Genomic DNA, 72,089 nt, shown 5'->3' on the forward strand with positions numbered 1-72,089 from the left:
CATGCCAGAATGAAGTAAAGCTAGTGACTTTGCACAGCCGTCCCTCACTTAAATCCAATTCACTTGCATGTCATGGCATCACCACCATGACGTAAAGGTCCTCCTCAAGAAGGAAGGACAAATAACAATCCTATCTACGGCGCCACCTAGCTGCCACACTCTACATTGGTAGATGTTTATTGAATTATAAATTCATCAAGCTTGGATAATTTTATCCATTTCTACCAAGTAGGTGTTTAATAATTTCCAACCTATTACTGATTTTTTCTTAGGAAAGCTCTCTGACCTAAATCTTTTTTCAGCTTCCTCTGAAAAAAGTTTAACAGATACATTTGCTTTTCCCTGAATATTTTTCACTGATGTAAAATTGGGTGCCTGACTTTGTCAGGGTAGACTCTTGTAAACTCTGTTAATAAAAATATTAATTTATTGGAACTGAGAGATAAGATGATGATCACAACAAATCCTCATCATCTTCTCTGTTGAACCAGTTCCTCCTTCAGCTCTTCATTCTCTAGTCTCCCAATTGAATAACTCCCCCCTCCCCCCCATCACCATGGCTCAACCTCGAAGATAAGGTTTACTCCCCTTCTTCCTTCACCTGAATCAATCATTAAGTCTTGTTAATTATTCCTTCAACATATATTTTGTATTCATCTCTTTCTGTTTTATAGCCATCAACTTAATCAAGGCTTGCATAAGTAAGAGTATAACTGTATGAGTAACAGTAAGTCACTTCCCTGACTAGAATTTTTCTCACACCAACCTAAAAACCCAGAATAGTCTTCCTAAAGCATTCTTTTCATCACAATCTTCATTTCCATTCTGGCTATGCCTCTGATTCTCCAGACTTCACCATAATGCCTCAACTACCTTCCCACCCTGGAACTTCTGACACTAGAACATTCTTCTGCTCCAGCCTCCTTATCCCATTGGTGAGTTCATTCTATGGCTTTCATCCTTCATTCCTCTCAACACTGCATTTCTGTCCCAGCAGATTTTGCTATCATGACCCTGTGTGGATATCTTCTCCCACCCACCCCAACTTTTTGTCCCTTTAATGTATTGTCTTCTTCCATTAGAACACAGGCAACTTGAGGGCAAGGAATTGACTTTTTGCAGTGCCTAAGACAAATTTTACCTATTTATGATATTCTTGAACATACAAGGTGCCCTACTCCCTACCATTAGTCCAAATTCTTGTGCCTTTCTTACAAAGTCCTCCCTAATTTAGTGCTATCTACCCACACTTGCTGTCACAAAAACATTCCATTATCACCAACTCTCCCCCAAAATCACCACTCATGTTGTGATCTTCTCTAATGCTCCCCAATAGAATAATGGACCTCAAGTCAGGAATACTTGAGTTCAAATCCAGTCTCAGACCTTGCTATTTGTCTGACCTTGAGCAAGTCACTTGATCTGTCTGCTTCAGATGCCTTATTTGTAAAATGGGGATAATAATAGCACCTAGTTCACAGGGTTGTTGTGAAGATAAAATGAAATATTTGTAAAAGTGCTTTGAAAACCTTAAAATACTATATAAATGCTAGCTGTTATGATTATGAGCTTAAGCCCTATCCTACTCCCCCATGAATCAATCCTTGACTCTTCTATTTCTATCTCAATCTCATCTCTCCTATCTCTCATCTCAATACCTTTGCATTAGTTGTCCCCCAACTGTCCTGGAATGCTCTCCCTCCTCACTTTGAGCCTGATTTCCTTCAGCTTTCAGTTCACCCTTCTGAAGGAAGCTTTTCCTGGTACTCCTACTTGCTAGTGACTTCCCCTCTGAGATTATTTTCCACCTACTCTGTATCTATTTTGCAGGTAGTTAGTTATTTTTACTTGCCTCTCTCATTAGAACATGAGCTTCTTTAAGGGCCAGGGCTGTTTTTGCCTTTCTTTGTGTATTTGGCAATTACCACAATGCCTGGAACATGGTAAATGCTGAATAAATGCTTGTTGAATGGCTCACTAGATGAGAACACATGATTTAGAGCTTAATTATAACCATAGATAGCCAAAAATTATGAAGTAGTTCTCATATAAAGAAGTGAATGACATTAACAACCATAAGAAAAAAATGTTAAGACAGATAGAAGTTAAAATCCTCTCGTGTGCCAAAATGATAATACAAGAAAATAGCAATTGTTGGAGAAAATGTGGAAGGACAGATACATTACTGTACTGTTGGTGTAACTGTGAACTGGTTCCATAGATTCTTGAAAACAACTTGGAACTATACCCAAAACAGTCACTAAACTCTACTTACTCTTTGACCCTTTGATATTTGTATTAGGCATGTTCTCCATGGAGGTCAAGAATAGAGGGAAAAGACTAATTTGTATAATAATTTTATGGCAGGACTATTTACCATAGCAAAGAACTGTAAACAAAATGGGTATTCCTCCTTTAGGGAAGAGATGAACAAACTATGATCTATGTGTGTAATGAAATGTTACTGCACTATTAGAAATGAGGAAAGGAATATGATAGATTGGGAAAACGTTGTATTGAACTGATGCAGTGAAACAATAATAACCAGGAGAATTTACTCAATGATCATAACACTGTTGTGGTGGGGGGCTCTGCCCACCCAAAACCTGTCGGGGTTTCATGATGTGTTTCGTGGAACCCTCCCAAAAAATTCGGTCAGACCATTTCTAATCCAGGTATAGGCATTTATTGAGATTGACACCTCTCACGGAGAGGGTTAAATTCCAAGAGGAAACAGAAACTTCAGAAAAAAGCAAGATGGATTTTTATAGGGTAAAGATGCAATTACCTAACAGAAATTTACATAGACTATAAGAATGTGATTAATATTAAAAAGGCAGGAGGAGTTTGTTAAGGGATTAGGTAATGGAGGAGGGGTCCCCTCTGTAGTTTGGTGGTTAAACATTTTGGTCTCGCTGCCCTCCAATTGGCTAGCTATTGTTGTCCTGTCTGGTCAAGATAGATAGGTATTGTGGCCTGTCTTGGGCTAAATGAATGTGATTGTGGTTGACTATAAGAATACACATGTTTCTGTGGGAATGGATCTGAGGACTGGGATCTCATCATATGGACACGCCTGCTGTTTCTGTGGGAACTAAGAATTCATGGACACACCTGCTGTTCCAGTGAGCAGTGAGGCATACTGGTGGGGGGCTAAGTAGCTACAGTGGGGCCTATAATGAAGTTAGAATATTGGGGCTAGGGGTAGCTTTATTAGGATTCCATCAACACTATGAGAGAAAACAATCCTGATAGATCTCAGAATGTTGACCAAAGAAACAACCAATCATGACTTCAAAAGACTGAGGATGAAAAATAACTTGCACCCCATGGCAGACAGGTGATGATTTAGAGGTACAAAAACAGATATGCTTTCTTAGACATAACCAATCTGATTTGTTTTGTCTGACAATATGTGTGTACACATATATAATATACACACATACACATTTACTAGCTATTTACTTCCGGAGGAAGGAGGAGCAGGGAAAGGTAGGTAATAACACAGAGGGGAAAAAAGAAAATTTGTATTTTATTAATGGAAATTGATTGTAAATGATTTTAAACAGGTTTATGTGATTGTATTTATATTAAATAATGTTTTCAAGATAACATTTAAGAAATATAATTACTGACATTTATTTAGTACCTCATGATTTTATAAATCACTTTTCTGGAATCAACTTCTATAAGGTTACAAGTATTTTCCCCATTTTACAGTTGTAGAATGTAAGGCTCATAGAAGTTGTGTATTTCCCACATGTGGCTGCATGCGTGACTTTAAAGAGGTGGCAGCAATTATTTGGTTTTCAGTTGTTTCAGTTGTGTCCAACTCTTCATGACCCCATTTGAGGTTTTCTTGGCAAAGATACTAGAGTGGTTTGCCACTTCCTTCTCCAGCTCATTTTATAGATGAGGAAACTGAGGTAAACAGGGTTAAGTGACTTATCCAGGGTCACACAACTAGTAAGTATCTGAAGTCAGAATTGAATTCAAAAAGATGAGTCTTCCTGACTCTAGGCCCAACACTGTGTCACCTAGCTGGCCCTAGCAGATATAAGTTGAGGCAAAGAGGACTTACTCACAGCTTCCTATAGTTGTGGATTACTACCCATACCTCCACCCTCATTACGTTCTCACATATGAGAACATCAGAACATCCCTTCCCTTCATCCCACCCCCATGCTGGTAATGGGTTTGTGTAGTTGGAAATCAGCCACTGGGTATTAGTGTGGAATGTGAAGTAGACAGAGAACAGAGTTGATAAAGTTGTTGATACTAGTGTTGGGCTTTGAGTGATTCATGATGTGAGTTAGGGAAAGAAAATGGCTAGCTGAAAGTAATATTTGTTTAGCTAAGGGAGCTAGATGGTGCCGTGGATAAAATGCTAGACCAAGAGCAAGGAAGTCTTGAGTTCAAATTCCATCTCAGACACTTAGCAGCGGTGTGATCCATAGCAAATCACTTAACCACTCTTTGCCTCAGCTCTCTCAATTCTAAAATGGGGATAACAATAGCACCTACCTCCTGGGGTTGTTGTGAGGATCAAATGAGATGATATTTATAACCTGCTTAATAAATGCTTATTTCCTTCCTTTCCTTAATGTAAGCATATGGATGTAACTGGAAACTGAGTGTGCAAGGAAGAGTAGATTTGTGAGTAAAGTTAGGGTGCAACCAGTCTGAAAGCCAGAAGCTTGGCCTGAATTTTTAGGAGTATTGAAAGGATAGGTCTTGGGGCAGAAAGTGTGCAGTCGCACCTTCCTATGCATCTTTCCATGGAACAGCATCACTATTTGGGGAACTATGACAGCAAGCCATAGCAGATGTAAAAAAGGGAGTTGAGTAAGATGAAGCAAAGGCGACAAGAAAACTTAGGACCTGGAAGTAACTGAACTTGAGAATTTGTGTGAATGGATCTGTATCATGATGACTCAAATCCAGGTTTTCTGACTCAGTCTGATATTTTTTCCACTGCAACATGTTGCCTTTTATATATTTTGTATTGTTTTCCAACAATTTGACTATTCTTTTCTTTCTGGCTAAATTCCAAGATCCATAAGAACAGGGACCTTATTTTATACTTTTGCATCCTAATACTAAACAAATAGTAAGTCAAAAAATACTTGATGGAATCATCAACTGGTCAGCAGAAATCTCAGTTGGAAGGAACCTCACTCATCATTAAGGTCAGTCCATACTCAACAAGTAAATACCTCAAGTGAAGGAGAACTAATTTTCTTCTACAGCAGGCCATTTCATTTTTGGATAACTTTTATAATAATTGTAATAATAATAGTAATAGCTAGCACATATATAATTATTTAAGGTTTACAAAATGCTTTATAAGTATTATCTCATTTTATCCTCACAATAATCCTAGAACTTAGATGCTATTATTATCCTCATTTTATAGAAGAGGAAACTGAGGCAGTCAGTGGTTAAATAACTTTCCCAGGGTTACTCATCTACTAAGAGTCTGAGGCTGAATTTGAACTCAGGTCTTTCTGACTCCATATCCAGTGCTCTATCTGCTGTGCCACCTAGCTACCTCAAAAACAAAACAACAAACAAAACAAAACAAACAAAAACAACTTGTTAGGATTTTTTTTCTTACATCAAGCCTGCTTGTCTCTTTCCATCTTCTACCTATTACTCTCAAGACCAAGACGCTTAAGTCTAAGCTTTCTTCTATGTGATCAGCCATTCAAACACTTGAAAACATTTATCAAGTCTTCTCTCCAAAGTGAACACACTCAGCTCTTCCAATTGATTCTTGCATGGCATGACCCCAAAGTCTTTCACCATTCTTGGCTTCCCTCTTCTGTATACTCCCTGTTCCCTTTCTGAAATTAGGCAGCCAAAAGCTAATACTGTTATCTGGCCAACTGACATTAACCATTAAAAATTAAAAACCATGGTTTAAGAGTATTTTTCTTTGACTTTACTTTCATAGAATAAATTACATTATGAAATGCACAAATACATTTAAACATAAAGAAGGCAAATCTAAAGTGGTGTAAAAGACTTTATTACATATTAACTGTAGATTCTGGTCATCAAATTAGGTAAACAACCATTAATTGTTGTTTTCACATCATGGCAATAATCATCGGATTCACTTTAAGAATGGATTTCTAAAACAAAACACCTCTTCCCACCAAAAAAACTCCAAGAGACCACAAGCAAATTTCATTTCCTATTGTTTTCAAAATGTATTCCTGAGAAAAATAATAGTTATTGGGGTTTTTTTTTATATTGTAATGCAATACACTAACATGTTCTAAGGAGTACAAAAAGGACTGTCTTCCAAAATACAAGTCTTTTGATTACAAAGTTATAGAAAAATACATTAAACACTTTGATGTTTTTTTCCTTCAATTCAGAATCCTAACCATAGTTTACCAGAAACAAAAACAACAATACCCAAATGATACAGAAATTACATCAATTTTGAAGCAATATAATCTCAACATCATCATGGACACCTTGTAAGAGCAGTTCTCCTTCGTAAGTTACAATCTTCCGACGCTTTGCTGCTTTGAGGGTCCCCACCAGGGCTTCAAAGAGGTTGGCACATCTGTCATCCTGGAATAGCACCCCAAACTTCACACTTAGCTTTCCATCAGCACCTAATCAGTATAAGACAAAGTTAGCAGGGAGTTTCTTGCCTCCATCTATGATGTGTTGATATAATCTTTAACAAACATTTTCTAATAAGCTAGTCCAGGTAATAATGTAAAAGTTAATGCAATCTCTTAAGTTTAATAAATTTCCAAATGAGCTTCAAGGAGAATGAATATATATACTCTCCCCTCATCCTTCCCCTACCCCCACCAAAACAAACTTCATACTTGCCATATACCAACCAGCACAATCCCTTCAGAATGTCTTCCAAGGAGGTATTTAAAAAACACAATGTGGGTGGCTAGGTGGCGAAGTGAATAAAGTACCAGCCCTAGAGTCAGGAGGACCTGAGTTCAAATACAGCCTTAGACACTTAACACAAAACTAACCGTGTAACCTTGGGCAAGTCACTTAACCACAATTGCCCTACCTTCCCCCCCTCCAAAAATAAATAAATAAATCTCCTTCTAAACCACCTTTAAAAAAAAAACACAATGCTTCATACACAGCAGGCACTTAATAAATGATTGTTACTTTATTATGTTATTTTTATTTTTTCATAAAACTTCTCCTGTGATGCTTCCACCTGTGTAGCAATGACTCAGGGTCCTCAAAGTCTATGCCAATGGAGCACCAGCAGGTCCTCCTAAGCGGAAAGACCTAAAGTCAAGTGCCCCCTCTATCATCCAAGGATCAGCGTTTGTTTGTTTGTTTTTTAACTCAGAGTAATTCATATGTCCAGAGGGGCTCGACACCAGGTAGTGATTATTTTTTTTGGCTATTACAGTTGATTAAACCAACCAAGAAAAAACTGAGGGGGTTTCAATTTGGCAGAAGTAATACTTACAGTGAAGTAATAAATTAAAAAGTTATTATCTATAATTATATTGCTCATTTTCATGCCACTTGACTCAAGAATGGAACAACACATTTAGACACAATTTGACACATTATTAAAAAGTCAAACCTACAAAGTCAACAAGTATTTATTGAGTGCCTGCTATGTGTCAGACACTATGCTATACAGAGAAAGGCAAAAATAGTTACTGTTCTCAGGAGCTCCCAATCTAATGGGGAAGGCAACATGCAAAAAAAAAAAATACATGCAAACTAGGCATAGACAAAAACACATTGTAGATAATCTCAGAGGTAAGATAACAACATTAAAGCAATCTGGGAAAGTTTTTTGCAAAAGGTGTAATTTTAGCTGAAACTTGAAGGAAGATAGGAGATAGAGGTGAGGAAGGAGACAATTCCAGGCATGGGTGACAGCCAGTGTAAATGCCCAAAATGAGGAGATGGGAGTATCTTGCATGACAAATAGCAATGAGGCCAAAGTCACTGGATTGTAGGGTACATGGAAGATAGCAAGGTTTAAGAAGGCTGGAAAGATAAGAAAGGGCCAGATTATGAAGAAGGGCTTTAAAAGTCAGAGGATTGGGGTAGCTAGGTGGTACAGCAAATAGAGCACTGGCCCTGGAATCAGGAGGACCTGAGTTCAAATCCAGCCTCAGACACTTAACACTTACTAGCTGTGTGAATTTGGGCAAGTCACTTGACCCTAATTACCCTGCTTTCCCCCTTCCAAAAAAACCCCATAAAAGTCAGAGGATTTTACATTTTATCCTGGAGTCAATGTGAAGTCACTAGAGTTTATTAAATAAGGTAGTGACATGGTGGGACCTGCATTTTAGGATGATCACTTTGATAGCCAAGTGGAGGAAGGATGAGAGTGGGGAGGTACTTGAGGCAGAGGCCAACCAGAATGCTGTCGCAATAGTCCAAGTCCAACTACCTATTAGTTCTGGGGTCCAGAATATCATTTCTTCAAAAAAACAAAAGCCAATTCTCAATTACTATTCTGTGTGTCACAGAAATGCCAATGATCTTCTAATGAGTATTAGTGTAAAGTCTGTGATGAAGACAATACTTGACAAATATCAAATGCCAGGCTGATGCTGAATGTGCCAAAAACCAGTGAGACACATTTCTCTCTCCTTTCCTTAAAACATAAGGTCAGCTATGAAATGATGATGTCCATAGTGAAATAAAATACCTGTGGTAAAGTTCTGCCAGTAAAACAGACTTTTGTCTTCAAGATTTGAGTTAATATCCTTTGACATAGTTCAGATAACATCTTTACTGAGATGTTCATCTATTCAAATTACCTTGTGTTCTAACCCCAATGGATTAGTGCCTTCTCTTGTGCAATGCTCCCTGCAATGCTCTGTTGGCTTATTTGAACAGATGGTCTGAGGTCAAATCCTGCTTTAGACACTAACTAGCTATGTAACTCTGGACAAATCACTTACTTTCTCAGTCTGTTGCTTCATCTGTACTTCACAGGGTTATTGTGAGAATCAAATGAGAAAACATATGTACGATGCTTTCTAAACAATAGAGCACTACCGTGTTTCCCCGATAATAAGACCTATCCCGAAAATAAGCCCTCCCCTTACCGTGTAAGATTCCTCTAAAATAAGCCCTCCCCCGAAAATAAGCCCTATTGAGATTGCTCCTGTAGTGAAGGTGATCCCCTGCGCTACACGCTACATTACGGTATCCTCTGTATGCACCGTGCCCCCCCCTACCCCCTGTGAAACGCACACCGCGCTCCGAGCTGCATCCAATCAGAGCTGCAGCAGTGAGCGCGTCATCCTGTTCTTCCCCAGTGATTTGCTTGCTGGCGCCATTGAGAGCAGTGCCGCGGAGGAGAGCTGACGCAGGACAACATAAGCCCTCCCCTGAAAATAAGCCCTCTGGTGTTTTTCTTTCCAAAAAATTAATAAGACAGTGTCTTATTATCGGGGAAACATGGTATATAAATTCTAGCTACGTTGTTAGCTATAACAGGCAATTCTGTTAAACTTGGTCCATCATTTGCTGAAGGACTGCTCACCTTTTCCCTTACATTTGCTCCCTCTCTTCAAGGCCCAGAATGTCTCTAGCAATGTCAACTCTCCTGCCATCACCTTCAGATGACCTAGCTTTGTAAAGCACAGTATGGATTTTAAGAAATGCTCCAATTTAAATAGTAACTAATAACAGGTCAGTAGCCTTTCAGCAGTAGAAAGAAATTTCATGCTTCAAACATTTTGATGGCTATTTTAAACTATTCTTACAACTAGGCTGGGTGATAACAAAAATAAATAAGGGTGCATGCCCAGTTTTTCCATGAAGCATAAAAGCAGTATATTATGACACAGACATAAAGAAGCCAGATTCCTAACATAATTGAATGGAGTCAAGAAACATTACCAAGGGTGCCTGTACACCTTTATGGTGAGAAGTAGCTATAACTATCATGGATCATGGTATTTACAGCTGGAAGGAACCTTAGGGATAGTGTAATCCAACCCTCTTGTTTTACATTTAAGAAAGCCTCATGAGGCATAAATTGCCCAAATCACCCAAATAGTTATCACTAAAGGCAATACTAAAACCCAAATCTCCTATGATCTTTTCATTTCTATACTATGCTGTCGCCAACCTCAGAGTCCAAAAAAGGCCCCAAAAAAATACTCCCTAAAAAAAGGTTATATATTTGGATCTCTTTTTCTGGGAGGGTAATGTGTCCTGACAGAACCTGGAAAAAAATGAGGATGTGGGAGAAGGCCATAAGTGAGAGACTGGAAATGAGCCTCTAAAATACCAAATAGGTTGGTCGATTTTTTTTTCAATAAAACTCTTAGTTTGGTGACAAAAAAAGCTCCTCACCATCTTTTAATTGTCTCCCTCTTTCCTTGCCTTTCTCCATACTTAACTCATTATTAAATATTGACTCATGCTATTCAGCTCACATAACAGGGCTTCCTGTCTCCAAACCTTACCCATAATTCAAGACCCAGCTGAAGATCCATCTGCTTCATAAAGCTTTCCCTGACTTCTCTAGTTTCCATTAATATTCTCCCTTCTCAGAATTCCTGTTGCACATAGTTTTTCATTTGATTTTTCTCTTGATTGTTAGACTTGTTAGACTCCATGTTGTTAGACTTGTCTCCCCAATTAGACTATGAGTGTGCTCTGTATAGCACCTAGCATACTTCTGAGTAAAATGCAGGTAGTCAATGTTTACTTGTTGAGTTGTTGAATGACAGGTCATTTTCACCTGGTTGGTCACACTTCTACAAACTAGTCAAAAAATGAGTTTATTTTTTAAAAGGGTTATCTCAATGAGGCTGAGAAGAGGGTTGATCTGTGAATTAAGGGCAAGGTAAAGGAGCATAGTGATCAGAGAAAACATAATAAAGGATAATGAATTTCTGATCCAAACAAATACATTCCATTCCAATCCAATCCAACATTTGTTAAATGTCTAATATGGATAAGGGACAAAGACGAGCAAAAAAAAAAAATCAACAAAAAGCTCTTGACGTCAAGGAATCTACATTGCTTACAATCATGGAGGGGCAAGGGGAAACAGGTACAGAGGAGTGGTGGGAAGGTGTAGCAGTGGAGGTAGTGATAACAACATGAAAAATACATGAGTACATACATGATCATTTAAAATGGAAGAAGCAAGCACTAACAACTAAGGGAATCGGGAAAGGTTTACAGTACAAGATGGCACATGAATTAAGCCTTGAAGGAAGCTAGGAATTTAAGAGGCAGAAAAAAAAGGAAGAATTACAATGCAGGCATGGAAGCCAGCCTATGCCAAAGCGTAGAGGCAGAAGATGGAGGGCCAAGTTCTCAAGGAAAAGCACGTAGGCCTGGATGACTAGAATATAGAGGGTGCAAAGGAAAGTAATGTGCAATAAGCCTGGAAAGATAGGCTGTAGCCAGATTGCAAAGGCCTTTAAATGCCAAACAAAGTTTGTATTTTATTTTAGGAAGCCACTGAAGTTTCCTGAGCAGGAGTTTCATGGGGAGATATGCTTTAGAAAGATTATTTTGGCAGTTGGGTGGAATATTGATTGGAGAGAGGAGAGAATGTAAACTGGAGGTTATTTGCAAAAGTTTGGGTAAGAGGTGATGAGGGCCTGAAGTAATGGGTTAATGTGAACACTAATGTGAGTAATGGTTATGTGAGTTGAGAGAAGTAGATAGGTGTAAGAAATTGTGGAGGCAGAATTGGCAAAAACTAGCTGCTGATAAGTTTTAGCATTCTGGCATTTCAAAAGATTCTTATTCTTAAGCAAAGAAAATGGCAATAAGAAGAGATAAAGGTACAAAAACAAAAACAATTTTCCCAAGATGCTAATGTATGCCATTTGTAGGTTTATCTCATTTTTTTAAACTTTGGGTTGCATTATCCTAGTCGCTAAGTATTTATATTGCTGTTAAATGTTTTCAAAATGCTTTCCAGTTTCTTGTATAGTTAATCTGAACCAATTGAATACCTGAATTTTCACATATAATGGTAGCTTTCATTGTCACTAAAGAAAAAAGTCCTAATGCTACCAATTTTACATGTCATTATCTTCTGATGAGTGTGTAGCTGAAGGAAATGCAGATTAAAAAAAAATAAACTACACAAGAATATGAGGGAAAATAGCTTATTTTGATTCTATGTACATGAATATGCAGTTATGTAAAACTGAAGAATTCTGAGAAAATGAAGACAATTTAGTATAATTTCAATTTAGGTCTCTCATCATTTAAAATATGTAAAACAACAGCTCAGTTTAGGAAAAGAAAGAAATTCAAACACTAGAGCTGACTAAGATTTGGGCCTGACTAGAACTTCCTTGATTTTAGTCAAGTTAGGATGAGGAAGGTCCATGGTGTTACTCTCCTGAGAGTATTCAATATCTTTTGACCACTGAGATCAGAAAGAGGGCACAGGAATAACATGGCCTCCAGAGAGCATTCTGAGGGACAAACACAGGATGAAGGAGACTCTGACTATAGAACCACGAGCTTAGTCTCCTCCAGTTCCTGAATGCCTGCTAGTGACCTTTCCTCAACTGGAGATCTATAGCCTGCCATGAAGGATAAGAAAGAAATGTAACTTTATACCTGTTGTACCCAGGCGTTGCATTTCTTCAACCAAGAGGTTAATTTCATGTTCCACATTCATCGTGGCCTTAAAAGAGAAGGGAAAAAGAAAAGCTGTTACCATTATTACATTTCTGCCTTATATAAAGTGTACCTTACCAAAACAAAAAGTAGTTTCCCTCTACAGCACTTGGTAATTTTGACTTCCCCTTCCTTTCTCAAAACTTTTGCTTACCTTGGGTTACATGAGGGGTCCTGAGGAAGGAATGTGTGAAATGACAAGAACAACTGAGAAATATGTAATATTCCCAGGGGGGGGAAGTATCCTTCAGACTCCTGAGGCTTCTCAAATCTGACAACACCAACCTACAACTGGAGGGACACAGGTGGCATTTTCATCAGGGCTGCCAAGTGAAGGGAGGGATTTCAGAAAACAAAGGTGGATAATGGAGATGACTAGCTTAGTTATAAAAACAGCCTTCAGTAATAGGATCTGGATTTCTGGACCAAGGATTAAGACATAGAAATGATATAGACTCTTGACCACAGATAAAGTGTATCTAAAGAATAATGTTTAAAAAAATGCTTTTTGAAGAAAAGGTTTATTACTCTGAAGTCTTATAGATCTGATCTAAAGGGATGTAAACTGATATAATGGCTTATATAAATATAAATATTTATTTTTATTTATAAATAAATAAAATAACGGCTAGCATTAACATAGAACTTTAAGGTTTGCAAAATGCTTTATAAATATTATTTTAACTTCACAACAATTCTAAGAGGCAGGTACTATTATTATTCTCTTTTTGCAGGAGAGGAAATTGACACTGATAGAGATCAAGTGATCTTTCCAGCTAGTAAGGGTCTGAAGCTGTTATTTGTATCTTGGGGTCTAGTGTTCAATCTAGTGTACCACCTTGCTGCTTAGGTAAAGGAGAGAATGACCGGCATGTATCTCCGAGGTCAGTAGCCAAAGACAATAACAAGTATGACAAAAGAATATTATCACTGGAGAGGCCTGGTAATTTACTGAAGGAAATGTCCGAGAAGAATCACAATGATAATGACTCTTAGGCTCAAATGTTTATACACAGTTGCAGAGTATGGACTATATACAAAGTGAATCCGAGATCTTAATGCAAGGATATAAATTTGACCTGGCAGGTATTACTAAGACCTGCTCGGATGTGACATATCTGGAATATGAGGATGAAAGATTGTGTCTTATTCAAAGGAAACAAAATAGATAAAAGGGCTGAGAGAGTAGTGTTGTATATCAAGAAAATATACTCAGATGAGAAAATGAACAGCAGGGGAAAACGTGGTAGAAAGCATATCCCGAATTCTACACTTCAAATCACTTTCAAATCATCCCCTTGCCTCCTTTGATCCAGTCTCAGAGGAAGAGCTGGCCCTTCTCTTTGCTAATGCCAACTCTTGTACTACTAACTTTGATCCAGTCTCTTTCCTTCACTCCCAGGAACTTGTCCCTTCAATCATCCCATTCCTTGTTCTAATTTGCAGTCTCTCCTTAACCAGTGATTACTTCCCTTCTGCTGACAAATATGCCCAGATCTTCCCCAACATTTAAAACCCTTTGCTTGATCCATCCACTTAAGCTATCAGCCCATATCTCTCCTCCCCTTCACAGCAAACTATATACTCATTTCCTCTACTAATTTTCTACTAATTTCTCTCAACCCCTTGTCAACCTGCTCCAGAACTCAATGAAATTGTTCTCTCCAAGGTTACCACGGATCCCTCTGTAGCATTTTGATACTGCTGACGATCTTAGATATTTCTTCCTGAGTTTTCATGACACTCCTCTTTCCCAGCCCTCCTCCTACCTTTCTCGTTCCTCCTCCTCATACTCCTTGGCATAGATAGATTTGTAGGACTTTGTCCTGGGTCCTTTGTAGGACTTTGTCCTGGGTCCTCTTATTTTTCTCTCTATACACTTTCTATTGGGTGATCTCACCAACTCCCGGAGGTTCAAATATACTCTCTATGCAGAAGTCTCTCAACATCTATATTTATCTATATATTCATCCCTACTCACTTTCCTGATTTCCAGGTCTGAATCATCAACATCTCCAACTGGCAGCTGAAACTCATCATATCCCAAACAGTATTCTTTATTTTTCCCCCAAAATGCTCTCAAGTTCCTAAATTTGCCATTCCTTTTGGGGGGTGCCCTGATTCTTAAAGTCACTGAAGCTCATAACATCGGAATCATCCTTGTCACTTTTACTCAACCAGGATATAAAGCAGGTTGCTAAACCTAGTTGATTCCACTTCCAAAACATCTTTTTTGTCTATCTTGTCTTTCCCCTTAATCAGTTATCACCCTAGTTCAGACTCCCATCACTTCTTTACTGGATTGTACAGTCTTCTAATTGGTCTCTCTCCTGTCAGTTTCTTCTCTCTCTGATCGATCTTCCATGCACTTGCCAAATTGATATTCCTCAAACACACTTCTGAAAATGCCACCTCCCTTCTCAATAAGTTCTGATGACTTCCTCTTGCCTCTGGGCTAAAATACAAACTTTCTGTTGTTCAGTCATTTCCGACTCTCCGTGACCCCATTTGGGATTTTCTTGGTAAAGATATTGGAATGGTGCGCCATTTGCTTCTCCAGTTCATTTTACAGATGAGGAAAATGAGGCAAACAGGGTTAAGTGATTTGCTCAGGGTCACACAGTCCAAGGCCGAATATGAATTAAAAAAGATGAGTTTTCCTGACTTCAGGCCTGGTACTCTATCCACTGTACCACTTAACTGCCCTAAATATTGCCATTTCCTTCTCCAGTGGATTAAGGCAAACAGAGGTTAAGTAACTTGCCTAAGGTCACAGAGCTAATAAGTATCTGAGGCTTAATTTGAACTCAGGTCTTCCTGACTCCAGGTCTTGAATTCTATCCACTGAGCCATCCAGTTACTACTTTAGCTTTTAAAGTCCTTCATAGTCAGACTCCAGTCTACCTTTCCAATTTTCCTGTACATCAGTCCCCTTTGCCACTATATTCTAGCTAAATTGGCCTACTTGCTACTTGATGGAATAAGTGGCATTCCATCTCATCTCTGTGCATTTACACAGGCTGTTATACATGCCTGGAATGAACCCCCTTCTCACCTGTCTCAAAGAATCCCTAGCTTCCTTTAAAGCTACCTTCTACAAGAAGCTTATCCTTACCAGTCCTGGTTCTTGATGACTTCGTTTAAAAATTACGATGTGTTGGGGCAGCTAACACCAGCCCTGGAGTCAGGAGGACCTGAGTTCAAATCCAACCTCAGACACAACACAAAAACTAGCCGTGTGACCTTGGGCAAGTCACTTAACCCCAACTGCCCTGTCCTCCCCCCTCCAAAAAGAAAAAAAATTACATTAATAAATGTTTGTTGACTATCTAATTTCTATTTGTACTTGTTTAGGTAGGTAGCATGTCACAGGAGTTAAGAGAACTTGGGACTAGGACTTAGGGTCAGAAAGATCTTGGGACCAGGAACACCTTAGCTCAATTTGACACATGTTGGCCATGTGACCCTGGGCAAGTTCCTTAACCTCTCAGTCCTGTAGGCAACTATTTAAGACTCTTAAATAGCAGAGAAATTGCCAGGATGTATTGAGAGAGGATGAAGTGAAATTATAGGCCCCATATATAACTCAGTAACCTACTTTGTCTATCTGTTGTACTACTTTTTAGTGGAAATGTTGTTTTCCGAGTAGAGAATAAGATTCTTGAGGGTATCGATAAATATCTTCTAAGTCACCATGGTTTGCAAGGTTGGCATCAAAATCAATTCTTCATTCTAACTCACTCTCCATATAGTTAGTTTCCAAATTTCATGTTCCCCTTAACAATTCTCTTATGTATTCCCCTTTCTCCACTCAGAGACATCATAACGGTTCAGGCTAAATCATTAGTTATGGTCTTAGTAAAAATCAGGGAGAAGAGGTAGCATATGCATGGAAAAAGGCAAATGTACCAATCTTCAAAAAAAATCAAAGAAGGTATATTCTTCACACTACAGGCCAGTGAGCTTGACTTGGATTCCTAATAAAAGCCTAGAGTATACTTTTAACATGATGATTTGTAAACATTTAGGAAGGGAAATAGATCATAGGATCTAGAAATGGAAAGGGGATTTGGATGTTATCTAGCCTAACCTCCACATTTTATTTTATTTTTTTGCTTTTTTTTTTTTTTTAAGCAATTGGGATTAAGTAACTTGCTCAAGATTACATGGCCAGTTATTTTTGAAGAAGTGTGCTACTTCTTTTTATTTTTAATTTTTTTCTTTTTGGAGGGCAATTGGGGTTAAGTGACTTGCCCAAGGTCATATGGCTAGTTTTTGTGTTACGTGTCTGAGGTAGGATTTGAACTCATGTCCTCCTGACTCCAGGGCTGGTGTTCTATTCACTGCACCACCTAGCCGCCCCTATTTTTTTGCTTATTGGAGGGCAGTTGGGGTTAAGTGACTTGCCAAAGTAACACAGCTAGTAAGTATGTCAAAGTGTCTGAGGTCAGATTTGAATTCAGGTCCTCCTGACTCCAGGGCCGGTGCTCTATTCACTGCGCCACCTAGCCATCCCTAACCTCCACATTTTAGAGATGAAAAATAGAGGCCCAGAGAAGAACCAAGGTTATACGGGAGGTAAATGATACAGGACCAGCATTCAAATACAGGTGCTCTAAAAAGAATATGTTTAACTTGTTTCCTTTTTTAACAGGGCAACCAGATTCATCCATTAGTGGGATAAAGTAGATAAAAATTAACCATATGTCAGCAAAGGATTTGAGAGAACCTCTCATGACATCCAATGAGGGAGAAAATGAGGCAAGACAAGATATAAATACATACAACTAAGATTTAAACAAGTACAAACAAGATATAAACAAGATAAATTTGAGATCATTTCAGAGAGAAGGTGCTAGCATTGAGGTGGACTGGCAAGTTTTCCTGTAGAAGTCAGCATTTTATCAGGGACTTGAAGGAAGCCAGAAGGCAGAGATGAAGATGAAGATCCAGGATGGGAATTCTAGTCATGAGGGGCAGCCAGAGAAAATGTACAAAGTCGGGAGATGGATCATCTTGTTTGAGGAACAGCAAGGAAGTCATTGTCAATGGACTGCCGAGTATAATGTGAGTGGGGACTGGGGAGAAGGTAAGATTTAAAAAGAATGGAAAGGTAGAAAGGGGCAAGGTTATGAAGAATTTTGAATTTAAAACTGAAGATGTCTTCAACTTTACAACAAATGGAAAGAACTAGATTTTTCTAGTCTCACTCAAACCCATAGATAACCCTCAGCATCATCAAAAAACATGAATCAGCCAATTAACAAGCATTTATTAAGTGTTTACTATGTACCAGGCACTGTTCTAAGTGTTAGGGAAACAAAGTAAAAGCAAATCAATCCCTGCCCTCAAGAAGCTTACATTCTTAATTTTTAATTTTATTTTCAGTTCCAAATTCTCTCCCTCCTTTAACTCTCCCTCCTCCCCCTCCCAAACACTGAGAAGGCAAGACATATAATACCCATTATGTATACAAAGTCATACAAAATATATTTAAACATTAGTTATGTTTTGGGGGGGGAAAGGAAAATAAAGAAAGGAGAAGAAAGTATTCTTCAATCTGCAATCTGAGACCATCAGTTCCCTAGCTGGAGGTAGATAGCATTTTATGTCATTAGTCTTTTTGAGTTGTGGTATATTATTGTGTCAATTAGAGTTACTGAATTTTCATAATTGATTATCTTTACAATAATGCTGTTACTGTGTAGATTGTTCTGGTTCTACTCACTTCATTTTATATCAGTTTGTGTAAGTCTTCCCATATTTTTCTAAAACCATCCCCTTCTCATTTCTTATAGAACAGTCATATTTCATTACATTCATATGCCATAACTTGTTCAGCCATTCCCCAGTAAATAGACATCCCCCTCAACTTTTCCACTCTTTACCATCACAAAACAAAAAGCTGCTATATGTTGTACATATGGGTCCTTTTCCTTTTTCTTTGATATAAGTTTACATTCTAATGAGGAAGACAAAATGCATTTTACATAAATAGATATATGCGAGGCAGCTAGGTGGCACAGTGAATAGAGCACTGGCCTTGGAGTCAGGAGAACCTGAGTTCAAATCCGGCCTCAGACACTTAACACAAAAACTAGCTGTGTGAACTTGGGCAAGTCACTTAACCCCAATTGCTTTCCAAAAAGAAAAAAAAAATAGGTATGTGCAAGATACATAAAGAGTAGATGGAAAGAATGTGAATACCAACAGTGGTTTTTGTGGTTTTTCTCAAAATGTCCTTAAATCTATTCTTAAACTGAGAATTTTCTTCTTTACAGGTATCCTTTGTCAAAATACTAAGCTCTAAAAATAAAACAATTTAAAATTATCTAAATAAGGGATGTGTACTAGAAGTGCATGAAATGGAACACTCAGATAATCTATCCTGGCAGGATGTATTTAGAGTAAAGAATTCAGATTCTGGGAAGACTTAAATGAACTCATGCAAATGGAAGTGAGTAGAATCAGGAGAACATTGTACACAGTAACAGCAATATGAAGGATGATCAACTGTGAAAGACATAGCTACTCTGATCAAGATAATGATGCAAGACAATTTCAAAAGACTCATGCTAAAAAATGCTGTTCACCTCCAAAGAGAGAACTGATGAACTCTGAACGCAGACTGAAGAACATTTAAACTTTTTTTTTCTTCTTTTGTTGTCTGTTTTCTTTTGCAACATAGCTAATATGGAAATGTTTTGCATGACTTCACATGTATAATTGATATTAAATTGCTTGCTTTCTTAAGGAGGGGGAAGAATGAGAGAGAATTTGGAACTCAAAATTTTAAAAAATGAATGTTAAAAATATTTTTACATGCAGTTGAGAAATAAGTAATGAAATTAATAAAAAATATATTGAAAAAAATCAGGTTCAAATTCTGACTGCCATGCCTTTCTCTGTGTCTGGAATGCATTTCTTTCCCTAAATCTCTGGTTTTCTTCAAGGCTTAGCTCAGGTACTTTATCCTAAGCAAAGCCTTTCCTGATTACCCTGGTTAGTAGTGCTGTCTACCACTTTCTCCAATTACCTATAATGTATGTGCTTTTATCTGTTTGTATTATGCATCCCCTCGGTCAAATATAAGCTCTCTAAGGGCAAATATTTTACATTTTATTCTTGGGTCCATAGCACAATGTCTGAGACAGAGTGGGTACATCATAAATGCTTGTTGGATTGGATTGGATTACAAGTCAATTAACCTTTCACGGACATAGATTTCCTCACATTTAAAATAAGGGGATTGGGAAGGCAAATAAGACCCTCTTCCTTTCTCTAGGTAAAAATGCACTGTTGCATACACTGTCAGGGACATGTCTGTTAGTTTTGTTTAGCTGTTTTTCTTTGTTACAAGGGGATGGGTCTCTTTTGGGGGTAGGGCATTTTGGGGAAGTGATATTGATATAAAAATAAAAGACATCTATATCATTTTCAAAGGAAAATAAAATGAGGGGAAATAAGATGCTCTCTAATGCACCTTCCAGCTCTAAATCCTATGATTCTACTATTATCATAACACGTTTTATCCTTTAATTCAAAGGATAAAAAAGACATAACATACAAGTCAGTTTCATTATTTTAAGTCATATCTCTTATTTCCTGTCTAAATACTGGATTTCAACTGTGAAAATAAAGTAAGGCAGCAAGTTGGTTGTGTACAATGCCCTCCAACTCCTAACTCTGATCTAAGGTGGCAGTTTTTCAGAGTACTTAAAAATTCTGGTTCTCTCCCTCTCCTGCCTCTGCCTCAGACTGCATGAGTCATCTGACCAACTAACTGATCTAAGGACATGTTTGCCTTGACAGCTCTTGGTAAGCAGCACCAGAACAATTCACTGTCATGGAGAGGCTGAAACAGTAATAGGTACCTTAGTGATGTGTATAAATAGGTATATCACAAATATACAGTTTTAAAATATGTAATAAGAAAAATAGTATAACATTTTGAGTCATAGAGAGCTGGGAAGGGTGGGGTGTGTGTGGGAGGAAAAATCCAGGCACTTTCTTTGTGCTCTGTCCTACTAGCTTAGCACAGTGCCTACCTAGCACATAGTAGGAACTTAATAAATGTTGATTCATACAATGCAGTTAAGGTTCTTCAAATTTTCAGCATCCATTACTGACATTCCAACTATAATATGACTGGAATTTATGTCACTGATTGAATTAAGGCTTTCTTTTTTCACAAGGCCACTGTTAGAATACAGATGTATTACCTGGGAAATGTTAACATTATTAATCAATACCATCTTGAGAAATTAATTTACCAGATTAGCTATCCAGTCACTTAGCAGTAACCAGAGAAGATGACAGAAGATGGTTAGGTTTTGATAGGACAGAAGGAAAGGGGAAAGATCATTAGTATGATGCTACTGGTTTGGATGGGTCCAGGTGGGCCTTTATGACATGGGGATGACCCAGAGGTAGCATAAGGGCCCAGGGCACCTAAAGACGTGTTATGTTGCAGAGAGATCTGACTTCTCGTCTGAGTTCCAGATATGAATTTCCAACTGTGTTCTGGTCTCCTCTACCTATGTGCCGCACAGGAACCTCAAGCTTATGTTAGGTGGTGCAGTGGTTAGAGCTCTAGATGTGGAGTCAGGCAGATCTGAGTTCATATCTAGATTCAGACACTTAATGACTGTGACCCTGGTCAAGTCATTCAACCTTTATCTCATTTTCCTCATCTGTAAAATAATGGTTATAATAATACCTACTTCCCAAAATTATAAGGATAAAATGAGATAACATCTAAAAATGCTTTGCAAACCTTAAAGTACTATATAAATACCAGCTGCCATTATCATTGTTGTTGTTGTTGTTATGTTCTCAAATGAGCTCATTACCTTTACTCTAAACCTGTTCCTCCTTCTGACTTCACTATTTCAGTCAGTGGCAACCACATTCCCTCTAGGCTCCCACATTCAAAAGTCTATTACCTTTCACTCTTCCTTCTCCCTCACCTCCCAGAGTCTATCATTTACCAAGTCGTGTAGATTCTATCTCCACAATACCTTTTACATTCACTCTCTCCTATTTCCATTTCCATTTTGTTCTTGTTTACTTGATTAGTCATGTCTGATTCTTTGTGACCTCATTTAGGGTTTTCTTGATAAAGACAGTGGAGTCGTTTGCCATTTTCTTCTCCAGCTCATTCTACAGATGAGAAGACTGAGGCAAACAGGGTTAAGTGACTTGTCCAGGATCACACAGCTAATAAATGTTGGGAAGCAAGGCCAGGTTTGAACTTAGGTCCTCTATCCATACTCTATCCACTGAGTCACCTAACTGCCCTATTTCCATTGTCACCACCACAACATAAATCCACAAATCTCCAAACAGACCTTCTCACCTTTATTCTTTCCCTACCCCTCCTAATCTATCCTTCATACTACTGCCACATTTTTTCCCCTTGATTTTATCAAGCCTTGGCTCAAAGATCTTTAGTGTCTCCCTAATGTCTACAGAGTAAAATATAAGCTCCTTTCTTTGCCTGGCACCCAAGGCCCTTCACAGTCTGACTGCTGCCTTGCCATTCTAGCACTATGTCATGCTACTACTCCCTGCCAGGCACTCTGAACTTTAGCTTGAATGGAATATTCTTGGTCCCCCAAACATGCTTTGCACTTATTCTATTTTTAGTGTCTTCACTATGTTTGAAATGTCCTCTCTCCCCATCTTTACCTGATGAATTCCTACCTATCCTTGAAAGTCCAACTAAAAAGCAACCTTCACCTCTATCAGTGAAAAACTTTTCCTCCTTAGACCATTATAGAATACTTTGTTTTGCACTTACCTAATGCACTGATCATATTGTGTATTAAAATGTTCTGTGTAAACAGGAAAGGAGGAGGGAATGAGCACTTATACAGCACCTATTATGCGCAGGCATTGTGCTAAGAACTTTTATAAATCTCATTTGATCCTCACAACAACCCTGCAAGGTAGGTGCTAATATTATCCCCATTTTAAGGATAAGTTGAGGATATTGAGGCAATAACAGGTTAATTGACTTCCCTAGGGTCACATAGCTACTAAGAGTCTGAGGTTGAATTTGAATTCCTGATTCTAAGCCCAGCACTATAACCAAGGTACCACCAGTTGCCTCAATGTGTATATTTCTTATTATTCTACTAGACTGTAATCTTTATGAGACCAAGGACTTTGCTAAACTTTGTATCTCTCCCAGGACCTACCACAGTGCTCTGTCTACAACAGACAACTTGTTTTTTTATCTCCTTATTATCAATGCTTTTTTTCCTTAATAGTATTTTATTTTTTTTCCCAATGATACATAATGATAGTTTTCAACATTCAGTTTTGTAAAATTTTGAGTTCCAAATTTTTCTCCTTTCCTTCCCCCCTCCCCAAGACAGCAAGCAATCTGATAAAGATTATACATGCACAATGATGTCAAACATATTTCTATATTAATCACATTGTGAAAGAAGAATCAGAACAAAAGGGGAAAACCACAAGAAAGAAGAAAGAAAAAAAAAAAGTGAAAATAGTATGCTCTGATCTACCTTCAGATTCCATAATTCTTTCTCTGGATACAGTTAGTATTTTCTATCACTAGTCTTTTGGAATTGCCTTCAGTCATTGCATTGCTGAGAAGAGCTAAGTTTATCTTAGTTAATCATCACACAGTGTTGCTATTATTGTGTACAATGTTTCCCTGGTTCTGCTCACTTCACTCAGCATCAGTTCATAAAAGTCTTTCCAGGTTTTTCAGAAATCCGCCACAACAGGTAATTGTTAATGAATGTTTATTATGTGCAATCATCTTTTTAAAAATTCTCCTATGTTGTGGAAATGCTTGTTTCATTTCATAAATTAATTTTGTTTAATTAAAGTAAAAAATAAAACAAAAAAACAAAATGTCTATTGAACTGAATTTTTTAAAAAAGCTAATAAAAAGGAAATGAGGAAAAGCCATAAACTTCATCTTGTATAACAATTTTACAAAGGCCTAGGAATGTTATGCAGATATATAGTGAGGGAGACCTGTGCTCTATCTCTCCTCATATTGTGAATTCTTTTAGAACTAAAAAAAAAATAGTTTAAATGTATTACATTATAATTTGTTTCCTTTTTAATCTGATGTATTTTATCATTATGCATTTAAAAACATTATTCTGAGAAGTCCATAGACTTCACCAGATTGCCAAAGGGGTCTACAACACAAAGATCAGGTCAGTTTCCAACAAAACTCATATATGAGATAGAGTAAAACTCTATTACAAAGCACTTTGGTACACCGAAAACTGACTTATTTCACACAAAATACTGAAAGAGCACCCCATTTTATTGGGTAGACTGAGAACTAGCCTTGGAGTTAGGAAAACCTGGGTTTTATGACACATAATGGCTGAGGGACAATGGGCCTCTTGGAGCCTGTAGATGAGAATAACCAGGTTTGGCTGTGAGGGTGGCTTTCACGTTTGGGTAGAATCACACCTTTTTGGAAGGCGGCAGTGCTTATATAGGGTTTGGGGTGATAGAGGTGGCTTTTCAGCACATTATATAAGGCACTGGCGAGCTGTGAGAACAGACAGGGTAAGAATAGACAAAGCAGGCACTACCAGAGGCATTCGAAGGGGTTTGCCAAACAAGAGTTCATGTGGTAAAAGACCTGTACCTTGATGTGGAAGGTTGTGAATTTGCAATAGGACAATGGGGAGAACGGTGACCCAGGACAGTCCAGTCTGTTCACAGACTTTAGCAAGTCTGGTTTTTATGTCCTGGTTCTGTTGTGGTGACAAGATGTGATACAGGGTCGTCTTGAAAGAATACCAACCCAGATCATCTCCAATGCAAGCAAAGGCATTTATTGAGGATTCTGCTCTCCCAACAGACTAGGCTCCTTAAAGAAACTAGCAACTAGAAAACCAAGACAAGGATTTTATAGAGCAAAAGATGCAATTATATAACAGAATGTGTGAATATGCATTACAGAATATATAAATATTAAAATATAGGAGGGGTTTGCTAATATGAAGAGGGGTCCTCACCTTGGTGGAGCTGTACATGTGGTTATCCAGAATGCATACAGAAAAACCCACTGGTGTCTGTAGTGTGTGTATTAATGTATGGTAATGATATTATAAGCTTCTCTACATCAATAAGTTCACCTAAAGGACAGCCTTTGCTATTACTGCACAGACACCCACTTAAGGAAAACCCTTTCTGTGATTTAGTGATTATCTTGCTTGGCATCCTGTTTGTGCTGCTTTCTTATTGGCTGGTTATTGTGGTCCTATCTGAGACTAGATGGGCTGGCTATTGTGGTTGAGATCATGGGCACACCTGCTGTTCTAGTGAGACACATGAGGAAGTTGGGATATTGAGGCAGTGGCTAGTCTCTTTCAATTCTTTTTTCACTCTTCTCAGAGGATTCTGGGTCATATGGGCAGTGTACATTTTGCCTTTAACCCAGTCTCTTTGTTATTAAGGTGATGACCTATCCTGTAAAATGAATACCCATCAGAGTCAATAATGTGGGGGGGTTCTAAATCTGGTATGAATCAGTGAGTAGGGGGTCTTTCCATTTGTTTGGCTCTGGTTTGGTTTCGTTGTGGTGGCATAAGCCTTTCTATAATAAGGGAAGGCTTCCATCTTGCCTGAAAAAGAATCCATTATCACAAGGATGTATTTCTTATTTTTCATTTGCTTTTGGAGGGGAGAAGGCAGGGAAATTGGGATTAAGTGACTTGCCCAAGGTCACATGGCTAGTTAATATCTGAGGTTGTATTTGAACTCAGGTCCTCCTGACTCCAGGGCCAGTGCTCTATTCACTGTGCCACCTAGTTGCCCCACACAGATATGTATTTAAAACCTTCTTTAGTTGAGAGTTCTATAAAGTCCATCTGAATGCTCATGAAAGGACATCATGGCAGCTGTTTTATTCCATTTTGTCTTTGCCTGTTTTCCAGGATTATGCTGCACACATCTTTGGCATTGCTGACATATTGTATATGCTATTTGGTTTACACCAGGGCCTTCCCAATCTCTGAGTATTTCTGCTACCACCCAAACCCACTCCCGTTTTGTTCATGTTGGCAACATAGTGCACCACACAAACCCATGCAAGCAGGAAAGGCCAGGGTATCACATGAGGCCCAGACTTAAAAGTCCAAAGTCTACTGCAGTCAGGGACAATCCCTGAAGTTTTCCAAAAGGCTTCTTTGATTCTCAGAACAGTGTCCAGGAAGGCCACTAAGGATTGAGGGTTGTGGGCAGGAAGTAGTATGAGTGGAAAGTGGAAAAGTAGAAAGGAAAAAGTCTGAGTACCTAGGGCTGTGGTTTTTGCTGCAGCACTGATGTGAGCATTCCAGAAAAGATGGGGTCAGAAAAGCCCAAGTGGTTTTGGCATTTGAAGATGGCTAGTTCTGAAGGGAGCTGGACCATATCCAACAAGGAGGAAATATGAGTGGCATGGTGTATTAGCATCCTGGCAGCCATGAGGAATGCACGGAACTTCTAAAGCTGACAAAAGTCACAGGCCACACTGAAGGAATAGTAACTGTCAGTATAGATAGTTGCTGTCTGGTGGAGATGATGGGGTTTCAGCCAGTGGCTACCAGTTCAGTCCTCATGCAGAAAACACATAAGAAAGATAGCTGAAGCACAAGATAGCTGCCAAGGATTCAAAGATGGTGAAAGCCAGCCATGCCAAATAGGGACTGAAGAACCTTGCTGGTCTTAGGAGTGTATAAGGTCTCAATGGCCCGGATGTGGGTCAGAGAAAGACACCTCTAGATTTCAAGGCAAGGTAAAACCCAAGTATCTAACAGTGGGCTGGGTAGCTTAACTCTTTTTTTTTTCCTGGAGGCAAAATCCAGGGGATGCAAGGCCAACAATAACTGTAGGTCTGGCAAGCATAGGAGTGAATCATCAACATACTGAACCAAAGTGGAACTGTGGGGAGGTTGCAAAGTCCAGAGGTCCTGGTACAACTGCATAGAAAAAATGGTAGGGAAGTTCCTAACCTCCTGGGGCAAATGAGTCCAAATTTATTGTTGCCCTTGAAAGGTGAAAGAAAACAGAAATTTCTGTTGGGGTGCACTGCTATGACAAAGAATGAAAGACATGTATCAATTACAGTAAACCAAGTAGATAAAGAGGGTATCATGGAAATGATGGAAATGGGGTTCAGGACCACTGGGTATAACTAAGTTGCTTATCAGATAAGGTAACTGACAAACCAATAGTTCTGTTTCCCTTCATGTATAAGTTTCCCAACCTTTGGTACAGATGGGATGGTGGTATTGCAGGGAGATTGGGAAGGAATAAGGCCCCCTAACTTTACAAAATCATTAATGAGGGGCTCAATGCTTTCGTCGGCCTCCTGGGACAGGGGATACTGTTTTCAAGACAGGAAGGGTAGACTGACCTTATTCCAAGGATGAGAACAGGGTCCCCCAGGACTCCCTCACATCCATTTCCCCACTGGTCTACCAGTCAGGAGGGAAAGGGTCAAGTCAAGTGAGATCAGGCATTGTTTTGGGTGGGGCAGGTGTACTAAGAGACAGTACAGTGGCACTGGAAGGTTAGGGATGTGGAACTGAAGACCCTTACCTAAACACTGAATATTACAACTCTACCAACAAAGCAAGTCCCAACCCAAGAGGCTAATGAGAAAAACAGAACTCAAAAATACGGATGACTGCCTTGAAAGTCTTGGAGTGAAACTGGAAGGAGTTGGGTGACTGTATGGTCAAGGGGCAACCCTCAAGTCCAACAGTCGTGACACTTTGATCAGTGAGGGGAACAAGAGGGATGTCTTTGTCACTTAGGACCAAATAAGTGGCAATAGTGTTTACTAGCCAAGGTACTTCTGTCCTGGACGCTTTCAAAGTAATGAAATGATCCTAGAGGGGGAAGGGAAAGAGAAAGACAAATGAAGGTCACTGTCAGTCTGTTTCACTGAGGGTCCCTAGAATACCTGGATTGTAAAACATGGGTAGTCTTTCATGGGAGCTTGGGACATTCATTTTTTTCCAATGTCCATGCGGCCAGCATAGGCACACATGTCCTGAGGGAGAGGCCTATAGCTTACTATTGGCAAAGGAGGATTGGAAAGATCAGCAAGAAGACTGCCTGAGGGGACACTGTTCCTCCTACCCTCCAGGGACTAAATCTGTAACATGACTAACTTCTGCTTTTTTCTCTTTTTTAGACTTCTTTTGTTCAAATAGACTGGAAGACATGTAAGGACTTCTTTCAAAGGGGCTTCAGTGAAGCTAAGCTACCAGTTCTGGCAGTTGGAATACAAGGTTTCCCTAAGACCATTTACAAAAATGGGCCTTTAAACTCTTTTGCCTTCCCTGGATTTTGGAGGCCCCTAAGGTTGTAAAAATAGCACTGTTAACAGGGCAAAATAGTTTCTAGGATGCTCATTCTTTTGCTGGTCCCAACTAATTTCACCCCAATCTAGCTAATTAGAAAATATTTCCTTCAGCTCTTATAGGACCTTCTTGTGTGCCCACCCTAAATTGTTCAGGTCCTGAGGGGGTTCTTTAGAACAAGCTTACTTTTCTTGGACCTGAGTCCAGATATTCTTGCCAATCAGGACCACCATTAACTGTTTAGTATCTGTCCAGGTTAGTCTGCAGGCCTCAAATAAAACTTTCAATTTCTCAGTAAATTCCCCAGGCTTTTCTTGCAATTTGGGGAAATGAGATTACGAAGTGTAAAATTCAGTGAGGGACCAGGGGATGTGGACAACTTGGGAAGGGTCACTGGACTGGGGAAATCCCTGGAGGAGCATGAGGGTCTCAGGAGCTTATCCCTCAGTTTTAGCCTATGCCTAATGCTTCATGGTGATTCTGGTGATCCTGTGCTCAAGCAAAGGGAAAGTGCGTCTGTAATGGAGCCTGAGGTAGAGGTATTTTTTTCTGGGAGAAGATGGGCAGAGTAAGTAGAGTGGAAAGGGCAGTCACAAAGCCAGGAGGTCCTCAGAGATTGAAGCAGCAGTTCCTTTGATAATGAAGAGATTGGTGGATATAAGGAACATGGAAGGTCAGGGTTATTATTTTTAAGGCCCTTATGTGCTCCTTTAATTTCTTTTCATTCTCATCCCAGGAGCTAACAATGGAATCAATGTTCTTTTTAGTGACCTCCTACCAAAAAAAACTGAAGTCCATCTGACATGGTTTCAATAGCCCCACAGAGGGTAACCAATTTGGCCATGTTGAATGGGCCTTTCAAAAGAAACTACAACATCAAATCATCCCATTTATAAAAATGCCATTTACGTAGGTATTTGGTGGCTCTGAAGTCATAAAGTTTAAACATTTTATCTGCAGTCATGCCCGAAGCAGGTTTTGAAGTAGTGAAACCCATTATGAGAACAAACAATCACAAACAGGTCTGCTCCTTCAGTACACCTGTGGTTGGGACACAGAAGGTGGGATACAACAGACCTCTCAGTCTTGGTTGGCTACTATGGGAGAAATTGGCCCAAGAAAATTCCTCCTAACAGCTCATGGCACATAGAAATATGGCCCTTGGGGTGGCTAGGTAGTGCAGTGAATAGAGCACAGGCCCTGGAGTCAGGAGGACCTGAGTTCAATTCCAGCCTCAGACCTGTAACACTTACTAGCCGTGTGACCTTGTGCAAGTCACTTAACCCCATTTGCTCTCCAAAAAGCAAAAAAAAAAAAAAAGAAAGAAAGAAATGTGGCCCTTGCTTTCAGTGCTACTTTCATAGTGCCAGCTTCAAGGAAGTCCAGATGTGGCCATCACAAGTCTTAGTGCCAGACCCAGATAGTCTATTCATTGATCTAATCTATTCCTTAAGAAGCCTGTCAACAGGCACAAGGGCTCAGGTAGGCTATCCACTGGCCACAGATGTCTCTGTCCAGGGAAATGACTTATGATTCCAAAATACCAACATAGATCACAAACATACAATAAATAGGCATAATTGCTCACTGGTAAAGCAGTTACAATTATCTCTGGGGTTGATTTAGTTACTATCAAGGAAACCAGCTTCCAGCAGACCCAAAACAGATCCTCCATCAACCTACCCTTGACTGGAGGAAAGAAACTACTCACCAAATCCCTACTTCAGGAGAGCTTCTGAATAGGCAGAGGATGTGAGACTTCTGGGTACCCACTTCTAAATTTAGGATAATGGAAATAACCAGGTAACCAGACCACATTTTTGAATCAATGTAGGTTTTATTGAGTTTACCAGCAAGGCTGGCTCTCCTGCTCTGGTTGGCATACCTTTTGGGGAGAGAGCAGTGCTTATATAGGATTTGGGTGATGGAAAGGAGTAGAGATGGGAAAGGAGTAGAGTCTAGTGCTGACTGGTAATAGTGCTGTTCCTAGCACTCTAGGGCAGATCTTAAATCATATTTGTATGCTGAACTTAGGTTATTGCAATTAAACTAGTTCTCAGATTTGAGGTACAAAACATGACATGTCAACATCTTGTTCTGTGTTGTTTATTATAGGTGGGGAGCCCACCAGGAAGCATAAGGAGAGGAGGGTATTGACATGTGACAAGATGATGGGGTCAAGACCTACAGGCCCCAGGCAACTCAATCCGTATCAGTGGAGGGAATTTTCACACGAGAAATTACCTATGCTGATAAAATCACAGGTACAGATAAGACCGAACCAAAGACCCATCAAATCATGACCTCCAGGTACATATCAATGTTAGTGCATCTTTCTCACTAAGCCAGGGAAAGCCTAGCAAGTCGGTGTTATCTTCTCTCCATCCCAAACACCAGAATTCTAACAGGATTCTACTACATTAGAGTAATGTCTAACGACAGCTCCACAGGCCCTGCCATTTGCACAACCATTAACATAAGGTGGGATGCCTAACATGTTTAGAATACTTTTTTAGCTTTCAAAACGCTTTCACATGGAAAGATTCTTTGGAATTCTATGGACATATGGTATATGTACTGACTTACAAGTATAAGAAGAAAAGCTGCAGCTGTTTGATTGTACACACTTTCAAAGAGAGGAGTTTTTGTCATGCAAATGACTTGTTCATTAGAATCTATTCCTTGCATTGCACAAAGGTCAAAGTCATCCTTTAGAATTTGAACAAAAAGTAACAGCATGTCTTAGCTCCCCAGGACAGTCCAGATGTGCATAATCATCATTTTCAAAAGCCTTAAAATTCAAGAAATTTAGAATTATTTTTTGGACAGAATCTTATATACATATCATTAAGGGCAAAATAAGACTTTGATGCTGGCAGCCTATTAAAAGAGTGAATAAGAAAAAAGAAACTAATAATGACTATGTCCTACTATCTGTCCATTCATTCATTCCTTCAATTAACATTTATTAAGGGTCTATGCTGTGTAACACACTGTACAAGGTGTTGGGGAAAATAGTAAAATAATTAATATACAGTCTCTGTGACCATATCTCATATCTATAAATATGTTCATACTAATTACTATCAGAAAGCATGGGGTGATAGAATGGACTTAGTCATCCACATTCTGTTGTTCATTTCCCTTCAGAATCAATAATACCAGTATTGGGATGGCTGCTAGGACATTATGGACATGGAGAAAATCAAACCTAACAAACCACATGGAGCTCAAACCCTTAACTATGTTGAATATTGAATACCATACAGTGGTTAAGCCTCTAATATAGTACAAGCACTATGATAGGGACTAAGCTGGACCCAAAGATAAATAGGTAGAGTCCTCATTTCCAGGTGCTTATAATATAACCAAGGAGTTAAAATATACACACAAATAAATATAATGTAGAAGAATATAATAAGTGTGTTACAATGGTATAAAGAAAGCCAATCAGTCAACAAGCATCTATTAAAGTTCTTACTATGTGCCAGGTACTATACTGTGAATTAATACAACTATGAAGGAAAAGAGTCAATTTGGAAAAAAATCTTTGAATAAAAAAATCTCTAAGGGTCTTATATCTAAGGTACAGAGACAACAAACTTAGAAATACCTAAAATCATGAGCCAATCCTTAATGGATAAGTAGACAAAGAATATAAACAGTTTTCAAAAGAAGAATTTTAAATTATTAATAATCACAGGAAAGACCTCTTCAAATTATTACTAATAAAGGAAATACTAATCAAAGCAGCTCTGAAGTTTCACCTTGAATTTTGGAAACTGGCAAAGATGACAAAAGAAAGAAAGAATCAATCTTAGAAGTACTGCACACCTTTGACCCAACAATATCACTAGGGCTGTTTCCCAAAGATTTCATAAAAATGGGAAAAGGATCCACATGTACAAAAATATTTACAGCAGCTCTTTTTGTGGTGGCCAAGAACTGGAAATTGAGGGGATGCCCATAAATTGGGGGGTGGCTGAACAAGCTGTGGTATATGAATATAATGGAATACTACTGTGCTATAAGAAATGATGAACAGGAGGACTTAAAAAAAAACCTAGAAAGACTAATATGAGCTGATGTGAAGTGAGTAGAACCAGGAGAACATTGTACACAGTAACAGCTACTGTGTACAATGACTGATAGACTCAGCCCTTCTCAGCAATGCAAGCACCTAAAACAATTCCAAAGGACTCATGATGCTATCCACATCCAGAGAAAGAATTACAGAATCTGAATGCAGAACAAAGTAGACTATTTTCTTTTTTAGTTTTGTTTTTTCTCTTTCTTTCTAATGGTTCCTCCCATTCTTTCTAATTTTTCTATGCAACATAACCAATGTGAAAACACTAAAAAGTGTATTTAATAGGAATGTGTAGGTAAAGCCTACATCAGATTGTATGACATCTTGGGGAGAAAATTTAAAATTTATGGAAGTTAATGCTGAAAACTAAAAATAAACTTAAAAAAAAAAGTACTGTGCAAAGACATCAAGGCACACACAATTAATGGAGCTGTGAATTGTTCTAGTCATTCTAGAAAGCACCTTGGATTACACTTTTAAAAAGAGAATATTCATATCCCAGTGCCATGTAGGAAGTCAAAAATAGAGAAGTCTTACATACATCGAAATATTCATGTTTTTTTTTTCTGTAGCAGCAAAGAACTGGATACAAAGTAGATGCTAATCAGTTGGTAAATGGATAAACAAATTGTGGTGCATGAATGTAATGTAATGTTATTATACCATAAGAAATGATGAACATGAAGAATTCAGTGAACCATGGAAAAATTTATATGGACTGATGCCAAGTGAAGAAAGCAGAACCAATAAAACAATATATACAATGACTACAACAATGTAAATGGAAAGAATAAAAATCAAAGTTTAATGCTATGCAATTATAAAGACCAAGCTTGGTCACAGAGAAGAGGCAAGTACTTTGGATATGGAACATAACATTTCCTATTACACTTGGTTAGTGTGTTGGTTAGTTTAGTAGAAGTGCTTTTTTTCCCCTCTTTCTTTTTAAATTCTTTAATATACTGATGTAAATTTCATTACAATTATTAAATGCCATAGGAATTTAATGAAAGGAGATATCAATGTCCACTGCATTAACTGGGGGAGGCTTCATGGAGTAAGTGGGACATGAGCTGGCCCTTGAGTGATACAGAAGATTTGGACAGTGAAGGAGAAACAGGAGAACCAGGATAATTAACCAGGATATAAGCAAAAGGAAAGAATTAGCCAGTTATTTACTGTGTCAAATTTATCAAAGACAAGTACCTAGACCTATGGCTCTTCTGAGTAGACTTCAACTACCAATCAGCTTTTATAATATAAATTGAAAGGAAATAATGAAATGAAAATAGACTGGTTTATTTTTGTTATTATTGTTTTGATTAAGAATGATTTTTGCTTTTCCTTTCTTATAATTTTTTAAAGAAGACAAGTTCCTTCTGACAGCGCAGAACTAGTTCTTTGATTTGTAAAAATAAACATACCTTTCCCTTTATTAATAGACTAGTAAGATAAGAAAACGAGTAGATAAGGAAAATATTGAACAAATTCAACTCAATATACATGAATTAAGGACCTACCGAGTATATAGCCCCCTTCTAGAATCTGAGAGTGATCAATACAAAGTGTACATAAGACCTGTTCCCTGACCTCATGGGTGTTTATAATCTCATTAGTTCCAATTCTTAATACAAGCTGTGACATTATCTGTGAAACAAATTGGAACCTGAAAGATCTATAAACAGGAATTATGGTAATCAAAAATAAGAAGGGATTAAAGCACAAAATTTTTATCGAAGGAGTTTAACTGGTGATAATTAAGCATAAATGGCATTTAAATCTGTCTTACTCAACAGAATAATTGCATACATAGCATGACTTACCTATCAACTAGTGATAAATGGGCAAAAGAAGTACTTAGATCTGTATTACTCAGAAACAGAATAATCATTTATGTAGCATGACTTATGAAAACCCACATTCAATGAACTATTGTTTTATTTCCATATCACATACTCTTAAGACTGAAACCTCTTCACAGGGCATGGAATGGAAGTTAGTTTCTTTGAATGGTGACAATTGAGTTACTTTGGCACTTTGGGCCTCAGTTTCTTCATCTATAAAATGAGGAGATTAGACTAGATGACCTCCAAGGTCCCTTCTACTTCATGGTATAGAAGTTAGTTTATTCCAATAGTGACAATTCAGTTATTGTACTACTTTGGGCCTCAGTCTCTTCATCTGCTAAAGGAGGAGATGAGACTAGATGACCTCTGAGGCCCCTTTCATGTCTAAATATACTATCCTATGACCCTATTTTATATAAAATGATGAACAGAATAATTACCATCTCCCATAATACTTATGTGAAAGCTGTCACTTTAGAGTTTTACATTCAATACAATGAAAAACTTTAACAATATTAAAAACCCAATTAATCTACGAAAAAAGGACTTACTTGAAATAACATCAACTCAGATTTATACACACTATTACATTAGCAGTTTTCCTCACAACAAGCCTGTGAGGTAGGTAGTACGCATTTTATTATCTTCATTTTACAGATGAGAAAACTTGAAAAAAATGGAGGGGTGGCTAGGTGGCGAAGTGAATAGAGCACAGGCCTTGGAGTCAAGAGGACCTGAGTTCAAATACAGCCTCAGACACTTAACACAAAACTAGCTGTGTGACCTTGGGCAAGTCACTTAACCCGCAATTGCCCTACAGAAAAGAAGAGAAGAGAAAAGAAAAGGAAAAAATGAAATGATTTACCCACAGGAAACATAGCTAGTATCAGAGTTAATTCAGCTATCTAATTATCATGGCTCTCAAAGTTAATAATTATCACAAATAGGCTTTAAACTCAGGTCTTCTGACTTCAAGTCCTGTCTCTGATACATATTAACAAAGGCAAGTCATTTAATTTCTCAGAGAGGAACAGCAAGATTATAAATTATAGGTAAATTGTTCATCTTCATAATGGAAGGAGTTTCCAAATCTGAAGTTCCCTACATTGACAAAATCATGGGCCAAGCCCAAAACCTCCTCAATTTTTTTTTAATGTCATAATTAAAAACCAACATTACTTGTATTCTTTAAAAACCAGAGATTTTAATTTTCTTTTACTAAAGTTATCTCTTTGTATATATAGCACCTTAATAAAGTTATATTTTTTTTTGCTTTTTTTTTTTTGGAGGGGGGAGGACAAGGCAACTGGGTTTAAGTAACTTGCCCAAGATCACATGGCTAGTGTGTCAAGTGTCTGAGGCCAGATTTGAACTTAGGTCCTCCTGACTCCAGGGCCCGTGCTCTATTTACTGTGCCACCTAGCCGCCTCAATACAGTTATATTTTAACAGAACTGAGAGTCTAGAACAGCAATTTCCAGACTTTTTTAACAGCATAAAAACTTCCTAGCAAATTCCCTTTACATCTATATATGTTTAGAAATATATAAATATGTATTAGTGTTCTAAAATATTATACACATAATGAAACACATAAAAAAGAAATTGTAAAAGGGCAAGATAAAGATGAAATAAACTTTTAATTTTTAATCTTATTACCACTACTAAACTCCTTTTGTTCTCACAAAAATATCAACTTTTTAGTGAAAGCAAAGTGATTGGATATGCTTTGTTGTTTTTAAATTTTTCATCTAATACTTTTTGATAAAGCAGTTCTGTGGTCCGGCTCCAAGTTCAATTTATTTCAATATTTGATTTTAAGGACTCTCATAACTGAACGATACCTCACAAAGATATGTACATTCAAATGGAAGATGTACATGCATCACTGACTATGCTTACTAAATCATGACACTCATTTTTCAATTTCATCCACCAAAATGAAAATATATTTGTTCAGCTAGTAAATTTCCATCTTTCTTGATGTCAATCATTTGTTCTAACCAATGAACCAGAAGGTGATGCATTTTAATATTTTTAACAAGTGGGTTCAAATCTACTGAAAGTCTTTATTTGGAAGATTCTTAAAGAGGTTAGAAAATTCTGGCTCCAAGGTTTTTAAGTGTGTAGATCTGAGAATTTTTATGGGTAACACATTTAGATCATTTTGTTTTTGGCAACAAAAGCTTTGTTGGTGTGCTATAATCTCAAGGTACTACATACACTTAGGGTGAAGTTTATTCTTACCAATAGTGAATATAAATCCATATTTCCAATAATATTCTTGGTAATTTCTAAATTATATTCTTGAGCTTGCCAGATCTGATTAGACTGTCATTGTTTTCACCTTGAAATATGGCTGACAAAAAGCTCATACTAGAAGAAGCATCAGCTCAGTCATTTTCTTATGTGCACCTTATTAGCATTATCTTCTGCTTATTTAGCACAATGCCTGGAATGTAGTGATTAATAAATTAATAGTTATTAATAAATAATTAAAATATTTAATTAATAAATGCTTATTATTGATCTTCAATTCTTGTGTTTTTTTTCAGGAATCTTTAAAAGTTACTTGTCTACTTTGTAAGGGATAATTTAGTTAAAACTAAAGAACACAACATGACTAATGTGAAAACATGTTTAACATGAATGTAAATGTAGAGTCTATATCAGATTGCATACCATCTTGGGGAGTGGAGAGAAGAAAAAGGGAGAGAAAATTTAAAACTCAAAAGCTTATGGAAATGAATGTTGAAAACTAAAAATTAATTAATTGATTGATTTTTTTTAAACTAAGAACAATTTGTAAATCCATTTAACTGGTACACATAAACTACAATATGTCAAAATATATGAAAACTGGATAAATGATTAAGGGTGCAACTGTCAATCTTAATGTGTTGTGGAACTCACACACCCCTCAGATGTGTATATGGGACACATAACCAACTGACCTATAGACCAATCAACATATTAAATACTAGTAAAGCCTAATTTTTTTTTTGTTTTTTGGAAAAAAATGTAAGTTGAAATATTTTTGTCCCTTAACCCAACAGATCATCTTGAACAGCACCTGTGGTACATGAATCCCACTTGAATGTTGTACAGTAAGTAGAAAGAGCAATTGATACCTGTGGAATCAGAGGTCCTTAGTTCAATACAACCTGTATGATCTTGGGCATGTCCTAACCTGGCCTCAGTTTCCTCAATTGTAAAAATAAGGGTTGTAATAGGTCTCTAAGGTCCTTACCAGCTCTGGAGCTGTGATCCTGGGATATAACCCTCATTCACAGAATTTGGTGGCATCTTAAAACAACACTGTCTAATGGGTTCTCTAAGTATACGCTCTAGCATCATCCCACATGTGTGTGCATCAAGGAGGACTGGCAGTATTCTGCTGTATGAGCATCTCTGTGTCATGCATGGGCTGGCATCAATATTAGATGGTAGTATTAAGGGCAGTACTCCTGAAAAGAAAGAAATCTTTTAATACTATACTTCCTGGGGCTTAGCTTTCCTCCAAGGCATTTCACTTCTAAAGAGAAGGTGAAGTTGGTTAAGTTTATCTCTGGTAGACTCCATCCTTTCTTTCCTGTACGCCTCTTACACCTATGGTTGGCCTTCCTCTTCCTCCCCACCTTCTTCTAGTATCTGATGCCTTCTGGCTACCCACAGCTCTCATTACATTCTTCTCCTTCCCCATGCGTACATACACACAGGTACACATGAACACATACACACACATGTAAGGATTAAAGGGTGTCCTTCAAATTTGACCTCAGAGGCTAGAACTGCTCCAAAATTCAATGCAACCTACACTTATTAAATACCTCCTGAGCTAGGTAATGGGAACACACAAAATAAAAAATCATACTTTTTTACAGGGGGGGATGTGACATTTACACAAATGAATATTACATTAAAAAACCGTGATGAGAAATTAAAAGTGTTCTTTCAGATATTTTTAGAATACTTTGGATTTCTCCTTATCACATTTTCTTTTGTGTCATCAATTTCAGCTTGGGAAATCAGGGAAAATTTCATAGAGAAGGTGACATCTGAGTCAGGCCTTAAAAAAAAAAAGAGGAGTTCAGGAATTGGAGGTATGATTGAAGGACACTAACAAGCAGCTAGGGGACACAATGGTTAAAACATGGAGCTTGTGATCTGTGTTCAAATCTGGCATCAGATTCTGACTAGCTGTGTGGCCCTGAGCAAGTCACTTAGCCTCTCTCTACCTTCCTTATCTGTCAGATAGAGGGTAATAGTAGCACCTGCCTCACAGGGTTTTTGTAGGGTCCAAATGAGGTAATGCATAAGGTGCTTTGCACATCTTACAAAGTGCTATATAAAGGATTATTGTTATTATTATTATGGCCTGAGTGAATCAAGAAGTAATGTGAAATAAGGCTGGGAAAATAGTTGGAGCCAGAGTATGAAGTACAATAAATCTGAATCTCTCCACTTCTGAACATAACCAGTTACATGTCCTCAATATGGATATCTCAGCTAACAGTAAGGAAAATGCTCAGCACACAGTAGGCATTTAATGCTAGCATAGATCACTTCCTGACCAACTGATTAAATCAATTGATTCCAAAGTATAAATTACCATTCCTTATGGCATTAATGCTTGTAAATAGGCTACTATCAACCCCTCAAAACAAATCTCAAATAGTAGTATTTTGGGCAACATGATAGGTCAATGAAGGATAGATCTTTGAGCAGGAAAGCTTTCCTCAAACCCTTAAAAATCATCTACCTGACTACAATAACTACATGTAAGACCAAATTTGACCCCAACATAGGCTATGTCACTTCTATCATACGACTTTTGATGCCTGGCTCAAACAAAAAAGTTAATTATCATCATCATCATCATCATAATAATTGAATCATCACTACCAGGTTGTGAAAGATGAACCACAGAGCAGTTTTTATGTGATGATAGAGGCAAGAGGGAGTCATTAAAATTTATTGAGAAAGGGAATATTATAGTCAGACCCAACTTTAGAAAAAGCACTTTAACAGATGTGTAGAGATTAGACTGGAATGAGACCTGAGGCTGTGAGACCAATTAAGAGCCCACTGCAATGCTCTAGAAGAGGTGAAGAAGGTTTGAACTAGAGTGGTGGCTGTGTGAATAGAAAGCAAGAAACATATGCAAGAGACGCTGTTTAGGTACAAATGAGTTTTGGCAATTAATTTAAGGATATGAACAGATTGACAATTCAAGTGGAGTGAGAAGTCAAGAAAAACACCAAAACTGAAAACCTGGAAAGGATGGTGGTGCCCCTGACAGATCTAGGGAAATCTAGAAGAGGGATGAGTCTGGAGGGAAAAACAAATTCTAAGACCCAGGGCTCTGGTTGAAGAGTTTTCATCTTATTTTACCTGGTCCTGGTCCTGGTCCTACCAAACCATTTCTCAGTGGTGTCCAAGCGAAAAAAAAAAAACCCTTTGAGATTCATGATGGAAAATGCTATCCACATTCAGAAAAAGAACTATGGAGTCTAAATGCATATTGAAGCATACTATTTGGTTTCTTTTGCTTCTTCTTTCTTGTGGTTCCTCCCATTGGTTCTAATTCTTCTTTACTAATGTGAAAATATTTTTAATGTATATTCAGAGCCTATATCAGATTGCACACCATCTTGGGAAAGGGAAGGGAAGGGAAGGAGAGAAAATTTACGGAAAGTGAAAGTTGAAAAAAAAGTGAAAAATCTTACGGAAGTGAAAGTTGAAAATTAAAAATTATTTTTTTTTTTACAAAACCTTTGAATTGTATGCTACTTTTATCTCCACTTCATAGATAAGGAAACTAAGACATAGAAAGGCTAAAACTCAGTTTTTCCTGACTTCAAGACCCAAGTTCTATCTACCAAGACACCTAGCTGCCCCTAATACGATACAAAATGGAATACTATGCAGAATCCTCACACCTCTAAACTATAACATTTTCTTAGAGAATCATTCTTGAATTAGAATGTCTACATAGCCAAGATGGAAGAGGAGGAGGAGGAAGTACAGTTGAGTTCTCCCCCTACAACTTTTCCACACCAGACTAAGTTCTAATTGGAAAATATAAGAAAACCTCATGGTGAGTCACTTTGCCAACCCTGGTCAGCATAGGGACATACACAGAAAGAAAGGTGAACATTATGGACAGGGTCTATCCAGGAAGAGCAATGAGGTAGCACAGGGACTGAGAGTCAAGATAATGAACCAGGGTAAAAGGAGGTCCCAGATTCCTTACAGAGAGGTCTGACCTTGTATAGGATAGAGGGATGGGAATTAACCAGAAGCTCTATGTATCCCTTCTAGTTCTGGGTCACAGATCCAGGGCACACTGAGGAGGAGACCTGTACTTAGGGCTGGCATTTGGGGTAAGGAGCCTTAGGCTGTGTACAGGACAAAGTCCAGAAGCAAGCAGTAACTATATGACTCTGATCCTGGGAGCAAAGTTTAGTAGGGATCTTTGTTTCAACATCTAGGCCAGTTTGAAGCCTGCAGTGGAATAAACTGAGCAGAAAATCTAGACCAAAGGAGAGTCTACAATTCTATCCCTCTGAACCAGCAAAGCTTTCCAGCTAATAGTGGCTGAACCCACAGCAATCTATTGCACTTCCAATGACAGACAAACTCACAAGTTTGTTGCCCAGACAAAAACTCAGGTCAGGAACTTGTAGAGCTCAGGCCAGGAGGACTGTGATCAGAGTTTGCTCTAGATCACATCACTCTGGGAGCACTGAAAGTTTGCAAGTCCCAGATTGAGCTATCCCCAAGATACTGGAATAACACGACATTCAATTACCACCACCACCACCACCCCTCTGCAAGAAAGTGTTAGTAGGATCCAAGAGGACACAAGTCCAGCCCAGGCATTCCCTCTAGTACTGCACTGAGCCCCATGCCATCCCCCAGTACAAGTCCAAAGTTAGGAAAAAGGCTGAAAGAATAAGCAAACAACGACAAAAAAAAATAAGGCAGCCATAGATACTTATTATAGTGACACAGACCCAGAAAAGAATAATTCCAAAACATCATCAAGCAAACCCTCAAAAAAAAATATAGCTTAGGCCTAAGTTCAATTAGAATTATTAAGAGATAGGTAGCACAGCGAGTAAGAGCACCAGCTCCAGTGTTGGGATGACCTGGGGATCGAATCCTGGGCTCAGATACTCAGCACCACACCCAGAAATAACTGACTGTGTAACCTTGAGCAAGTTACTTAACCCCGACTGCCTTAAAAAAAAAAAAATTCTTAAAAGATGAAGTGAGACTTTTTAAAAAGAGTTTCTTATAAATGAAAAAAAAGTGCTAGAGAAAAAAAATCAGAAAAGAAATGAGAGCTATGGAATAAAATACTGGAAATAAAATTATCAAATTTTTATAAGAGGTATAATACCTTGCTCAAACAACAAAATTCCTGAAAAATTTGAATTGACCAAATAGAATTCAATGTGACAATAAGAAATATTAAAGCAAAGTCAAAAGGCAGGAAAAAAAGAGAAAATTTAAGGTATCTCATAGAAACACAAAATGACCTAGAAATAATATCAAGTAGAGATAATTTAAGAATCACTGGACTACCTGAAAGTTATGATAAAAAAAGAAACTAGAAATCATATTTCAAGAAATCGTAAAAGAAAACCAAGGTCTCTTAGAACAAGAAGGCAACATGAAAATTAGGGGAAAAAATCCACCAGTCACCTCCTGGAAAAAACCACAAAATGAAAACGCCAAGAGACTTTATGGCCAAAATCCAGAGCTTCTATGTCAAAAAAAAAAAAAAAAAAGAATACTTCAAGCAGCCAGGCTTATATAACATCTAAGAGCAAGAAAAGATGTAAAGTGACAACTGGTATTGATGCCTTAAGATTAGGATTGAACCTGTGATTTCATTAGATGGAATTCTCAAATGGAAGAACACCTTCTGCCAATGCAGGTCAGCATCTTCTCTGAATCTAACAAAGAATTAGAACACTGAACGATTAAGTGACTTCCCCATTCACAAGACAATGTGACAGAGGAACTTGAACTCAGATCTTCATGGGCCAAAGGTTCATTTTGTGTTTACCACTCCATGACATGCTTTCATTTTATCTGTCCCCACTAGCTAGTATACTATATCTCACCTTCTTTTTTGGGCTTTTTATATTGTATGGAATGTTTTTTAGTACAATGCAAATTTTGAATTTGTTTACTTGTGATTTCTTAACCAGAAACATTAAAAATGCTGAAAACAGCACCATTTTCACCCTAACTCACAAACTGCAACCCTTCAGATACCTACTTCCAGAAGCAAACTTTAGGACTATTTCAAGACAAAGTATCCTATTTATTGCATATTTTCTGATGCAGCAGGAGCTATGAGTGGAGGAGAAGAGCTGGTGGGCCTCTTTCCCCATCCCTTATACCTTCCATCAGGGTCTCTAGCCTTGGGGCTTAGAGTTGTGGCCTGCCCAACTCATGAGAGCCTTTGCTGACCTAGTCCTGTGAGAACCCAGGTCAGCCTGAGGCTGCTGACAGCCGAGGCTTCTATTTATGTATTTCTTAACCATCTAACATGTATAAAACTGTTCTAACATTTTTTTAAAGTATCAGTAATAAAGTTTTTGAAGGTTGTGCCCCAACCTCATTTCCCCCACAAGTCCTGTGGTTTTTACTGCTCCATTTTGTATAACACAGCACTTTCAGGGGAAGCATTTGTCAAATTAGAGCATAGCTGACTATATCACAGTCCCAAATGTGCTTCTAGAGGAAGTAGAAATAGCACAAAATTGAACAAAGAATCAAAAAGGTACTGGATTAGTTTACATGGAGTTAGATCCATGTGTAAGGAGATATAATTGTGAGGGTGGTGAGGTATCAATTTACAAGGTATCTAAAGCAGGAAAAGAAAAGGACAACAGAGAGAAGAATCAACAACTAACCAAGTATATGAATACTTTCCTATTTACATAAAATTTTCATTTGGATTATATACCTATGAATCCAGGGCATTCTGGACAAGGTAATTAATAGGAAATAGGCAGATTTTCACAACTGGTTTTCCATAATGGAGAAGGAAATGGCAAACCACTCCAGCATTTTTGCCAAGAAAACCCCAAAAGAGGTCACAAAGAGTTGGACACAACTGAAAAATGACTGAACAACAAGAAAAATTATATAACAGACTGACATCTTAACTGAAAGATGAAAAGAATACACAGTATCACTGAACTTTCTGCTTGCTGACTATAAAAGTGTTAATTTGAATAAGGTTCTCTTCTGCTCTAAGGTTCTCTTCCAAGAAGGTGTCTCACACACTTATATCAAAACTGTGCAAGACGCCCTGAAAGATACAAGAGATAATTTTGTCTGGTGACACTATGATCAGTAATATCAAGGGATGCATATTATAGGGCTATGCACACTCTCCATAAATGCATACTCTCCATAAACATTGCAAAGGAAGAAATACAGAAGAAATATAGGAGTCCAAACTGATTCCTTTTGGATGATAAGTTTTCCAGAGACCCCTGTTTGTGGATAATGTACTGATTGCATCAAGTCCTAGAACACCATAGAGCCTTCTGGATGAAGTCTATAACCACTCAAAAGAACTTGTCCTAACCATCCATACAGGAAAATCTAAGTAGATGAAAAATGGATTTCATCTAGAATGTGACAACATATGGTTCAAAAAACTCTAGAGCATATCCATTAGTATATGTGTGTGTATGTAATATAATATACATATACATGTATATTCATATACCTTGTGATTTCACTGGTATGGGTATAAATGATCAAGGTGAAGAACCCCTCTGCAACTTATAGTCTTAGTTACCTAAATAAGAGAGCAAGGAAAAAGTTTAAAATGACAAGATTCCTGGTTCCCTGTTGCTTCTTATCTAAAGAATGGCCATAACACATTTGCAATCTGAGTAACTTCATTTTCTGAGGAACTGAAAGTGAAGAGATATTCATTAAAATCTGGTTGTAGGTTGTGTTCTTAATATGGAGGTATTTAAGCAGATGCTTTCTGCCACTGTCTCCTCCTTTTCCCCTGGCTCACAAGAAATAGTCCTCCTTGCCAAGGATAAACCCTCTACCTGCACAAGTAACCCCATTCTATCCTGTCACCTCCAACAGACTGTCTCACTCTCACTTATCTTCAATCTCTTCCTTTCTGACTTCTTCCCTAGGGCCTACCCCTCTATCCTCAAAAAAACCTTCATTTGATCTGTCCCAGTTAGCTATCATTCTATACCTCCCCTCCCTTTGCAGGCTAAACTCCTTCAGAAGGCCATCTGCAGTAAGTGCTTCCTCTTCCTTTCCTCTCACTGTCTTCTTAACTCTTTGTAGTCTACTTTGCAACCTCATCGTTGTGCTTTCAGTTCCTCAGAAAATGAAGTTACTCAGAGTGCAAATGTGTTATGGCCATCCTTTAGATAAGAAGCAACAGGGAACCAGGAATCTGTCATTTTAAACTTTCTCCTTGCTCTCTTATTTAGGTAACTAAGATTTTAAGTTGCAGAGGGGTTCTTCACCTTGATCAAACTGCTTTCTCCAAGGTTATTTATGATCTCCTAACTGTCAAATATAATGGCTTTTTCTCAGTCCTCATCCTTCTAGACTTCTCTATATCCTTTTCAACTATCAATTACTCTATTCTCTTTAGTGCTATCTTCCTACGTTTTCATGACATTGGTCTACTGGTTCTCTATCTGATTGTTCTCAATCTCCTTTGCTAGATCTTCATGTATGTCATGTCAACTAAATATGGGGCATCCTTCACAGAGGTGCTGGGCTCTCTTCTTGAATATGGATGTAATGTTTCTCTTGGTAATATCATCAGCTCTCACGGATTCAGTTATCATCCCTATGCAAACAATTCCCAGATTGACTTGTCTAGCCCTAATCTCTCTGCTGATCTCCAATTGCCTTTTAAGACATCTCAAACTCAATGCCTACAGACACCTTAAACTCAAAAAGTCAAAAACTGGATTCACTATTTTTCCCCCACACTAAACTTTTCTTCTTCCTAACTTCCAATTACTGTTGAGAGTACCACCATCCTCCCAGTAAACAAAGTTTGAAATCTAGGTATCTTCTTCAACTTACTCTACCAATCTTCCTCTGCCCTTCATATCTAATCAGTGATCAAGTCTTGTCATTTCTATATTTGTGACATCTTTTCGTATATACACTCTTCTCTCATCTGATAACTGCTACTTCTCTGGTGGAAGCTTTCATCACTTTATGCCTAGGCTATTGCAGTAGCTTTCTGGATGGTCTTCCCGCCATAAGTCTTTTCCCCTCCAGTCCATCTTCCACTCAGCTATCAAAATAATCTTCCTAAAACACAGGTCTAATCATATCACTCCCCATTCAATAAACTGCAATGACTCCCTATCTCCTCCTGAAACAAATATAAAATCCTGTATGATGTACAAAGTCCTTAATAACCTGCCTACCTTCCACCTTTCCACAGTGATAGCTAATAAAAAAAAAATGGCATTTACATAAATGTTTTGAAGTTTCAAAAGTTTCACATTTGTTAGAGGAGCTAGGTGATGCAGTAGATAGAGAACTGGGCTTGGAATCTGGAAGACTTCATGAGTTCAAATCTTACCGCAGATACTTACTAGCTATGTGACCCTGGACAAGTCACTTATCCAGTTTGCTTCAGTTTCTCATCTGTAAAATGAGCTGGAGAAGGAACTGGCAAACCACTATAGTATTTTTGCCAAGAAAACCCCAAATGGGGGCCCAAAGGGTTGGACACAACTGGAAGTACATTTGTTATCTCATTTGATCATCACAACAATCCTGTAATATTGATTATTATTCCCATTTTGCAGAAGAAACAAGCTGAAAGAGGCTAAGCAACTTTCCCAGGATCACACAGCTTGCAAATATATGAAGTAGATTTGAACTTCAGACTTCCTGACTCCAACTCCCAAAATCAACCACTGTGACACACAGATTGTAGAAATAACAGCACAGAGAATGGTTCCTAGAGGAGACCCCATTGGGTAAAATACCTAATAGCATTTAGTAATGACTGTGTGAAAGCTTCATAGGGTAGAGTTTTGTTTTACTTTGCTTTTTAGCAGGAGAAAAAAAAAAACTTAAAAAAAACACACTTCTTGGCAAAATTGCTAGAATTATGGGAAGAAGAAGAAGAATAAAGAGAAGGCTGGGACCAGATTAGGCAAGGTGAAAACTTGAAATGAGGAGAATAGCATGGGCAGAATGGAGCACAAAAGGAACCAAAAGGTTAAAAGACATTTAGTACAGGGTTGAACTACCAAAGAAAGAAGTAAATACAAGAATTCGTTAAGAGACATACTAATTAGGACCATAAATTTTAAAAGGTATTAATTAGGGGCTTCAATAATTAGGAAACCCAAGAGAAGAGTTGAATTCTTGGTCTGGTGGAAACATGCTGAGATTGCTGACCAAGAGAAATATAACACCAAAGGGTGTATTTGAAGAACCAACATCTGTTATTTAATGAAGGGGGGAAAAGTTTTCCCATTAACTGTCTCTCAGGGGTGTATCAAAGCCACTCCAGGAATTAAGATGTGCTAAATGTAGGAGTAATTCAAAGGCCAAGAATTATAAGCCCTTTGTGTGTATACAAAGTGCTAGTTAAGAAAAACGGTTCCAAATGATCTCAGCAGTCAATGAATGGCAGTACAAGAAAGCCCTGGCTCCCAAGTTCTTTCCAGATTTGCGTTTCTGCCCACTTTATTTGATTATCCTGGGCTCTGAGTGGGCAGGTGGACCGGAGGAGGTCCTTCATTCACCTGCAGCCAGGATGGTAATAACATGGAGGCAGGGGGAGACTTCGGGAGAGAGCCTCTCTTCTCTCCCTCACCGCACTCCTCAATTCCTAACACTCTTCTTTCTTGGATTCAGTTGTCCAGATCTCTCTGAATAAAGGGCCCTGCATCACAAAAGCCATTGTGTGAAAAATCCGCAGGCAGGCTGATAGGAACAGCCCACGCGCAGCAGCTGGCGAGAAGGCGCAGGACAGCGCAGCGTGAAAAAACGAACTGGGGACCCCGACTGGAACGAAAATAGGGCCGGGGTGAGGAGGGGCAGCCATAGCCCCTCGAATCTCCAGTTTCTTTACTCCCATCCCCATCCCAGTCGCTGGCTAAAGTGGATAAATCCACAGCCGCACCCCAAGATTAACACTCCCAGATTTCCTTCCCTGTGGCTGGCACTTAAGAAATTCCTGGGAGCAGCCTCCCTGGATAAGGTTTCCTTATCACCCCCTCCTCAGTGTGGGGTGGAAGGTGGAGGGGTCGAGATCCCCTGAACTGACTTGACTTCCAACACAGATCAAAGGCGGGGCCACCCCGGCAAGAAAACTGCTGCACCGCTTCCCTATCCACACTCCACCCACCCCAACTTACACCCTCACCCGGTTCGGTCCAGTGTCACGTGGGCCCCGGTGCGGAAGTGCCACCGGTAAAGTCGGGGCGATCAGAAATTTCCTTCCCCCCCTCCTTTCTAGAGGAGAATCCCATGCGCCCCCCTCCCCCAGTCCCTGAACCTCAGACTCTTCCCCCTCCAAACTCCCGGCTTATTTCGCTGTCCCTGACGCCCCACTCCTATCACAACTCCCCATGCACGCCCTCTCTTTCTCCTCCCCAGGACTTTACCCGGCAAACCTTGTTTCCTTGGGGTTTTAGCCCTCGTACTCAGCCAGGCTGGCGGAATCTTCCCGCGTCGCTCACTCACCTCCCAGTCCTCAGCCACTGGTTTGGGTGGGGTGGTTCCTTTCTTTCTTTTTCTTTTTTCAATGAAAAAGGATTTCGGTGACTGCACAGATCCAGTTGTCTTCTGCCAGACGCCGGCAGGAAGAGCGGCAAGGAAGGAAGCTTAAGAAAGAGAGAAAGGCGTCTAAGGGGGAAGAGGGTGGGGAAAAAGTGTGAGTTAAAGTGCCTAGGAAAGGGGCCGCCCACACTCCCACCCTATAAGGAGGGGTTCAAGCGGAGGAGAGGAAAAAGGGGAGGGCCTGTCCCTAGTCTGGGAGAGGGGAGACCAACCCTTGAATTAAAGCTAGTATTAACATATTTCTGCAACTTCCTTCCTTTGATAGAGCAATTAATTTTTGTCTTCTCTGCATAAGTTACTGAAATGTTAATGCCTCCCAGGCAGCATTAGGTCAGTAATACGAAATAGCTATCCTCTCTGGGAACAACTTTGTATCTAAAAGCAAGAAAAAAAAAAGTGACAACTGGGATTAACGATCTGGGGTCAGGATTAAACCTGTAATTTCATTAGATGGAATTCCCAAATGAGGAAACCCTTTCTGCCGGTGCAAATCAGCATCTTCTCTGAATCTTATAGAGAATTAGCCCAATCACAAGACAATGTAACAGAGGAACTTGAATTCAGATCATTATGACCCACAGGCCAGCTCTTCGTTCACTACTCCATGACATGTTCTGAAGCTCAGGGGGAAAAATCAACTAAAGGGTGGCTGTCGGAATTAGAACCCAGGTCTTCTGATTCCAAACACAGTGTTTTTCCCACTTAGTCACTACTTATAAAAAAAAAAAAAATCTAGTCTACTAACTCCCACACCTACTTTTCTGTTTCTAAAAAAGAAAAAGTTTAAAAACAGCCATTTGATGGTAGAGGTAGGAAGAGTTGAGGTCTTTATGATTTATTCAATTATCCTTGAATCTTCAGCAGTTTTTGACACTAGCAATCATCCTCTTCTCTCCTCAATATTCTCTTCTCCCAAGGGTTTCATGACACTACCTCTCCTGGTTCTCCTGCAATTTGTCTCTAGCCACTACTCTGTCTCCTTGTCAGATTTTCACCCAGTCCTCCTACCAAGCTAAGGGGTCCCCCAAAACTCTGTCCTGGGCCCTCTTGTCTTCTCCTATACTCTTTCACTTGGTGTTTTCATGAGTTCCCATGGTTTCAGTGATTATTTCTATGAAGTTGACTCTCAGATCTTCTTGTCTAGCCCTAACCTCAAGTCTTACCTCTCCAGCTGCCTAATAGGCATCTCAAACTGGATGTCCCATAAATATCTTAAACTAACATGTCCAAAACTGAACTCATTATCTCTCCTCCAAGTCTTCCCCTCTTCCAAATTTCTTTATTATTATTTAGGGTACAGTTATCCTCCCAGTCATTTAGGCTTGCAACTTGGGTGTCATCTTCCACTCCTCACTTTCATACACACACACACACACACACACACACACACACACACACACACACACACCATATTCAATTAGTAGTCATGTCATTTCTACTTTCATAACACCTCTTATATGCCTCTTCTCCTCTAACACTTACTACCTTAATGTAGATATGTCCTTATCACCTCAGCTAAACGAGACAATCATGCAAAGTCATCAGCTCCAGACTCTCTTCCAGAGTCATCAAAAGTCCAGTGCAGGACAAAAGTCAAAATGACTGCTGATGGCCTAGAGTTCTGTGGATGACCTTGGCCTCTTCAATGTCTGCCTAAACTCTAAGCACTCCACAGAGCCTACTTCAGCTGCCTTCATGGCAGTCGGAACAAATTGTTCTCATCTGCCCATTCTACCAGGAAAAGTCTTCACATGCTTAAGGTAGACATCCCATAACTTGAGGACAGGTTTGAGGCCTGTCATTACCTTCAACCAGGATGTGAACACTGCCCACACTACTGCTTCTTGGAGCCACAGGTGAGAGTTGGGTGAGAGTTGGACACCAAAGGTCGATGAGCAGCCCTGAAAAGGGTTCAGCAAGCCCTCACACCAAAGATGCTAGTCCTCCCTGAACACCCTAGCCCTACCCCAGAACTAGAGGAGAAACAGAGTAGAGACAGTAGAAAGCAAAGGTATGTAAATAATTAATGAGAACTAGCCTTTTCTTTTTACATGGGATCGTCAACTAGATCAGAACCAGTCTCTAACCTGGGAACTTCTGGAGCCGAACAGAGCAGACCAAAGGCAGATGTGTCAGGGATTAAACAAATGTAATTAATTTCAGAGTGAGGAAAACACTTGCAAGCAGAAGCCCTCCTTCTCAGGAGGAGGGCTTAACATGCTAGAACAGACAGGTCTTATATACCTAAAAAAACCCACAAGTAGGCTGGACCACAACACAATCATTCTTAGCAGTTACAGGCTCATGTGTGGACAATGCAGGTGTTCCTTGGTCCTGTGGGAGCAGTTCTCAAGTTGATTGTATTAAGTGTTAAAGGTCACTGAGCTTTGTAATTATTCAGTGGGGTACAGAACCAGAGGAAAGAAGAGTTCAGTACCTGGTTTGGTTCACTTGGCCATTAAAAGAGACAGGGATTGTGAGGAAGTCAAGAGATGTAATGGATGACTTTAGGCTCACTGGCTCTCAGGTCCCTGAGAAATAGGGAGAGCTCCAACAAATCTAAACAATTATTGATTACTCTGAAAATCATAAATCTTTCAGTGACCTGGTACTGGTCAAAGCAATATACTTTGCTAGAGGGTAAGATCATCCAGAGCACAAAGGATTGTTGTTATGCCAAGCTCAGGGCACAGTGGGCTTGCTGGGTCTTAGCTCTGGGAAACAGGGTGTCTCCAAATATCTTGACAAAAACAACTGTCAAGTTTCTAGGCTTTTTTTAGATCATACTTACCTGTAAGTATCATATTCTGTTACCAACTTTAAAATGTCTGCAGATGGGGTGGCTAGGTGGTGTAGTGAATAGAGCACCGGCCCTGGAGTCAGGAGGATCTGAGTTCAAATTTGGCTTCAGACACTTAACACTTACTAGCCATGTGACCTTGGGCAAGTCACTTAACCCCAACTGCCCTCCAAAAAAAAAAGCAAAAAAACTGTCTGCAGGATAAAAAAATTAAAAAGTAAATATGTCTTGGGAAGTAATCCTATATCCACTTTATAATTAGTTATAATCATTTTAGAAAACATTTCTTCCGGGGGCAGCTGGATGGCACAGTGAATAGAGTACCGGCCCTGGAGTCAGGAGGACCTGGGTTCAAATTCGGCCACAAACACTTAACATACTTACTAGCTGTGTGACCTTGGGCAAGTCACTTAACCCCAATTGCCCTCCCAAAAAAAAGGCAAAAAAAGAAAACATTTCTTCCTTTTATGACAAAGAAGAAATGTGACACATGTATAATTGATATCATTTTGGGTGGGAGGGTGGCTGGAGGGAGGAATAAGATTTGGAACTCAAAATTTTTTTTAAAAGAATGTTAAAAGGGGCAGCTAGGTGGCACAGTGAATAGAGCATTGACCCTGGAGTCAAGAGGACCTGAGTTCAAATCCAGACTCAGACACTTGACACACTAGTCATGTGACTTTGGGAAAGTCATTTAACCCCAATTGCCCTCCAAAAAGAAAAAAAAAAATTGAATGTTAAAATAAACAAAGTATAATTATTAAAAATACAAAAAGGAAAAAATATTACAATATTCAGTTAGGAAAACATTTGCTGCTAACTATAAGCACTTCAAAGTATTAGTTTTTATAGCTATTAACATAGAAATAATCATTTCGCACAGAGCTTGATATAGAATACAGAATAGCTGTCACAATGAATAGAGAGCAGGGCCTAGAGTTAAGAAGACTTGAAATTGAGATCCAGCCTCAAGATACTTACCACCTGTGTGACCCTGAGCAAGTTATTTAACCTCTGTCTGCCTCAGTTTTCTCAACTGTGAAATAAGGATAATAATAGCAACTACCTTCCAGGCTTGTTGTGAAGATCAAATGAGATAGTATTTGTAAAGCTCTTAGCACAGCACCTGACATATAGTAAGTACTTAATAAATGCTTGTTCCCAGACATAAAGAACACTGAGCAAAGAGCAAAGAGCACAGAGGTGGGAAAGTGTGGAATAAATACTGGAGATGGTAGGTGGCCTAATTTGATTGGAAAATAGGATACATAAGTAGAAGTAATATTGAAATAATCCTGGAAAGGCATATTGGGACCATGGCATTGAGTGCCTTAAGTACCAAACAGGAATTAGCATTTAATTCAGAAGGAAATAGGAAATCATTGTCTTTAAACCAGAGGGAAATATAACCAGAACTATTTTTTAAAATAGTACTTGATTTTTTTTCCAATTATATGTAAAAATAATTTTTAACATTCATTTTTTCAAAATGAGTTTCAAATTTTTCTCCCTCTCTCAATCCCCTCCCCTCTTCCTAAAATGGTAAGCAATTGGATATAGGTTTTACTGTGCAATCATGCAAAATGCAAAAATGTAAAATGACATAAGTCATTCATAGTTGATTACCATACATTGTTGCTGGTACTGTGTATAATGGTCTCCTGGTTCTGCTCATTTCACTTTGCATCAGTTCATACAAGTCTTTCCAAGTTTTTCTGAAGTCTGCCTGCTCATCATTTCTTATAGCACAATAGTATTCCATTACATTCATATACCACAGCTTGTTCAACCACTTCCCAACTGAAGGGCATCCCCTCAATTTCCAATTCTTTGCTACCACAAAAAGAACTGCTATAAATATTTTTGTACATGTAGGTCCTTTTTCCTTTTTTATGATCTCTTTGGGATACAGACCTAGAAGTGGTATTGCTGGATCAAAGGGTACGCACAGTTTGATTGCATTTGGGGCATAAGAACTATGTTTTTTGAAATAATAGTCTAGTAACAGTGTATAGCATGAATTGAAGGGAAGATAAATTGTTGGTGAGGAAGCCAAAGAGAAATCTAATACCAGAATCCAGGTGAGAGGTAATAAGGACCTGTCTTAGGGTAGCAATAGAAATGATAAGGAGGGAACAAATGCCAGAGATATTGCAAAAATAGAGTCAACAAGACTAAGTTGTTGCCTGGATATGTGGGATAAAGGGTAGGAAGGAATGAAGTAATTCCAAGATTAAGATCTTGGAATAGTTAATTGAGACCCTCTTAATAGTGATTTCACTAACAGAGATAGTGAAAACAGAAAAAGAGAAAATTTAGGGACAAGGGTTCTTATCTTAACTTTTTGTGTGTGTCTTGGACCCCTATGGCAGTCTAGTGAAACCTATGAATTCTTTCTCAGAATAATGTTTTTAAACACATGTAGCAGCAAGCATCCCAAGCGTCCTCAGGGTTTGCTGCCACCACAGGTTCTTGGATCTGCTTTGATAAAGGAAAGCAACTCAAAATGGGTTAACAAGTTTACTTTAATCAGTCAAACATGTATCATTTACCTCGTTCAGGGGAAAAAGGTCAGCACCCCGAACTTCAAAGTATACAGGCAGAATTATCAAGAAGAAACAGATCAAATAGACAGCTTTCCAAACTGTCCAGCCATTATATCCATACCAAATCAACATCTGGGTTTCAACATCTGGGTTTTTCAAAGCCGGGAGGCTCTGGACAACGGCTTCCCAGAATCCAGATCAAATCACAGAACACTTCTCAAAGTGAGCCCCAAAAACAAAGCCTCACATCAGGGCTTATATAGCCTTCTCCTGGCTCAGAGAATGTAACAACCTTATTGACCCACTGGCCAATCAAGAAGTATCTACTGAAAAACAAGCCTCCCACCCCAGGCTCCAGGTGTACTTTAGCCTAGGGGCAGGGAAGATCTTTAAAATTTACATTCCCATTACAACACATAAAATAAAACACAAAGAAAACCAGTTATATTGAAATAGTTATAAAATACTTTTTAAAGTTCATAAATTCCAGGTTAAGAACCCCTGGTTTAAGGGGTAAGATGATGAGCATGGTTCAGACATGTGGAGTTGTGGGAGGTTGGAACTGTTAGTTGGTGTTAACTTTAGGAGTCATAAGTGTAGACATGATAGTTAAAGGCAGTTCTCAGAAGATGAAATTAAAGATATCTATAAGCATATGGAAAAATGCTCTAAATCACTATTGATTAGAGAAATGCGAATCAAAACAACTCTGAGGTACCACATCTCACCGGCCAGATTGACTAAGATGACAAAACAGGAAAATGATAAATGCTGGAAAGGATGCAGAAAAATTGGAACACTAATACACTGTTGGTGGAGTTGTGAACTGATCTAGGCATTCTGGAGAGCAATCTAGAACTATGCCCAAAGGGCTATAAATAAGTGCATACCCTTTGACCCAGCAATACCACTTCTAGGGTTATATCCCAAAGAGATCAGAGAAGTGGGAGGAGGACCTGCACGTACAAAAATATTTATAGCAGCTCTTTTTGTGGTGGCAAAGAATTGGAAATCAAGGGGATGCCCATCAATTCAGGAATGGCTGAACAAGTTGTGGTATATGAATGCAATGTAATGGAATACTACTGTACTATAAGAAATGAGGAGCAGTCGGACTTCATAATAACCTGGAGAGACTTATATAAACTGATGCTGAGCGAGAAGAGCGGAACCAGGAGAAATCTGTACACAATCACAGACATAACATATATGTGACAACTAACTTGAATAGACTTGGCTCCTTTCAGCAATCAATGTAAGGTTATAAGACAACTCCAAAAGACTCATGATCGAAAGAGATATCCACATCCAGAGAAAGAGCTGTGGAGTCTGAATGCAGATTGAAACAAACTACTTGCTCTGTTACTTTTTCTTGTTTCGTTTTGTTTTCTCTTTCCTATTGATCATTCCATCAGTTATAATCTTTCTTTAAAACCTGATTAATGATTGATGTGAAGATATTTGTAGATCCTATATTTGAGTGCATGCTGCCATGATGGGGGGTTAGGGGTGGAGGGGTGGTGGTGGAGGAAAGGGAGGAAGAGAAAATTGAAACTCAAGGAGGGACTGAGGAACTGAATGTTGTAAACTAAAAATAAATAAACAAATTAATTTTTAAAATTAAAAAGAAATTAAGGGGCAGCCAGGTGGTACAGTGAGTAAGAGCTCTGGCCCTGGAGTCGGGAGACCCAAGATCGGTTCTGGCCTCAGATACTTAACAGCCACACAAAAAAAATGGCCCTGTAACTTTGGACAAGTTACTTAAACCCAATTGCTTAAAAAAAATTAGTTAATTTCAAAAAAAAAAAAATAAAGAAAGAAATAATTTAAAAATAATTACTGGTATCATATTATTTGCCTTCTCTGTGGGTAGGGAAGAGGATGGGAGAGAAGGAGAGAATTTGGAGCTAAAAATATAAAAAGAAAAGAATGTTTAAAATAAATAAATAATTAGAAGTTATAGTTTTAAACCATGAGAATAGATAAGATAATCAAGAGAGGAAGTATAGACAGAGAAAAGAAGAGAATAAAGGACAAAACCTTGAGTAAAGCCTACACTAAGGGTTTAAGAGGAGGAAGAAAAGCCAGCAAAGGAGATGGAGAAGAAATGGTTTGAGACAGGAGAATCATTGGAAGCAAAAGGACAAGAGTGTCAAGGAGAAGGCAGAAATCAGCAGTGTCAAATATTTCTGAGGTTAAGAAGAACAAGACCTGAGAAAATGTCATTGGATTTGATGATTAGGAGGTGACTTTTCAGGGAACAGTTTTAGCCTAATTTTAATGCTGGGGGTCAAATTACAAGGGGATAAGAATGAGTGGGTAGTGAGAAAATGGAGGCTACAAGAGAGACTACTTGTTCAAGTGATTTTACAATGAAATTCAATTCAACACACATTTGCTCATGACCTACTATGTGTTAGGCACTAGGGATAAAAACAAGAAAGAAAAGAAAAATTATCTGTCTCCTAAAGGAGCCTATTTAATGACATACAAGATAATTTTATGGGGGGAGAAAGATATTAGACTTGAAAGAGGCTTTTCATAGGAGTTAGCTTATATGCTGAGACTTGAAAGGATATGCAAGGTTCTTACTGGCTTGAGATGGAATAATAGCTAGAGAGGACGGTAATATTGAGGGAAGAGGGTTTAGTTGTTTGTTTTAGGATGGAGTGATATGAATATTCTTGAAAGAAACCATTATAGAGGGAAAGAGGATAATGAATGATTGATGGAGTAAGGTCATGGAGGATATGGAAGTAGGAACAAGGGCACATGTGAATGGAGTAGCACTAGTGGGAAGGAGAATCACCTTGTCTTCAAAGACAGGAAGGAAAGAAGGAAGGAATGAAAATGAAGACAGGTTTTGAGACCAGAAGTAGGAAAATAGATGGAACCCACAATTTTCTCCATAGAGAAGGAGGCAAGGTAAGAAGTTCTGTGGATAGATGTAGGTGGAGTGGTACTGATGGTGTGTTAAGGAGAGAGGAAAAGGTTTGGAATAGGTGCTGTGGAAAATACAACAGGGAATTAATTTGTAGTAAAATATATATATATTGATGTCACAGCATGCAAAACCCTGCTGAGCCAGTCAGTCAACAACCATTTAATAAGTACCTACTATGTGCCAGGTACTGTGCTAAGCACTGGGGATACAAAGAAAAGCCAAAAAAAAAAATTCCCAAAATTCCCTGTTCTTGAGGAGATAGTCTAATGGAGGAGACAACATGTAAACACCTATATACAATTAATTATATATGGGATAAACTGGAGATAATCATAGAGGGAAGGAACTAGCATTAAGGGGGATTAGGAAAGACTTCTTAGAAAAGGTAGGATTTTATCTGGGACTTAAAGGAAACCAGGAGATGGAGATGAGAAAGGTGTGGATTCTAGTCATGAGGTCTAGCCAGTGTAAATACACAAAGTGCACTGAATGTATCTTGGAGGAGGAACAAGGAAGCCAGAGTCATTGGATCATGAAGGTTATATAACTTAAATCAGTTTTCATGACTTTCCCCAGCAGAATTTGGCCTCCCAAAAGCAAGAATGAAGTAACAGATATTTAGGGTACCCAGAATTAGCTATTACCAGGGCAGAAGCAACAAAAAATCAAGAGTGGATGGATCCCTAGGGTGGTTGGTTTGAACTTTATTAATATAAATGATTATGGAATCCACTCTAGGTAGTGAGGTAGGAGAAACCAGAGAGGGGTTAGTATACACTACAAGAATATGGAGGAGTTGGTGTAGAGATTGAAAGTCACAGTAAGGAGAAAACAACATATCCAGGAAGAAAGAGTAGGAGTAACAAAAGAATAGGGAAATGTGATTAGACAGTAATCATAAAGTTCTTGACCTTGGCGTCATTTCTTGTGATTTTAGAGGAACTGGTATCAGAGAAAAAATATGGAAGATAAGCCTAAAAAGCACAATAAATCAACCAACAAGTTATTTATGAATACTTCCTACATTCCTCCTAGCTACTCTGAGATGTCTAATACGCATTTAATTATTTTATTTTATTTATTTGATTATTGGAACTCAGAACATAATAAGTTAGGGCTGGACATAGCGATCAGATGAGCTTATATAGAGATGATCATTGAACACTAAGCAAGATGGTATAGACGAGATTTTTAATCTGAGAGCTTTTTTTAAAAAGATATTTTATAACAAACAGTATTTATTGATTTCTTATATATTTTTTCATTTTATGCATTTAAAAACATTATTTGGAGAAGAGATATATGGACATTAGCAGATTGCCAGAGGGATCCATGATACAAAAAAAGTCGATGAACCCCTGGATAGAAAAAGAAGAGAAGCATTAGGGACAGACGGTTAGGAGACACCCATGATTAATGGGATTGACCCGGATGAAGGTCCAGCAAAGGAGACTGTAGATGGTAACTTGACTGGAGCTGATAGTAGGTGTGACCTTTGGCCTCCAGGATTGACTGAACTGGCATCTGTAGGATAAAGCTTTGGCAAAAGGAGCAGGAGTAGCAATAAGGTATGAGCTAAATAATAAAAAGAAAATAATGATTGCGATTTAGAGAGCTTTGGACCTGTGAACAAGATCAGAAAGTGAATTGGAGGAGGAGAAACTTGGAGAAATTTTAGAGAATTTGAGGAAAAGTTGAAAAGGAGCTTTTGGAGTAGAAGAATCTAGAAGAGAGAAAGGATTGAGGAGAATGGATCTGAAAAGAAGGGCTGAGGAGAAAAGCAGGATAAATGAACTAATAAAGTAAACTGTAGGTTTAAAAAACAAACAAGGTTAACCAGAGAAGAAAAAGGAAGTGGGTATGATTTAGTTGTCAAGAGGCTTTCAAGGACTTACTCTGGTGGTTAAGAGGTGAGGTTTACCCACTGGCTGTTAGGCTGAGGACCTGTCAGCACAGGAAGCAGGATTAGATACAGACTTGAATTGAATGTGGGATGTTACTAGCTATGTTCCAAGGGCAGGCTAGTCTCCCACCCAAAAGGCAAGCTGAAGAGGCCCTGCACATTCTGGGTTATAGTGGACAAATAAGCATTCCTTCAAAAAACAAAAACTAGAAGCAAGGCTTTTAGGATTCAGTTATCAAGGGGGGAATATTTTTTTTTAAGTATCTGAAGAGGCAGAGGGAAAACTCCACTTCCACTTGAAGAGTGGAAAAGTGTCACAAAAATGAGTAAGGGATAAAGAACTACTGTATACTTGGAGCCTGGGGCAGCTAGGTGGTACATTGGAAAGAGTTCCTGACCTGGAGTCAGGAAGACTCATTTCTTACTCTGCTTACCTGATCTTACTTATGAGACTGATTTTTTTAAACTTGAGTGTAAGATTTTACATGCTTACAGCCATCTCTTGTCAACTTGGTCAGCTGCCTCATCATCCAGACCAGAAACTATTTCCTGCATATTTTAGCCCTTTCATCTCCAGAAATTCCATGGTGGGGCCCCATTGATCAGATTGGTAACTACATGGCTCATTATATCAGGCCCCACCTGTGCTTCACATCACTCCCTAAATCTTCTGAACAGCTCAGCCAGTTTCCTTGCCACCTATACCAGAGACTGCTTGCCTTAGAGATTTTGGCTCTTTCATTTCCAGAATTTCCATTTTGGGGCCCTGCTGTCGTCTTATTGGTGACTGCCTAACTTGACACACTAATTACAGGCTCCATGTTTCACTGCACTCCCTATTCTAGACCACTAGGTGGCAGAGTAGATAGAGCATTGGACAAGGAGTCAGGAAAGTTCAAATGTGGTCTCAGACCCTAGCTGCATGACCCTGATCAAATCATTTAATTTCTGTTTGCCTCAGTTTCCTCACCTAAATGGGGACATTAAAAGCACCTACTTCCCAGGGCTGTCATCAGTATAAAATGAGACAATATTGGTAAAGTACTTTGCCAGTCTTAAAGGGCTATATAAATGATTATTGTGATTATTATGACTATGATCATTATGATTGTTATTGTTCTCTGACCATCTTGAATGAGTCGCTTACTATGTCTGAGAAGACAGGGACTTTCAAGGCCCATTGCCACTACTTGAGGAGTCCATCTTGTTTCATGATTATACATTTCCTAGATAAAATCCTTTTCACCATTTCTTGCACACATATCAGAAATATATTGCAATTCACTTTTGCCCACTTTAAAACCCCACATTTTTATTTTTCGGAGATCCAGAATTCTCTCCTATTCAAGTCTTGGCCCAGCACATTATCTGTCTGAAGTGCCTGTCCTAGATACATGTTCTAACAGATGGACTAACTCAATGGGCAGTCACATCCAAGAGTATGACAGACTTTTGATAATAGGTAATTTTCTTTTTTTTATTCTGAGCTTACATGCCATAAAAAATAGAATTTCTATACATCTAACAGAACACAGAAACAAGGTTGTAGACAAAACAGTAAATCTCCATTTTAAATCACTTGCTTTGAAAAAAAAGATACATAATAATCTCACATATAACTTTCAAAATGATCCTGCTAAAATTCCTTCTATTCCTTTCTAGGCATTAAAAAAAATGTTTCAATTGTCATTTTTTGTTATCTTATTAGTTAATTTCCTTCCCTAAGGTTTCTCCTGTCAAAAAACAAAGGAAAGAAAATAAGAGTAAGAATAATCAAGTAAAATGAATACATATAATGTCCATGTCCAAAAATGTATGCCTCTTTCTGCACCTTGATTCTATCACTCCCTATCAAGAGAAAGGTAACATGCTTCATCATAGTTTCTCTGGAGACATGGTTTGTCATTCCATCAATCAGAATTCATAAATTTTTCAAAGTTATGTCTCTTTACAATGTTGTTAAATTAGTGTAAATTGTTCTTCTGATTATGCTCACTTCATTTTGCATCAGTTTATACTACCCAGGATTCTCTGAAATGTTTTCTTTTATAATTTCTTACAGTTCAAAAAAATTTTATATTACATTTATATATCATAATTTGTTCAAACATTCCCCAGTGTATGAGTACCTCCCTCAGATTTCGATCCTTTACTTTTCTTTTTCTCTTTTAATCCCATTCTCCAGGATCAGGAAGCTTTTCTTGCTTTCTGCTATTTCTTCTACCTCTTATAATTCTGGGTGTGTTCAGCTTTTCTTTGTCCACCTCACACAAGGACAAGGTTCATTTGTCGGACTCTCCTCCCCCAACCCCACTCCACCCCACCCCTTCCTCCATCTTTGCAGACTCTTCTCATACTCTGTAGGTATGTGAAATAGGAAGTTCCCCTGCCTTCTTACATTAATATATTCCTCTTTTTGTCCTCCTTTCTTTTTCTCCTCTTCAAACCTTCAGGACAGAACTAATCTACCCCAGAACCTCTGTTTTCCTTATTTTTCTCCCTCAATACCCTTTGATAACATTAAGATCTGAAGAGACACTTGTTTTTCTCTCCCTAATAGAATGTTAGCACCTGCATTATCATACAGTTCCTTCTGATTATTTCTGGCTTGTTTGCATGTGCTGACTAAAGGACACAAGAAAATAATAAACAAAATCCCTTTATGCTGCATAAGTAAACCACCATCACAGTCTCATAGAATATAAAGCTGGATGGAATCTTAGTGATTATTTAGTCCAGTGATTCTCAAATCTTTTGGTCTCAAGACCTTTCTATACTCTTAAAAATTACTGAGAACCACCTGCAAGAGCTTTTGTTTATGTGGGTTACATCTGTCAGTCTTTACCATATTAGAAATTTAAAACTGTATTATTGTGAAAATAGTTTTGACCTCACAGACCTGCTTGAAAGGATCTTGAGAACCCCTGGTTTTTCCCTTACCACATTTTGAGGATTGCTGATCTCATCCAACTCCTTTATTTTATAGATGAGAAAAACAAGACCAAGAGAGGTTAAGTGACTTACCCAAAATCACACAGTGGCAGAACCAAGATTCAAGACCAGCTTCTCTGACATCAGGCCCCTATATGACTTTTCTATTGCTCCATCCTGCTTTCCTAATCTGCTAACCCATTGCCTGCATGTTACAGAAGATGGAACTAAGGTCCAGAGGTTTGAAATGATGAATCTACAGGAACACAACTTATAAATGGCAGAGTCAAGATCTCATACCTGCTTTTCTGACTTGAAATTCAGTGTTCATGCCACCATACCCTGCTTCAGGCTTTGTTCTCTCTTTAAAAAAAAAAAAATCACCAATATTGAATAATTACTCTCTACATGACACAAATGGTAATTTACCAGACGGTGTTATGTAAATGTGTGAAAAATCCTAACAAGATTGCACAGTTTCTTCCTTGCAATCCATCTGCCCCCACCTCTGTTTCCAGTCTTCTATTCTTCTGACAGAAGGACTTCCTGTCCCAAATATATTTGGCAAGAAGGCAAAAGCTGGGACTGTCTCAGTCAATCTAGGACAAGTGGTTACTTGACCCTTCTCTCACCCAAATCCTTTGTGGTTTATTTATTTTGGTTTCTAGTTTTGTTTTCCTAATCCTAAGGTTTTGTTTCAATTTCAAATAAGAATGAGCCTACACTGTCATCTTATCACTCTTGGTCCGGGCATCTGCCACTGGTGTCAGGCAGTGGGTTACACAGTTTCAAGGTCACTGGTTTGGAACACAGTAATAATATGCAGCTAAGTGATACAATAAATGGAGTGTTAAGAGCCAATTGGAACCCAGAAGGCCTGATTTGGGGGCAGGCAAATCACAACCTCTCAGAGCCTCAGTCTTCTCATTTGTAATAACAGTACCTATTTTATTGAATTGTGAGGATCGAATGAGGTAAAACATGTAAAGGACTTTGCAAACTTTAAAGTGACTATATAAATGCTATATAATAATAATTATTAGCATAGTTATCATTATTATTATGTAATAATAATAGCTTGCTTTCAGATTGTACCTTACCTTACACAATAGGTGTCTAAAGCTATTTCCTCCCATAGCCAATGAAGTAGTAGGTCAGGAAGGGTTAAGCAGTGTGAAGGAAACCCCAGGAATACAGAGATAGTAATCACCGTGTTAGAAGCTATTGCAACATTGTCCCTCACAGAGAACCTCATTTCAGTGCGTTTTTGTATACAAGAAAGTCTCTGAAGTGTATTGTTTAAAGCTGAGTTATAACCAGTCAGTCCTCATCTACCAACTCCTCCCCTGATTCCACAACTATCCCCTTTGGTGGGTATAAATTCTATTCGGGGAGGGGGAGGGGAGCAGGGAAAGATGCTTTACCCTTTAGGAAAGCTTGTATTTATCATCTATTATTCTTGGCTAGCATCTAGATTCTAAGTGCAATAGGCCCACTAATTGTGAGGGTACTGACAGGCAACATGATGTAATGGAAATCACAGACTTAGTGGCTATGTGACTAAAAGCAAGTCACTTTGCCTCTATCAACCCCAACTTTTTTATTTGTAAAGAGGGGACAATAAGGCTTACACTACCTATCTATATGGGTTGTTGTGAGGAAAATATTTCTTAATCCTTAAAGTATGATAAAAATGTGAAATAGTATCATCATTCTTCTATTTTCCAATAGCTCCCTCTACTGCTAGACATTGATGGGGCCTCAGCATAACTCTTACATTTTAATCTATCCAAATTATTTTGAAGTTAATTCTCATTGGTGGGTAGCTTGACCAACTTCATATCTACTTACAGTTTTTTCCTTCCCATTCTTCCTCTCTCCCTCCTGTCCACCAAGTTATACATACAGAGATTTGTGAATCCTGTCAAAGACATCAATCAATAAACATTTATTAGACACCTAATATATGCTAGGCACTGTGCTAAGCACATGAATAGTAAAAACCATCTCTCACTCAACCCCCTTGCCCCCAGGATGCTGTTTCAGAGAAGAAAGGGGTTAGTCACCAGATGGGCAGTTAGGTAGCACAGTGGATAGAGTGTCTGAAGTTAGGAAGACTTGTTTAGAGTTCAAATCTCATCTCACTTATTAGTTGTGTAACCCTGGGCAAGTCTCTTAACCTTGTTTGTCTCAGTTTCTTCATCTGTAAAATGAACTAGAGAAGGAAATGACAAACTACTCCAGTATCTCTGCCAAGAAAACCCCAAATGGGGTCATGAAGAGTCAGACAGAACTGAAACAACTGAATAACAAGTTACGTACCGGATACTAAAGGGGCAGGGTTCCTTAGTAGAACAGATCCACCATGAACTTCCTTTCTCAATCTCATGTAAAGACAACACTGTACAAATAATTCCTTATCAGAGAAAGAAAGTAGAGGTTAGACAATCACAATCACAGAATTTCAGAGCTGGGTAGCACTGCGATCTAAATCATACAAGGAAAAGAGTCTCTGCTACAACATACACAGCAAGTGGCCATCTATCCTTTGCTAGAAGACCTCAACTGAGGGGAAAAGAAGGAAGGATGCTAGTATTCACTGAGTGTTTACTATGTGCCAGGGACTCTGCTACTGGCTAGGGATGCAAATACAAGCAAAAAAAAAAAAAAATGACAGCACCTGCTCTCAAGGACCTACATTCTAAAGGGGGGAAACAACCAATGAAAAAGAGCTGACAAGCAGAGGGTGGAGCAGGAATTAAGAAACCCAGCACAGGGATGTGATTTTGAAGGCAGGCCAGCCTGGACCCCTCCCATACTAATAATAATGATCTCTAGTATTTACTTAGTGCTTTAAGGTTTGCAAAACTCTATAAATACTATCTCATTTTATCCTCACAAAAACCCCAGGAAGTAGTTTTATTATCATTCCCTTTTTACAGATGAGGAAACTGAGACAGACAGAAGTTAAGTGACTTGCCCAGGGTTATACAACTAGGAAGTGCCTGAAGCTGGATTTGAACTCAGGTCTTCCTGATTGCAGATTTAACACACACCATTGTACCACCTAGCTGCCAGTTATACTAGCAACCCATTATACTTTTAGATAGTTCTAATTGCTAGAAAGTTTTTCTTTATATCTAGCCTAAATTTGCCTCTTTTCAACTTCTACCTATCATTCTCAGTTCTGTTTTCTGAGGCCAAAAAGAATAAATCTAATCCCCCTTTCAGGGAGTCTTTCAAATACTTAAAGATAGCCATCATTTGCGTCCTCCCTTTCCTTCCCCTATAACTGTATGATTTTCCTTTCCAGAATAGAAAGCTCCAACTGCTTTAATCAATTTTCTTTTGGGATAGACTAAAGCCCCTGCTTCACATTCTGGTTGCTCTACTCTGGATGCTACACTATTTATCAATATTCTTCCTAAAATGTGGGGTCTCATACTGAACACATCACTCCAGATATCTGACCATGACAGTGTATAGCACGACTGTCACTGAAGAGAGAAAAATGTCATGAATTGGACTGAAATCTAGAGGATTCCCATGGCTCTCACTTCTAGGATAAAATACAAACTTTCTGTCTGGAATTTAAAGCTCTGGATAACTGGACTCCAACCTTCCTTTCCCACTTAACGGGTTTAGCAAAAACAACCTTTTTACTATTTCTAATGCAACATTTTATTTCCTGTCTCTGGGTCTTTGCATAAGTTGTCCTTCATGCGTGGAAGACACTTATTCACCTCTGCCTCTTACAGTCCCTAGTTGCCTTAAAAGTTCATCTGAAACACCCAGCTCCTACATCAGGTATTTTTTTTGTTTTGCTTTTGGGAGAGCAATTGGGGTTAAGTAACTTGCCCAAGGTTACACGACTAGTTTTTTTTGTGTGTGGGTGTTAAGAGTCTGAGGCCAGAACCGAACTCAGTTCCTCCTGACTCCAGGGCTGGGGCTTTACTCACTGCGCCGCCTAGCCGCCCCTACATCAGGCATTTCTTGATCCCCCACCCCAGATGCTAGTGATTCATCCCAATCCTTTGTATTTTTTGTATATATTTTATACATACATATCTCTATATGTTGACTTCTTCAGCAAAATGTAAACTCTCTGAGAAGAGAATCTATTTTTTTTTCTTTGTATCCCTGTAGCAGCAAGCACCCTAGCATACTCAGGATGGCTGCTAGCACAGGTTCTTTGATCTGCTTTTCTAACTCAAAAAGGGGTTAACAATCTTACCTTAATCAAACATATATCATTTACCTAGTTCAGGGGAAAAAGTCAGCACCCTGAACTTCAGAGAATACAAACAGAAGTTACAAGCAGACAAAAAATACAGACAGAGAAACAGACCAGCAAACAGGGCTTCCAGCTGTCTGACCATTACATCCATATCTGGTTAATTACCAGAGCACCAACATCTGGGTTTCCAAAGGGGGGGGCAGGGTAAGGGGGGGGGCTCAACAGCTACCCAGAGTCTCATCTGGCCAAATCATACAACTTTTCCCATGAGTGAGCCCCAAAGCAAAACCTCTCATCAGGGTATACATAGCCTTCTCCTGGGTCAGAGAAAGTCACAACCCTCTTGACCCACTGCCTGATTATAAAGTAACAAGGTGTGGGTGTTCCTGAAAAACAAGCCTCGAACCACAGGCTCCATGTGACCACATTTAGCTAATTAGGGGGCAGAGTATATTTTTAAATCAGGGAAGATTCTCAGATTCACCTAAGCCTATCAAGGAGCCAAGGGGCAGGGAAGATCTTCAGATTCCCATTACAGTTCCTGGCATATAATAGGTATTCAATAAATGCTTGTTGATTGATTATTTGATTGTTTAATTGATTGATTGGGTTCAAGTCTTAGCTAGGCCACTTATTATGTGACCTTAGAGTAACAACTTAAACACACACTCTGAGACTTAGTTTTCTCATCTATAAAATGAGAAGGTTAGACTAGATGTCCTCCAGGTCCCTTCCAACTCTAAATCTATGATCTTATAACTTCCTTATTGCTAGGAGCTATGTTTCTCATTGCTGCCCAGGATCATAATAGTTTTTTTTTTTGCTATAAAACACTATTGACTTGTACTAAGTTTACAAACCAATGCATTTTCAGATAATCTGCTAAAACCATCTATTCCATCTTGTAATTATATGGTTGATTTCTTAAACCCTAGTATAAGATTTAATTCTTGCTATATGTCATAGAAATGGATCCAGCCAAATATTTTAGCCTGTCAAAAACTTTTGGATAAAGATTTTGTTATCCAGTTTACTAGACATCCCACTAGATTTATGTCATCTTATAAGGAAATTTTCTCTGCTGGGCTTTAGAAGTACTTCAGTCCAGCCTCTTCTGCATAGAAGAAATGGCTTTCCTGTTGCTTGAGTAAAATTGTTTGGAGTGTGGATGATTGTTCATTAGCTCCATGGATGTACCCCAAACATGCATAAATCTCTTCTGTTGAGGAGTATAAGCTGACATTAGATTTGACAGCTTCAGTCATTATCACTAGAAACCATGTGGCCTCAATGATAGGAGCCATCATTCCTGAATCCTGTTTCTCTCATGTCAGTTGTGTCCAATAAAACTTTCATGCCTTTCAAAGTTTGTGTCCCCATTGGTTCCACCATAATGTTCCTATTTTCTGTATAAGTTGGGGTCTTTGGGCATTAGGTCACTTGCAGAGAACAGATGATTGCTATGCTCTGAGATTAATGAATAACTACATCATTCTCAGCTTGACTTTCAACTCTACTCACTCACTCTTACTATCATTACAAGTTTACAATAGAAAAATGCTTTATACATATTATAACAATAACATTTATTGTAAGAGAAAGAACATTCTCTTAGAGACATTTAAGCCTGTGAGACTTAAAAACTTACTATAAGACTGACCACACATTCTGTAGACTGTGTTTATCATTGGATGGCTAAGTAGTATGGTAAATAAATGGAGGCAGTTTGTAGACCCAAAGTCTTGATAGTGTGTGAGAAATCTATAGAATGACATCACAAGGATTAATGGGTTAATGCAGCAGAGATCTCTGTAGTTAATGTTGTTGTGCCAGCCAGAGGACATCCATGATAATACTTGTTCCATCAGTTATCCAAACGTTTCTGTTGCCTTTTAAGAAAGAGTAACTCAGGACTACCAATTCAACTCTGCCCTTGCCTAGTCTGCCTGGCTGACTTTAAAGTGCACTCATTGGTCTCTGATTAGATACCTTCTCTTGTATCCTTTGGAAATAGCACCAGCTCTTGCCAGGATGGAAAATCCAGAAAGGGATCAGAACATACTGGGAACTTAGAATACAGTTCTTCCTTCTCTATCATTCTTTAAATCTAGGCAGAGACCCTTATTGTGAGGACCTGGATATCATTCTCCCCTCCCTGGGTCTCCCTGCAAGAGTGTGCAAGGTCCAGCTCTCTCAGAATCCTGGTGATACAAATGCTAAAACTGCTAATTGCCATGTTTCTTGGACAAATAATTCTCCTAGTCAATTAGACAATGGAGTTGCTGGTGTTATACTCAAGAGTCTAAGATTTCTTAGATTTTGACACCTGTGTGATTATTGATAGCATAGGTGGTTATATCGCTTTTGGTTTAGTTTCATAGTGGTATAGTTTTGTAGAAGGGAATAATGGAATACACTCTATATTCCAAGAATCTAGGAAGGCTAGACAGAATCCTATAAAGTTGATCACATAGATCTTAATGAATGGATCCAAAAATATCCTGCTAATTTTTTTTGTCAATAGCCCTTCTTGAACACAGTAGAAAAACAATCACAGGTGGTGGTCACTTTCCTACAGATATTTCCCTAGCCATCATGTTGGATGTGCTAGTGTTTGTTTATGCCCCTTTAGCCCATTTTAACTGTGTTTGGAGGTCTTTTCAGATGACCCAAATCTTATTTTTACTGTGTTATTGGTACAAAAAGTCAGTGGACTTAAGGAAAGCAGTTGGTGAAATCTATAGCTCTGAAAGAAAGGCATATGTATAGATATACTGCAGCAGTGGTTCTTCTTTCAGTCAAAAGCAGCTGAGTAGCACCCCCTCCCCCTTGTATGGACTCAGTAACTGTCAGAGGTTTTAAAGGTGAGGGTAGACTCAGAAGCCTTGAGACTGGATCCAGAGAAAGATGAAAGTCCTATATAGGGTGGTTGTTAGTACTTTTCCAATTCTGACTCTGTGATTCTAGTGTTTATTGATTCTAGTTATTATTCTGTTATATATTGTCTGATTTTATTTGACTTTGTATTTTACTGCAATTTAAACTTGAGTTTGATTTTGCAGATTACTATAATTTTTGTCTAGGCTTTGGCAGGGGGGAGCTGAGTGCTTTCTGAGACAGTACACAGCCAATCATCTCTTCTTTAGATGCCTTATCATGATTTACACTTGATCATGGATTTTTCAAGGTTATGCCAAGAGAACACAAGTTCTGATAGGTCCTACAAACAAAGGCTTCACATATAAACTCAATATTGGATTGTATGTTTATCATACAAGTACCAACTTAGTGAGGAGAGGTTCTTCACAAACAAACAAACAAACAAACAAACCCTGATTTTTCTGGTGGTGAATTTTTTCTCCACCATAGAAATTCACTAAAATGCATACCATTAACACCATTAAGGTGTTATGATCTGTGTATGTCAGTGAAGGGAGGGCCCACACTAAATAAATCTTCAACATATTGACTTAAAAAATTAATTGACATGTCTTGGCTGAATTGCCCTAGGTTTCCAACACTCTCTCCCATTCAGAGAGAATTAATGGCCAGTTTCTTTGAAGCCTAAAATTCAAGTCTCAGTTTTATATCTAGTGAAATCTAGAAAAATGAGTTGAATACTAGCTTAATGAATATACATTTGTCAGGTAATAACAATGACAGTGACATTATTAATGTCATAATTTACTTTAAAACATGACATGAATTTTGTGTTATTAATTATGTCCATAATTCTTTATAAACAGCTGTCTTTTAGCTGTCTGATATTAATAATGATTCTTGACTAGCTGTATTGTTTCTTTTCCTTAGGGACATTCTTTTTCAATATAACAGAACTATGTAGTGATGTTTAATCTTAACAAATGCATTTAAAATGCTATTCTTCAAGGAAGTAACTCTCAAATAGAATTAGTATAGGTGTTCTCTTATGTAATAAAAGGATATAAATAACAAAACTATGCTAAAAAGTCACCAATAACATCATATCTTTACTCATTGGCATCAGACACCGTTCAGGTGTTCTAAATTCAATAAACCATGCGACACTGAACAAATAGGGAGAAGACATCTGCATATATATGCTATTCTTTAATGAATACAGAGTATGCTCTGGGGCAGCGCTCATCACTTCATTGATTCCTCAGTAACTATGAATATACTTTATTGCTAAAAGAATCCCATTATCTTCTTTTGCAAGGAGCTAATTAGATCCCTTGGTGAATTAAATAGTTCTATTTAAGTTTGTGTTGTGTTGACCAACAGCAGATCATATCTACATCTTTGCAGTCACACAACTGAGTGAAAGGTATGGAGAATACAAAATCCCACTGTTTGTACTGTTTATTGACTATAAAAAGCTTTTGATTCAATAGAACAAAATGCCACCTTGGAGTCTCCAAAAAGATGTCTCCCATGCATATGTGAAAAATCACGGAAGCTTCCTTAAGAGAAAGGACAACATAGATAACTTTGTTTGATCACCTCTCATTACTAATGTGCAAGACATAAATTAGATGTATACTCACCAAAGGCATTTGCCACCATCAAAGAAGTTGCCAAGTACAAAATCCAAATCAATTTCTTAGATGTAGGGAGTCCCTCAGATATTTTTGTTTGTGTATGATATTGAGTGTCATCAGGTCCTAGAACAGAGTCTTTGAAATGATATCATTTAAAGGTTACAATAAGGATGATGATGATGATGATGATGATTATATTTACATATAGTTGTATTTATATAGTACTTAGAGATTTTCAAAGCACTTTGCAAATACCATCGCATTTTGTCTTCATAACTCTAAAAGGTGGGTGTAATTATTATCTCCATTGTATAGATAAGGAAACTGAGGAAGACAGAGGTTAAGTAACTTGAATAAGATTGCACAATTGTACATGTCTGAGGCCAGATTTGGATTCATATCATCAGAGTCAAAGTCAAAAAACATTTCTTAAGTATCTATGTGCCAGGCACTGTGTGTATTGTAAAATTCTTAATAAATAAATTCTTGGAGGCAGCTAGGTGGCACAGTGAATAGAGCACCCACCCTGAAGTCAGGAGGACCTGAGTTCAAATCTGGCCTCAGACACTTAACACTTACTAGCCATGTGACCTTGGGTAAGTCACTTAACCCCAACTGCCCTCCAAAAAGCAAAAAATATATAAATAAATAAATTCTTTCCTTCTCCATAGATATGACAGGTAAATTATTATTCCTTGCCCTCCTAATTTGCTTATAGTGTCACCCTCTATGTCTAAATCAGGTACTCATTTTGACCTTATCTTGGTGTGTATTGTAAGATGTTGGTCTGTGCCTAGTTTCTGCCATATTATTTTCCAGTTAAGAAAGAACCTTTTATTTGCTTTTTTTTGAGGGGATAACGCAAGGCAATTGGGGTTAAATGACTTGCCCAAGGTCACAAAGCTAGTAAGTATGTCAATTGTTGGAGGCTGGATTTGAACTCAGGTCTTCCTGACTCCAGGGCCGATACTCAATTCACTGTGCCACCTAGCTGTCCCTAAGAAAGAGCCTTTTAAAAACACCAGTATTCTCCTAGTGAAATGGTGACTAAGAGTCATAGTCTCCTGAGGATTTACTTTAAGGATCATTCAAAGAACAATGGATAGGCACTTTGTTGATGTGACCAGACTTTAGCACCTGACAAGTAAAAAGTTATGTAGGAGAAACTGTGCAAGGGATGTAATGAGAGAATTATGTTACAAGGAAAAAAGATGGTCCAGTCGCATAGCAATAAAGTCATAATAAAAGAACTGGTCACCATTGGTGTCATGTGTTGTAGCATAATGTCAAGAGAAGGCGAAGGCCCCTGAGATACTGGGTGGATCCCTTATGGCTGATTTATGGGAAGATATGCACAAAGTTTTCATCAGATAGGCACTTATAGGTTAATTGCAATCCATATTGTTGTAAGGAATGCACACATCCATGAGATATCATGTAAATGTGCACTCTGTAGCCTTAGAGAATTGTCTAGAACACTAAGAAACTAAGTGACCTACTCAAGGTAATATAGCCAGTATGTGTCAGAGGCAAGACTTGAATATAGAAACTCCTTGCTTCAAGACCAGTTCTCTAACCACTTATCTTGCAGCCTCTTATATAGCCTGAATATAAGATTTTTATTGGGGCAGTTAGGTGGCTCAATGAATAAAGCACCGGCCCTGGAGTAAGGAGGACCTGAGTTCAAATCTGGCCTCAGACACTTGACACACTTACTAGCCATGTGACTTTGGGCAAGTCACTTAACCCCAATTGCCCTCTAAAAAACAAACAAAAAGATTTTTATCAGTGATAGTTGATACAAGCATCTTTCCCATTACACGATTTCTCTTCTTATTCTCTCCTAGTTAATTTTACTTCTGTAAAAAGCTTTTAAGTTTTATATGATAGAAATTTTCTATTTTGTTTCTTTTTATTTCCTCAGTCTCCCATTTGGTTTAGAATTCTTCCCTTAGCTATAGGTTTGAAGAGTATGTCCTCTCATTCTCTTATAATTTTTTTATTGACATACTTTTATGTTTAGATTGTGTATTGATTTTTAATTTACTAAAGTATATGGTGTGAGATGTTGGTCTAAACTTAACTTTTACCAAGCAGCTTCACAGTATCTTCAGGAATTTTTATTTAAAAGATTTTTCTCTAATAATTTATATTCTTAGGTTTATCAAATATTATATTCCTATATTCAATAACTTCTGTTTTTTAAACTAGTACCAAATCATTTTGATGGCTATTGATTTATAATATAGTTTGAATTCCAGTAATGTTAAACCACTTTTGTTTGTAATTTCTTATTTCCATTGATACTCTATCCTTTTTATTTCTCCAATGAATTTTATTATTGCTTTGTCTGGTTCTACAAAATAGTTCCTTGCCAAATATGTACATTAAGTTAGGTAATATCATTGTTTTTATCATGTTGGTAC

General features: G+C 38.3%; 1 protein-coding gene and 2 long non-coding RNA genes across 5 annotated transcripts in view; all 3 read right to left on the reverse strand.

Moving 5' to 3' along the window:
• Positions 1-6,010: 6,010 nt before the first annotated feature.
• Positions 6,011-47,928, reverse strand: ABRACL (ABRA C-terminal like). Of its 3 annotated transcripts, none has more exons than XM_069077219.1 (3): positions 47,617-47,928; positions 12,589-12,655; positions 6,011-6,632 (listed from the first exon to the last, which is right to left on the reverse strand). In XM_069077219.1, exons 2-3 carry the CDS (start codon positions 12,647-12,649, stop codon positions 6,448-6,450), a joined length of 246 nt encoding a protein of 81 aa, XP_068933320.1. In that variant the 5' UTR covers positions 12,650-12,655; positions 47,617-47,928; the 3' UTR covers positions 6,011-6,447. The 3 variants fall into 3 exon arrangements, with proteins under 3 accessions (XP_068933320.1, XP_068933321.1, XP_068933319.1); XM_069077220.1 differs by having other exon boundaries at positions 47,608-47,928; XM_069077218.1 differs by having other exon boundaries at positions 47,687-47,925.
• Positions 47,929-61,205: 13,277 nt separating this feature from the next.
• On the reverse strand, positions 61,206-63,287 carry LOC138153015 (uncharacterized). The gene is made up of 3 exons (XR_011166273.1): positions 63,229-63,287; positions 62,758-62,827; positions 61,206-61,269 (listed from the first exon to the last, which is right to left on the reverse strand). It is a non-coding gene; the product is annotated as an uncharacterized lncRNA (long non-coding RNA).
• A 6,408-nt stretch (positions 63,288-69,695) lies between these two features.
• LOC138153000 (uncharacterized) overlaps positions 69,696-72,089 on the reverse strand; it is a 26,744-nt gene continuing 24,350 nt past the window's right edge. Inside the window, exon 3 of the long non-coding RNA XR_011166266.1 lies at positions 69,696-69,798. This is a non-coding gene — a long non-coding RNA (uncharacterized lncRNA). The remainder of the gene's footprint in view (positions 69,799-72,089) is intronic.

Source organism: Petaurus breviceps, unplaced genomic scaffold (genome assembly GCF_028583685.1).
Source record: "Petaurus breviceps papuanus isolate PSGF00001 unplaced genomic scaffold, PetGlider_PUasm1.0 90977, whole genome shotgun sequence".
In the NCBI taxonomy this organism is placed as follows: Eukaryota; Metazoa; Chordata; class Mammalia; order Diprotodontia; family Petauridae; genus Petaurus; species Petaurus breviceps.

Coding starts and splice junctions, on each gene's coding strand:
- ABRACL (XM_069077219.1), bottom strand. CDS start 12,649: ATGAATGTGGAACATGAAATTAACCTCTTGGTTGAAGAAATGCAACGC. Junction 6,633..12,588: donor GCAACGCCTGGGTACAACAG/GTATAAAGTTAC, acceptor TATACTGATTAG/GTGCTGATGGAAAGCTAAGT.